This window comes from Camelina sativa, chromosome 1 (genome assembly GCF_030686135.1).
Source record: "Camelina sativa cultivar CO46 ecotype springtype chromosome 1, ASM3068613v1".
Classification (NCBI taxonomy): Eukaryota; Viridiplantae; Streptophyta; class Magnoliopsida; order Brassicales; family Brassicaceae; genus Camelina; species Camelina sativa.
This window is the reverse complement of record NC_141880.1, coordinates 26,840,150-26,912,238: the sequence shown is the minus strand read 5'-3', so window position 1 is coordinate 26,912,238 and position 72,089 is coordinate 26,840,150. Positions and strand designations below refer to the sequence as shown.

At 39.2% G+C, this 72,089-nt stretch overlaps 1 non-coding gene across 1 annotated transcript; it reads left to right on the top strand.

Moving 5' to 3' along the window:
- Positions 1-43,683: 43,683 nt before the first annotated feature.
- On the top strand, positions 43,684-43,790 carry LOC147950462 (small nucleolar RNA R71). The gene has a single exon (XR_015565245.1). It is a non-coding gene; the product is annotated as a small nucleolar RNA R71 (small nucleolar RNA).
- Positions 43,791-72,089: the final 28,299 nt, after the last annotated feature.

Genomic DNA, 72,089 nt, shown 5'->3' with positions numbered 1-72,089 from the left:
AGATCAACCAAGCTTCTGCATCAAAGAATGACCATAACAAGGGCACAGCCATTGTACAAAGTACTGAATTTGCCAATGCTATCAATCTTTGCAGTGGGAGAGTCTTACCAACACGGCTAGGAGCACATCCCAACACTGAGGACAGTGGAATTCAAGAAGGGGAGGGTTTCCAACAGGAAGAAACTCAGGATGAACACACCATTGAATTCGACGTACCACTCGACCACTCACTCGACCGAGTAGGTGGTCGAGCACCCGATCGAGCTGATTCTCAAGGGAAAATCAATCCAGTTACCTCCAAAGAAAAGGAAGTCCGGTTCATTCCTCCTCCTTACAAGCCTCCACTACCTTTCCCAGGAAGATTTAAGAAACAGATGGTTGAAAAATACAAGGCATTGTTTAACAAACAAGTTAGAGAGATTGAGCTTAGGATGCCTCTAATAGATGCCTTTGTGATGATTCCTCCTTACCAAAAATTCTTGAAAGATGCTGTGATGGAAAGGATCAAGGAAGTTCAAGGGATGGTGATTCTCAGCCATGAGTGTAGTGCCATAATCCAAAAGCAAGTGAACCCTCAAAAGCTAAGAGATCCTGGTTCCTTTACTCTACCTTGCTCTATAGGGCCCTTAACCTTCAATAGATGCCTTTGTGATTTGGGAGCCTCAGTGAGCCTAATGCCTGTATCAGTTGCTAAGCGCCTAGGGTTTACAAGGTATAAGCCATGCAACATCTCCCTAATCCTAGCTGATAGATCAATAAGATTACCACATGGTGTTTTGGAAGATCTACCAGTTAGAGTTGGAGCAGTGGAAGTCCCAACAGACTTTGTAGTCTTGGAAATGGATGAAGAACCAAAAGATCCTTTGATCTTGGGGAGACCTTTCCTAGCTACAGCAGGAGCAATAATTGATGTGAGACAAGGGAAGATTGATCTCAACTTGGGAGAAGACCTCAAAATGACATTTGACATTGTAGAGGCTATGAAGAAACCAACAATTGGAGGACAAATCTTTTGGGTTGAAGAGTTGGACAACTTGTCAGGAGAATTGATGGAAGAGCTAGCAGAACAAGATCACCTTAGAACTGTTTTGACCAAAAGTGGAGAGGAAGGGTTTATCCATGAAGAGGCTAAGGCCTATGAAGATATATTGGACTCCTGTGAAGAATCACACCATCCAGAGGTCTTTGAGGGGTTACCAGCATTAAGAGAGGAAGTTTGGGCAGTTCAAACAGCAGATACGGATAGCTCGACCACCCACTCGAGCACACACTCGGCCGAGCACCAACACTACTCAACCGAGTGCACTTCCGAATCCCACACAGACGACTGGTCTGAACTGAACGCACCAAAAGTAGAGCTAAAACCTCTCCCTTCTGGGCTAAGGTACGTCTTTTTAGGTGAGAACTCTACTTATCCTGTGATAGTAAATGCTAACTTGAGTAGGAAAGAGCTTGATTTGCTAGTTGTTGAGCTAAGGAAGTTTAGAAAAGCTATTGGTTATACTTTGGATGACATTAAAGGAATTTCACCTAGTCTTTGCATGCATAGAATCCACCTTGAAAATGAATCCTACTCTAGTATTGAACCTCAAAGAAGGCTTAATCCCAACCTAAAGGAAGTAGTCAAAAAGGAGATTCTAAAATTGTTTGGAGATGGTGTGATCTATCCTATCTCTGATAGTACTTGGGTCTCACCAGTCCACTGTGTCCCTAAAAAAGGAGGAATCACTGTAGTAAAGAATGATCATGATGAGTTAATTCCCACTATAACCATAACAGGACATAGAATGTGCATTGACTATAGGAAGCTTAATTCTGCTACTAGGAAAGATCATTTTTCTCTTCCATTTATTGATCAAATGTTGGAAAGATTAGCCAATCATACTCATTACTGTTTCTTGGATGGATATTCTGGATTTTTCCAAATTCCTATTCATCCCAATGATCAAGAGAAGACAACATTCACATGTCCATATGGTACCTTTGCATATAGGAGGATGCCATTTGGATTATGTAATGCTCCAGCTACCTTTCAAAGGTGCATGATGTCAATCTTCTCTGATCTTATTGAGGATGTGGTTGAAGTTTTTATGGATGACTTCTCTGTCTATGGAGATTCCTTTTCTTCTTGTCTTACTAATCTATGCAGAGTTTTAAAGAGATGCGAGGAGACAAATCTAGTCCTAAATTGGGAAAAATGTCACTTCGTGGTTGAAGAAGGGATAGTTCTTGGTCATAAGATTTCAGAGAAAGGTAGTGAGGTTGACAAAGCAAAAATTGAAGTCATGGTTCAACTTCAACCACCAAAAACAGTTAAGGACATAAGAAGCTTTCTTGGTCATGCTGGATTTTATAGAAGGTTCATCAAGATTTCTCAAAGATAGCTAGGCCATTGACAAGGTTGCTTTGCCGAAGGAGACTGAGTTCAACTTTGATGAAGATTGTTTGAAGGCTTTCAAGGAGATCAAGGCAGCTCTAATATCAGCCCCAATAGTCCAAGCTCCAAACTGGGATCTTCCATTTGAGAATTATGTGTGATGCTTCAGACTTTGCAGTGGGGGCAGTTCTGGGACAGAAAAAAGATAAGAAGCTGCATGTTATTCACTATGCAAGTAGGACCTTGGATGAAACTCCAAGGAAGATATTCAACAACAGAGAAAGAGCTTCTAGCAGTGGTCTTTGCCTTTGAAAAATTCAGAAGCTACTTAGTAGGGTCCAAAGTAATTGTGTACACTGATCATGCTGCTTTGAGGCACATCTACTCAAAGAAGGACACAAAACCAAGGTTGCTAAGATGGATTCTGCTTCTCCAAGAGTTTGACATGGAAATAGTTGATAAAAAAAGGGATTGAGAATGGAGTAGCTGATCATTTGTCCAAAATGAGGATAGAGGAGGAGATTCCAATTGATGATTCAATGCCTGAGGAGAAGCTGATGCTGATAGGGACAACTCGGCCTCCAACTCGACCGCCCACTCGAGCATGCACTCGATCGAGTATGTTTGGGCACACGATCGAGCAGGATGAGATGGAGGAGTGGATGGCACTTGAAAGTGAAGATTTACCTTGGTATGCTGACATAGTCAATTACAAAGGTGTGTGAAGAAGGTCCCAGCAGATATGGACCCTTATAAGAAGAAAAAGCTCCTCAAGGACATCAATGGGTACTATTGGGATGAACCTTACTTATACAAAAAGGGATCAGATAAGTTGTTTAGAAGGTGCATAGCAGAAAATGAAGTTGAAGGAGGCTAGGGCATTGTCATGGTTCCACTTATGGAGGCCATTTTGCAACTTTCAAAACTGCCCAAAAAGTTTGATCAGTTTGAGACACTCACAAGTTCATCACAAAGTGTGATGCTTGCCAAAGAATGGGAATATCACAAGAAGGAATGAAATGCCCCAAAACCCAATTCTGGAAGTTGAGATATTTGATGTGTGGGGAATTGATTTCATGGGACCTTTTAATCATCCTTCAAATGGGAATGTCTACATATTAGTGGCAGTGGACTATGTCTCCAAGTGGGTAGAGGCTATTGCCAGCCCTACTAATGATCACAAAGTGGTGCTTAAACTTTTTAAGACCATAATCTTCCCAAGGTATGGAATTCCAAGAGCTGTGATTAGTGATGGAGGAACACACTTCATTAACAAGATCTTTGAAGGAATGCTAAGGAAGTATGGAGTCAAACACAAGGTGTCTACAGCCTACCATCCCCAAACAAGTGACAAGTTGAAGTGTCAAACAAACAAATCAAGGCCATTCTATCAAGAATAGTAGGAGCAACAAGAAAGGATTGGTCTAGTAAACTTGATGAAACACTTTGGGCCTATAGAACAGCTTTCAAGACACCTATAGGAAGAACCCCATTCCAACTGGTCTACGGCAAGTCTTGCCATCTCCCAGTTGAAGTTGAGTACAAAGCCCCATGGGCAATCAAACTTTTGAACTTGGATCTTGAGACAGCACAAGCTAAGAGAAAACCTTGAATCTGCATGAGCTTGAGGAAATAGATTGGAAGCTTATGAAAACTCCAAAATCTACAAGGAAAGAACTAAAGCCTTCCATGATAAGAAGATTCTCATCAAGGACTTACAGGCTGGAGACCAAGCTTTGCTTTACAATTCAAGACTCAAGTTATTCCCTGGGAAGTTGAAAGTAGATGGAGAGGCCCTTTTAAGATAAAGGAGATCCTACCATATGGGGCTGTCACACTTCTCACAAGGATGGTAGTGAGTTCACAGTCAATTGTCAGAGAGTTAAGAAGTATTTAGGAGAAAAGAAAACACCTGAGAAGTTCACAATGCTTCTCCAAGATGCTCCACAAGCCTAAAAAGGATACCAAAGTCAAGCTTAGTGACTTTAAACAAGCTCACTAGGGAGGAAGTCCCTAAGGTATCCATGTACATATTGTTTTTAAGGTTTTTGGTATTTTTGATTTTTGTTTTGTATTTTCATGATCAGGGAAGCAAGGGAGACCAGATAGAAGAGGAAAAGAAGACTCGTGGTCCAGCTCGACCCCCCCCACTCGAGCACGTACTCGACCGAGTCTCGGTCGATCCCCATCGTCCAGCTGCCCCAATCTCCACCTCCAAGTCACCAACAAGACCCCAACTACTCCTATGACAGCATGCAAATGGATGTGGACAACTACTTCCACAATCCCTAAGGTACCACTATCACCTTCCCTTGTAGATATCTTGCATTTGACATTGTGTTTTGTTTTTTTTTTGTTTTTCATCTTAAATCCTCAATCAAATTTCTTTCACACAGGGACTGTGTGATTTAAGTTTGGGGGAGGGTTTGAGATAGCATTTGACATTGTGTTTTGTGATTCTTATTTCAAATTTTAGCATAATCATGTTAATACTTGCATAGCATCTAAGACATAGAAAAAACCCCTAAAAATTTGAAAATTTTTTGCAAAAATCTTTATAAAAAAAAAGAGTGTTCATGTAGTTTGCACTGCACATTAGGATCTTGTGTAGCATGTTTCATGTAGGATTGTATAGTACTTGCATTAGGGATCTATGATGAGTATTCCCTTGTTAGCTTGTTTATTCACTAGACTAGGATCAATGCCCAAGTAATAGTACTTTGATGCTAGTTGAGTGGTTAGAATAAGATTGAACCAGGCCTTAAATTCCTACATTGCATTTGGTCTAAATTGAAGCATGTTGAGATTTGAAACCATTTCCTATTTATAAGGAACCTAATATTGACTTTCATTATCAATGTGTGCAATGCTTTAAACTCATGGATACCACATACATATTTGGATCATCTTCTTCCTTTTTACCATTACCACTCTTGTTGATCCAAGTAGCTGATTTCCTCATTAAGAATCAGTTCCCCTACCCCTAAACCAAACCTTCTTTCAAGCCATGTTTATTCTTGTGTGTGTGAGGCCTATTTTTGGGATTGAACTTGGTAGAAAGTGTTAGGTTTGAACTGACAAGAGTAAAGCCTTGTGTAGTTCTAGTTTGCATTTTTCAAACTAGATAGGACTAGGTGGTTCACTTGTTGGGTTTGGGACTTGGCTATTATGAAAAGAAAAGAGGAAAAAGAGAAAGAAAAGGTTAGAGTCTTTAGGAGGGGAATGTGTTTAAGAAAATTTAAAGTCTAGTGAAAGAATGGGAAGAATAAGGTTGTTTAAAAATGGTTCTAGTTAAAGAAAAGAAAGAAAGGAAAGAGAAGTCTAGCAAAATGGTTATATTTCTTAAGAATAAGAAGAAAAGAGAACCATAGCAAATAAGTAAGAATCCCCCATTCCACTAGAAAGATCAAATAAGAAACCTCTCCTAAGACTTTAAAACCAAAAGAGAAAAGGGTGAAAAAGAAGAAAAGAAGTTAAAGGGTAGCACTAGGACCAATTGGGTTTAGATTGATAGGATAAACACTTTGGGTACCTTTGGGTAGACAAGGTTTTGTTCTTGTATGTGTCTAAGTGTTCTTACCTTTAGCATTCTTCTAAAGCTCAATTCATTTTTTATGAGAGAACCTTGATATTGATAAGCCCTACTCTAAAAAGAGACCATCATTGTCTCTAAACCTTTTACTGCCAAGCCAAATGAGTTTAAGCATTGCATAGAATTGATTCATGTTCTTGATTAATGAATGTTAAAGGAAATGGTTGATTTGAATGCATGTGGCTGTCTAAGACTCAAATCAGTGAAGGTTGTGATATGCTTGTCTAAAGTCTTTAAGTATAGCTCATTCAACTTGCATCATAGTACTAGTAACTTGGACATTGATTCTAGATAGTCTATTTGCAAGCTTTAGGAGCTGAGATCCCACTTTCAAACCTCACCTACCTTCTTTTGTCTTTGATTACTTGCTTGAGGGCAAGCAAAGACTAAGTTTGGGGGTGTTGATGTTCATATATTTTACCTTGTTTTCCCTTAGTTTATTCACAACTTTTGCATCTTTTGCTATCCATTTAGGCCATTATTGTGTAGCTTTAGGACTAATCATGCATTAGAGTGTAGTTGCATTGCATTTGCATCTTTTCATGCATAAACAGGTGATTTTGGAGCTTAAGGAGCATGGAAGCAATGCTGAGGAGAAGTGAAGCTGTCCTGAGGAGAAAACAAGAGAGTTAAGGCTGTAGAATCAAGGTCCGGAGTCCAACTCGACCGTACCACTCGACCACCACTCCACCGTGTGCTGAGGAGGACTCGACCGAGTGGAGAATGCACGAGAGAAGCCAGCTCGACCAGCCACTCGACCGAGCACTGGTCGAGTTGACCGAGCCGTTGACCACTTTGACTTTTTGTATTTTTAGGGCTTCCACCTCACCTCCTATATAAGGCCCTTGTACTTGCAGCCACAAAAGAGTCCAGCTTTTTAGAGAGTCTAAAACCTAGTTTTTACCTTTTTTAGATATTATTCCTTTTGCACTTTTATTTTTATTTTTAGATCTTGTACTTGTTTGAGAGAGAAAGACTAGATTCTTATATTTTGTTTGTTTCATAACTTTCAAAGTATTAAGATTTCGAGTTTTATTCCTTCATCAATATTGTAGATCTCTGTTTCATCTCTCTAATGATGCAAGTTTCATTATTTTCTGGGTTTTTGACATATTTCACCATGTGTTCTTGTGAGTAGTTTGTTTAGGACCTTGAGGATGGGTTAGGCTGAGTTGATCTTGTGGTTTGTTTGATTTGGTCAAGCTTGATTGTTGTAGATCTCTTCTAGGCTAGATGATCTTAATGCTGATCCTATATCTGAGAGGGTAGGGTTTGATTTCAAGCATCTTAGCATCACACCAATGTCTAAGGAGCATAGATAAGGCTAGATCTAGAGCTTACCATTAGGCTTGCTAAGAGATTAGGAGTCTTGTTTGGTTTGAGATGTATTGCTTAATGCCTGCTTGTGTAGATTCTTTTCTTTGTGAGAACAAGTCTAGAATTGCATAGGTTTGATTGTTTATTGCCATGAGAGTGGATTAAACATGTATTAGAATAGTATGTCTAGAGATTAGCTCAATGTTTGCTTGAGATTTGTTGACCAAGTTAGATAACCACAATGATTAGCTCAGCCCATGAATCCCTCTTCAAGGCCTTCTTTGTTTATTGAAATCCTAGTCTAAATATCATTGCTTGTTTGTTGTTTGATTGGTTTTAGCTTTGCTCTGTTTTTCTTGTGTTGCTCTGTTTTCACGTTTAAGTCTAGCTCGACCAACCACTCGACCTACACTCGGTCGAGTGCTGCTGAGTTCATCCCCAGAACTTGTGTTTTTTTTGATTTGTGATTGTCTTGTTTCATTCCTGTTTCATTTCCATTGCATTCACGTAGTTTCCTGTTCATTACTTGTCTTGCATTAGTTCATTAGCATAGTTTCTATCTTTGTTCTAGTTTCATTATAGCTTCAAGTTGTTTGTTCTGTTTGCATTTAGTATCCTGTTCTAGTTGTTTTTACTTTCTGCATTTCATATCTCATTTTAGGATTGTTAGTGACAAACAATCTTTACAATTGGCTTGACTTAGACTCATATGCACATCTTAATTGTTCACAATCACTCAGATAGGATTGACACCTCTTATACTGCAACTGCATAAGGGGAATTGAAACACCCTGACTTCTATTCATTCCATACATCATCATTCCATACATCATTCATTCATACACCACAAAGAAAGTCAGTTTCAGTATTCTATCATTCTATCATCTTCTAACCGTTCATCTTCTTCCTATCATTTTCTATCTTTCAATATTCTATCTATCATCTTTCTATCTTTCCGTCTTCTTTATTTTCATCTTCTCATCTTTTCATCTTCTATTTCTATTTATTTTATTTTTTAAAAAAAAAAAAAGGCAAAAAAAAAAATAAAACGAGAAAAAAAAAAGAAGGAAGAAAAAAAAAAGAAAAAGAAAGAAAAAAAAAAAAGAAAAAAGAAAAAAAACAGAGAAGAAAAAAAAAAGGAAAAAAAAAAAGCAAAAAAAAAAAGAAGAAAAATGATCCACAAGTTCAATCACTTATGGGAGAGATGCGACGGTTGATGAGGGTTGAGATGAGTGCAATCTACAAGAGGTTGGATGAAGTTCAAGTGGAGGCACAACAAAGACAACCACAAATGTTGCAGCATAGAAGAAAAAGAGATCAACTTAGAGTATTAAGGGCTGACGATTATTACACTACTCAATCATCAAGAACAAGCCATAGGAGGCCACAACACAGAGATGGCATGGATCAAACTTATGACAACATTGGAGGTAATAAGTTGGAGATTCCTACCTTTCAAGGCAGGAATGACCCAGATGCATACATAGAGTGGGAGAAAAAGATTGAGTCGGTTTTTAGTTGTCAAAACTATTGCGAAATGAAGAAGGTACGAGTTGCAGTCACTGGATTTTGTGATTATGCCATTACTTGGTGGGATCAGTTGGTGATAAGCAGGAGGAGAAATGGAGAACACCCTATTGAGACTTGGGAAGAATTGAAGTCTATTTTGAGGAAACGATATGTTCCCAACCATCACCATCTTGGTTCAAATCATATTCTAAGGAGGCCTTCTAGACCAACTGATGGAGCGTCTACTGTCACACCAAGTTACCAACGAGAAAGGACATCTCTTGTTTTTAAAGAAGAGAAAGCTGCTTTTGTTTCGTTACCATCACCAAAGGAGCACAAGGAGTTGTTGGTTCAGAAAAATCTGTTAGAAATAGCAAAATCACCGAGTGAGCAAACAGAAGCCGAGGAACCAAAGCACAAAGAGATCAGCAAAGATCAGAGTGAGGAAGCCGCGAAGAAAGGCATTATCATCAACAACCTTGATAGTATGGATGATTCATCTGATGAACCAACAAGGAGAGAAAAGCCAACATTACATTTATCGTCAAGCAAGATAGAGCAAGTTGATGATTTTGTAGGAACCAAGAAAGATCTCACTATAAACTGTGCAAATCTTCCTCATGGTAAGCCACCAGAGTCACTTCAACACTCTCCAACCCAAAGTCTTACAGTTTCGAGGACGAAACTTTTTCAAGAGGAGGGGTATGATATGATCATGAGACCATCCAAGACGACCCTTGAGTCTTGCTCAACACGAACGAAGTCAAAGATCAACTCTTCCTACCAAAATACTATTTTTGATGCATTCTTACCTCATCTAGAGCATATCTCGAAGTTGAATCAGTCCAATCAGAGTTTAGGTGAAGGAGTTATTCATTTTACAAATCAGGTGAACTCATGGCTACGCGACTTAGACCTACGAGAATTCAAAGGAGGATTCCGACCAAGCCAGAAGTACTCAAGCTATGAACAAAACTGTTCTGAAATCTTGATCCATCCTAGAACCACTGAGAATTGGAAGCACGTTAAAATCAGTTCATACTTGAAAGATATGGATATTTCAAGTCAGTGGATCTGTCCTAGTTCCATTTTCGCGTCTGAGCCAAAGATCGTGTTACACAGACCAACTCAGAATCAATTTGTACACGAAATCAACTGGATGATCTCAATGGATCTCTTATGTTTCCAACAAGCTCAAGAACACAAGATTTGGCCAACAAACCACATAGTTACGTCCCATTTGCCAAAGGAGGTGGATCTATTTCTTAACTTGATGAGTTTCAGGTCCAATTGGTTTAAGAGCTTCCAGAATTATGTTTGGCAACCAGGAGTTGTTTTCTACTAAGCCCAAGATGAAGAAATGATACAGCCCATGCTGTTTCTCATCAGAAAATTGGATCAAGGAGTCAAAGAGAGTTAAAAAGATCAAGGAGGTACTAAATGGACTAATACAAGAACTTATGGCAAAAGAGAGCATGGGAAATTATTTTGGGGATGATACCTATCAAGTCCAGCCCAGTTTGAGCCTAATTCAAGTCCAAGAAAGCCCAAAATAATCACTTTATTTTGTGGTCAAAGAGAAGTGACGAAAATTGGGTTCAACTCACCTTGGGAAGGAAACCTTGGGAAAACAAAATTCAAGAGTTGAATCTTCATTCAACTATCTATCTTTATTGTTTTTAGTTTCAAGAATAATACTTGGCTTTGTTACCAAGTTTTCTTATCTTATATAAACTCATGTAAGAGTAAAGAAATAATCAACAATCCAACTTTTTTATCAAAACCTTTTCTTTTTGAGAGTGATTTTCTTCTGTTCTTTGTGAACAAAACCGATTGCTTGGTGTGATTCCAACAATCAAAACCGACTACTTGGTGTGATTCCGATAGTCAAAACCCCGATCTCTTTGGTGCGAGAGATCCGATCTTTTTGGTGTGAGGGTGAAAGATCAAACCGGTATATCAAGAGTCTTTCCGCAACTCTTGTGCGACCATTCATTCCACCATCCTTATTCTTGAGGCTTCGTCGTCTTTAGAATCAAGGTGTCTCTATCAACCAACTCGAAGGTGCCGAATCCTTGGGAGGTCATATCAAGTGGTATCAGAGCACACCCTTGAGTTTGGTATTTGATGTTCATATATTTTACCTTGTTTTCCCTTAGTTTATTCACAACTTTTGCATTTTTTGCTATCCATTTAGGCCATTATTGTGTAGCTTTAGGACTAATCATGCATTAGAGTGTAGTTGCATTGCATTTGCATCTTTTCATGCATAAACAGGTGATTTTGGAGCTTAAGGAACATGGAAGCAATGCTGAGGAGAAGTGAAGCTGTCCTGAGGAGAAAACAAGAGAGTTAAGGCTGTAGAATCAAGGTCCGGAGTCCAACTCGACCGTACCACTCGACCGGTGTGCTGAGGAGGACTCGACCGAGTGGAGAATGCACGAGAGAAGCCAGCTCGACAAGCCACTCGACCGAGCACTGGTCGAGTTGACCGAGCCGTTGACCACTTTGACTTTTTGTATTTTTAGGGCTTCCACCTCACCTCCTATATAAGGCCCTTGTACTTACAGCCACAAAAGAGTCCAGCTTTTTAGAGAGTCTAAAACCTAGTTTTTACCTTTTTTAGATATTATTCCTTTTGCACTTTTATTTTATTTTTAGATCTTGTACTTGTTTGAGAGAGAAAGACTAGATTCTTATATTTTGTTTGTTTCATAACTTTCAAAGTATTAAGATTTCGAGTTTTATTCCTTCATCGATATTGTAGATCTCTGTTTCATCTCTCTAATGATGAAGGTTTCATTATTTGCTGGGTTTTTGACATATTTCACCATGTGTTCTTGTGAGTAGTTTGCTTAGGACCTTGAGGATGGGTTAGGCTGGGTTGATCTTGTGGTTTGTTTGATTTGGTCAAGCTTGATTGTTGTAGATCTCTTCTAGGCTAGATGATCTTAATGCTGATCCTATATCTGAGAGGGTAGGGTTTGATTTCAAGCATCTTAGCATCACACCAATGTCTAAGGAGCATAGATAAGGCTAGATCTAGAGCTTACCATTAGGCTTGCTAAGAGATTAGGAGTCTTGTTTGGTTTGACATGTATTGCTTAATGCCTGCTTGTGTAGATTCTTTTCTTTGTGAGAACAAGTCTAGAATTGCATAGGTTTGATTGTTTCTTGCCATGAGAGTGGATTAAACATGTATTAGAATAGTATGTCTAGAGATCAACTCAATGTTTGCTTGAGATTTGTTGACCAAGTTAGATAACCACAATGATTAGCTCAGCCCATGAATCCCTCCTCAAGGCCTTCTTTGTTTATTGAAATCCTAGTCTAAATATCATTGCTTGTTTGTTGTTTGATTGGTTTTAGCTTTGCTCTGTTTTTCTTGTGTTGCTCTGTTTTCACGTTTAAGTCTAGCTCGACCACCCACTCGACCTACACTCGGTCGAGTGCTGCACGAGTTCATCCCCAGAACTTGTTTTTTTATTTTATTTGTGATTGTCTTGTTTTATTCCTGTTTCATTTCCATTGCATTCACGTAGTTTCCTGTTCATTACTTGTCTTGCATTAGTTCATTAGCATAGTTTCTATCTTTGTTCTAGTTTCATTATAGCTTCAAGTTGTTTGTTCTGTTTGCATTTAGTATCCTGTTCTAGTTGTTTTTACTTTCTGCATTTCATATCTCATTTTAGGATTGTTAGTGACAAACAATCTTTACAATTGGCTTGACTTAGACTCATATGCACATCTTAATTGTTCACAATCACTCAGATAGGATTGACACCTCTTATACTGCAACTGCATAAGGGAAATTGAAACACCCTGACTTATATTCATTCCATACATCATCATTCCATACATCATTCATTCATACACCACAAAGAAAGTCAGTTTCAATTTGGCGTCGTTGCCCATTTGAGTGTGTTTTGTGACATTTAGGATCATTATTAGTCTAAGATTAAGTTTGTTTTAAACACTTGTGAAGTTACTGAACTCGGATCTTCCTTTGCTTGGCTGTTTTGTGTTTCAGGTACCCACTCGACCACCACTCGACCGAGCTGTGATCAAGCACTTGATCGAGCCAGAAGCCGGATCAAATTAGCCATTACTTCCCAGTCGACTCGACCACCCACTCGAGCCTGCGCTCGACCGTGTACCTGTTCGAGTCCGTAGTAGAGTTTGTTGATGCACACAAGGTCAAAAGGCAAAGATAGTCTTCAACAGCCTATTGACAACATCCATAGGCTACAAAAGGGTTTGAGACATAAGCAAGGAAGAGTAGTTCAACAACAACAAGGTCAAGACATCATGGAGCAACAAGCTATCCATGAGCAAAGACCAAGGCACATTGGTGCAGGAGATGCACCCAATACCCACAACCAAAGGGCTGGAATTGTGCCACCTTCAGTAGCCAACAATAACTTTGAGATCAAGAGTGGATTGATCTCAATGATACAAGGAAACAAGTTTCATGGGTTGCCAATGGAGGATCCACTAGATCACCTTGATGAGTTTGACAGAATATGTGGACTCACTAAGATCAATGGAGTGAGTGAAGATGGATTCAAATTAAGACTCTTCCCATTTTCTCTTGGAGACAAAGCTCACCTTTGGGAGAAGACTCTTCCTACTGGAGCTATCACCACATGGGATGCATGCAAGAAAGTTTTTTTGGCCAAGTTCTTCTCCAATGCCAGGACTGCTAGGCTGAGGAATGAGATTTCTGGGTTTGCTCAAAGGAATAATGAGAGCAACTCAAAATCAATTTGGACACGAAATCAACTGGATGATCTCAATGGATCTCTTATGTTTCCAACAAGCTCAAGAACACAAGATTTGGCCAACAAACCACAGAGTTACGTCCCATTTGCCAAAGGAGGTGGATCTATTTCTTAACTTGATGAGTTTCAGGTCCAGTTGGTTTAAGAGCTTCCAGAATTATGTTTGGCAACCAGGAGTTGTTTTCTACTAAGCCCAAGATGAAGAAATGATACAGCCCATGCTGTTTCTCATCAGAAAATTGGATCAAGGAGTCAAAGAGAGTTAAAAAGATCAAGGAGGTACTTAATGGGCTAATACAAGAACTTATGGCAAAAGAGAGCATGGGAAATTATTTTGGAGATGATACCTATCAAGTCCAGCCCAGTTTGAGCCTAATTCAAGTCCAAGAAAGCCCAAAATAATCACTTTATTTTGTGGTCAAAGAGAAGTGACGAAAATTGGGTTCAACTCACCTTGGGAAGGAAACCTTGGGAAGACAAAATTCAAGAGTTGAATCTTCATTCAACTATCTATCTTTATTGTTTTTAGTTTCAAGAATAATACTTGGCTTTGTTACCAAGTTTTCTTATCTTATATAAACTCATGTAAGAGTAAAGAAATAATCAACAATCCAACTTTTTTATCAAAACCTTTTCTTTTTGAGAGTGATTCTCTTCTGTTCTTTGTGAACAAAACCGATTGCTTGGTGTGATTCCAACAATCAAAACCGACTACTTGGTGTGATTCCGATAGTCAAAACCCCGATCTCCTTGGTGCGAGGCTGAGAGATCCGATCTTTTTGGTGTGAGGCTGAAAGATCAAACCGGTATATCAAGAGTCTTTCCGCAACTCTTGTGCGACCATTCATTCCACCATCCTTATTCTTGAGGATTCGTCGTCTTTAGAATCAAGGTGTCTCTATCAACCAACTCGAAGGTGCCGAATCCTTGGGAGGATCATATCAATTTGACTAATTGTAAGAGATCAGGATGAATTTGGAGTGTTTAGACAACACTTGAACCCGTTTTATCCAAAAACAAGCTTAAACATAGAAAAAAGGCTAAAACCGAGAGAAAACATTGATTCGAGGCAGTTAACAGCTTTGTTACTGTTTCTAGGGTCAGAATGTGTGACAATCCAATGCATTTGACTAACTGTAAGAGTTCGGGACGAATTTGGAGTGTTTAGACAACATTTAAACCCGTTTTATCCCAAAACACGCTTAAACCAATAAAACAAGCTAAAACCGAGAGAAAACATTGATTTGAAGCAGTAAACAGCTGTGCTAATATTTCTTGGGTCAAAAAATGTAACAATCCAATGCATTTGACTAATTTTAAGAGTTCGGGTTGAATTTGGAGTGTTTAGATACCACTTTTACCCATTTTGTCCCGAAACAGGCTAAAACCGAGAAAACAATGATGCGAAGCAGTACACAACTTTGTTACCATTTCTAGAGTTATAATGTGTGACAATCCAATGCATTTGACTAACTGTAAGAGTTCGGGATAATTTTGGAGTGTTTAGACAACACTTAAACCCGTTTTATCCCAAAACATGCTTAAACAGAGAAAACAGGCTAAAACAGCGAGAAAACATTGATTCGAGGCAGTTAACAGCTTTGTTACTGTTTCTAGGATCAGAATGTGTGACAATCCAATGTATTTGACTAACTGTAAGAGTTCGGGATGAATTTGGAGTGTTTAGACAACACTTAAACCCGTTTTATCTCAAAACAGGCTTAAACCAAGAAAACATTGATTTGAGGCAGTTAACAGCTTTGTTACTGTTTCTAGGGTCAGAATGTGTGACAATCCAATGCATTTGACTAACTGTAAGAGTTCGGGATGAATTTGGAGTGTTTAGACAACATTTAAACCCGTTTTATCCCAAAACAGGCTTAAACCAATAAAACAAGCTAAAACCGAGAGAAAACATTGATTTGAAGCAGTAAACAGCTATGCTACTCTTTCTTGGGTCAAAAAATGTAACAATCCAATGCATTTGACTAATTATAAGAGTTCGGGTTGAATTTGGAGTGCTTAGATACCACTTTTACCCATTTTGTCCCGAAACAAGCTAAAACCAAGAAAACAATGATGCGAAGCAGTAAACAACTTTGTTACTATTTCTAGAGTTACAATGTGTGACAATCCAATGCATTTGACTAACTGTAAGAGTTTGGGATAAATTTGGAGTGTTTAGACAACACTTAAACCCGTTTTATCCCAAAACATGCTTAAACAGAGAAAACAGGCTAAAACAGCGAGAAAACATTGATTCGAGGCAGTTAACAGCTTTGTTACTGTTTCTAGGGTCAAAATGTGTGACAATCCAATGTATTTGACTAACTGTAAGAGTTCGGGATGGATTTGGAGTGTCTAGACAACACTTAAACCCGTTTTATCTCAAGACAGGCTTAAACCAAAAAAAACATTGATTTGAGGCAGTTAACAGGTTTGTTACTGTTTCTAGGGTCAGAATGTGTGACAATCGAATGCATTTGACTAATTTTAAGATTTGGGATGAATTTGGAGTGTTTAGACAACACTTAAACCCGTTTTATCCCAAAACATGCTTAAACCAAGAAAGCAGGCTTAAACCGAGAGAAAACACTGATTCGAAGCAGTAAACAACTATGTTACTCTTTCTTGGGTCAAAAAATGTAACAATCCAAATGCATTTGACTAATTGTAAGAGATCGGGATGAATTTGGAGTGTTTAGACAACACTTAAACCCGTTTTATCCCAAAACAAGCTAAAACCAATAAAACAAGCTAAAACCGAGAGAAAACATTGATTTGAAGCACTAAACAGCTATGCTACTCTTTCTTGGGTCAAAATATGTAACAATCCAATGCATTTGACTAATTATAAGAGTTCGGGTTGAATTTGGAGTGTTTAGACACCACTTTTACCCATTTTGTCCCGAAATAGGCTAAAACCGAGAAAACAATGATGCGAAGCAGTAAACAACTTTGTTACTGTTTCTAGGGTCACAATGTGTGACAATCCAATGCATTTGACTAACTGTAAGAGTTCGAGATTAATTTGGAGTGTTTAGACAACACTTAAACCTGTTTTATCCTAAAACAGGCTTAAACAGAGAAAACAGGCTAAAACCGAGAGAAAACATTGATTTGAGGCAGTTAACAGCTTTGTTATGTGTTTCTATGGTCAGAATGTGTGACAATCCAATGCATTTGACTCACTATAAGAGTTCGGGATGATTTTGGAGTGTTTAGACAACACTTAAACCTGTTTTATCTCAAAAACAGGCTTCAACCAAAAAAACAAGCTAAAACCGAGAGAAAACATTGATTTGAAGCAGTAAACAGCTATGCTACTCTTTCTTGGGTCAAAATATGAAACAATCCAATGCATTTGACTAATTATAAGAGTTCGGGTTGAATTTGGAGTGTTTAGACACCGCTTTTACCCATTTTGTGCCGAAACAGGCTAAAACCGAGAAAACAATGATGCAAAGCAGTAAACAACTTTGTTACTATTTCTAGAGTTATAATGTGTGACAATCCAATGCATTTGACTAACTGTAAGAGTTCGGGATCAATTTGGAGTGTTTTGACAACACTTAAACCCGTTTTATCCCAAAACATGCTTAAACAGAGAAAACAGGCTAAAACAGCGAGAAAACATTGATTCGAGGAAGTTAACAGCTTTGTTACTGTTTCTAGGGTCAGAATGTGTGACAATCCAATGTATTTGACTAACTGTAAGAGTTCGGGATGAATTTAGAGTGTTTAGATAACACTTAAACCCGTTTTATCTCAAAACAGGCTGAAACGAAGAAAACATTGATTCGAGGCAGTTAACAGATTTGTAACTGGTTCTAGGGTCAGAATGTGTGACAATCGTATGCATTTGACTAATTGTAAGATTTGGGATGAATTTGGAGTGTTTAAACAACACTTAAAACCGTTTTATCCCAAAACAGGCTTAAACCAACAAAACAGGCTTAAACCGAGAGAAAACATTGATTCAAAGCAGTAAACAACTATGTTACTCTTTCTTGGGTAAAAAAATGTAACAATCCAATGCATTTGACTAATTGTAAGAGATTGGGATGAATTTGGAGTGTTTAGCCAACACTTAAACCCGTTTTAACCCAAAACAAGCTAAAACCGAGAGAAAACATTGATTTGAAGCAGTAAACAGCTATGCTACTCTTTCTTGGGTCAAAATATGTAACAATCCAATTCATTTGACTAATTATAAGAGTTCGGTTGAATTTGGAGTGTTTAGACACCACTTTTATCCATTTTGTCCCGAAACAGGCTAAAACAGCGAGAAAACATTGATTCGAGGCAGTTAACAGCTTTGTTACTGTTTCTAGGGTCAGAATGTGTGACAATCCAATGCATTTGACTAACTGTAAGAGTTCGGGATGAATTTGGAGTGTTTAGACAACACGTAAACCCGTTTTATCTCAAAACAAGCTTAAACCAAGAAAACATTGATTTGTGGCAGTTAACAGCTTTGTTACTGTTTCTAAGGTCAGAATGTATGACAATCGAATGCATTTGACTAATTGTAAGATTTGGGATGAATGTGGAGTGTTTAGACAACACTTAAACCCGTTTTATCCCAAAACAGACTTAAACCAAGAAAACAGGCTTAAACCGAGAGAAAACATTGATTCGAAGCAGTAAACAACTATGTTACTTTTTCTTGGGTCAAAAAATGTAACAATCCAATGCATTTGACTAATTGAAAGAGATCGACATGAATTTGGAGTGTTTAGACAATACTTAAACCCGTTTTAACCCAAAACAAGCTAAAACCGAGAGAAAACATTGATTCGAAGCAGTAAACAGCTATGCTACTCTTTCTTGGGTCAAAATATGTAAGAATCCAATGCATTTGACTAATTATAAGAGTTCGGGTTGAATTTGGATTGTTTAGACAACACTTAAACCCATTGATTTGAAGTAGTAAACAGCTATAATGCTCTTTATAGGGTCAAAATATGTAACATTCCAATGCATTTGATTAATTATAAGGGTTTGAAACTGACTTTCTTTGTGCTGTATGAATGAATGATGTATGGAATGATGATGTATGGAATGAATAAAAGTCAGGGTGTTTCAATTCCCCTTATGCAGTTGCAGTATAAGAGGTGTCAATCCTATCTGAGTGATTGTGAACAATTAAGATGTGCATATGAGTCTAAGTCAAGCCAATCGTAAAGATTGTTTGTCACTAACAATCCTAAAATGAGATAAGAAATGCAGAAAGTAAAAACAACTAGAACAAGATACTAAATGCAAACAGAACAGACAAATTAAAGCTATAATGAAACTAGAACAGAGATAGACACTATGCTAATGAACTAATGCAAGACAAGTAATGAATAGGAAACTACGTGAATGCAATGGAAATGAAACAGGAATGAAACAAGACAATCACAAATCAAAAACACAAGTTTTGGGGATGAACTCGAGCAGCACTCGACCGAGTGTAGGTCGAGTACGTGGTCGAGCTAGACTTAAACGTGAAAACAGAGCAACACAAGAAAAACAGAGCAATGCTAAAACTATCAAACAACAAGCAAGCAATGATATTTAGACTAAGATTTCAGTAAACAAAGAAGGCCTTGAGGAGGGATTCATGGGCTGAGCTAATCATTGTGGTTATCTAACTTGGTCAACAAATCTCAAGCAAACATTGAGCTGATCTCTAAACATACTATTCTAAGACATGTTTAATCCACTCTCATGGCAAGAAACAATCAAACCTATGCATTTCTAGACTTGTTCTCACAAAGAAAAGAATCTACACAAGCAGACATTAAGCAATACATCTCAAACCAAAAAAGACTTCTAATCTCTTAGCAAGCCTAATGGTAAGGTCTAGATCTAGCCTTATCTATGCTCCTTAGACATTGGTGTGATGCTAAGATGCTTGAAATCAAACCCTACCTTCTCAGAGATAGGATCAGCATTAAGATCATCTAGCCTAGAAGAGATCTACAACAATCAAGCTTGACCAAATCAAACAAACCACAAGATCAACCCAGCCTAACCCATCCTCAAGGTCCTAAACAAACTACTCACAAGAACACATGGTGAAATATGTCAAAAACCCAGAAAATAATGAAACTTGCATCATTGGAAAGATGAAACAGAGATCTACAATATTGATGAAGGAATAAAACTCGAAATCTTAATACTTTGAAAGTTATGAAACAAACAAAATATAAGAATCTAGTCTTTCTCTCTCAAACAAGTACAAAATCTAAAATAAAAGAAAAGTGCAAAAGGAATAATATCTAAAAAAAAGGTAAAAACTAGGTTTTAGACTCTCTAAAAAGCTGGACTCCTTGGTGGCTGCAGGTACAAGGGCTTTTTATAGGAGATGAGGTGGAAGCCCTAAAAATACAAAAAGTCAAAGCAGTCAACGGCTTGGTCAACTGGACCAGTGCTCGGTCGAGTGGCTGGTCGAGCTGGCTTGTCTCGTGCATTCTCCACTCGGTCGAGTCCTTCTCAGCACACGGTCGAGTGGTGGTTGAGTGGTGCGGTCGAGTTGGACTCCGGACCTTGATTCTACAGCCTTAACTCTCTTGTTTTCTCCTCAGGATTGCTTCCATGCTCCTTAAGCTCCAAAATCACCTATTTATGCATGAAAAGATGCAAATGCAATGCAACTATACTCTAATGCATGATTAGTCCAAAAGCTACACAATAATGGCCTAAATGGATAGCAAAAGATGCAAAAGTTGTGAATAAACTAAGGGAAAACAAGGTAAAATATATGAACATCAGAGTTCGGGTTGAATTTGGAGTGTTTAGACACCACTTTTACCCATTTTGTCCCGAAACAGGCTAAAACCGAGAAAACATTGATGGGAAGCAGTAAACAGCTTTGTTACTGTTTCTAGGGTCAGAATGTGTGACAATCCAATGCATTTTACTAACTGTAAGAGTTCGGGATGAATTTGGAGTGTTTAGACAACACTTAAACCCGTTTTATCCCAAAACAGGCTTAAACAGAGAAAACAGGCTAAAACCGAGGGAAAACATTGATTCGAGACAGTTAACAGCTTTCTTACTGTTTCTAGGGTCAGAATGTGTGACAATCCAATGCATTTGACTAACTGTAAGAGTTCGGGACGAATTTGGAGTGTTTAGACAACATTTAAACCCGTTTTATCCCAAAACAGGCTTAAACCAATAAAACAAGCTAAAACCGAGAGAAAACGTTGATTTGAAGCAGTAAACAGCTATGCTACTCTTTCTTGGGTCAAAATATGTAACAATCTAATGCATTTGACTAATTATAAGAGTTCGGGTTGAATTTGGAGTGTTTAGACACCACTTTTACCCATTTTGTCCCGAAACAGGCTAAAACCGAGAAAACAATGATGTGAAGCAGTAAACAACTTTGTTACTATTTCTAGAGTTATAATGTGTGACAATCCAATGCATTTGACTAACTGTAAGAGTTCAGGATTAGTTTGGAGTGTTTTGACAACACTTAAACCGTTTTATCCCAAAACATGCTTAAACAGAGAAAACAGGCTAAAACAGCGAGAAAACATTGATTCGAGGCAGTTAACACCTTTGATACTGTTTCTAGGGTCAGAATGTGTGACAATCCAATGTATTTGACTAACTGTAAGAGTTCAGGATGAATTTGGAGTGTTTAGATAACAATTAAACCCGTTTTATCTCAAAACAGGCTTAAACCAAGAAAACATTGATTCGAGGCAGTTAACAGGTTTGTTACTGTTTCTAGGGTCAGAATGTGTGAAAATCGAATGCATTTGACTAATTGTAAGATTTGGGATGAATGTTGAGTGTTTAGACAACACTTAAACCCGTTTTATCCCAAAACAGGCTTAAACCAAGAAAACAGGCTAAAACCGAGAGAAAACAATGATGCGAAGCAGTAAACAACTTTGTTACTGTTTCTAGGGTCATAATGTGTGGCAATCCAATGCATTTGACTAATTGAAAGATATCGGGATAAATTTGGAGTGTTTAGACAACACTTAAACCCGTTTTAACCCAAAACAAGCTAAAACCGAGAGAAAACATTGATTTGAAGCGGTAAACAGCTATGCTACTCTTTCTTGGGTCAAAATATGTAATAATCCAATGCATTTGACTAATTATAAGAGTTCTGGTTGAATTTGGATTGTTTAGACAACACTTGAACCCATTTTATCCCAAAACAGGCTTAAACCGAGAAAACAGGCTAAAACCGAGAGGAAACATTGATTTGAAGCAGTAAACAGCTATAATGCTCTTTATAGGGTCAAAATATGTAACAATCCAATGCATTTGACTAATTATAAGAGTTCGGGTTGAATTTGGAATGTTTAGACGCCACTTTTACCCATTTTGTCCCGAAACAGACTAAAACCGAGAAAACATTGATGGATTTGTTACTGTTTCTAGGGTCAGAATGTGTGAAAATCCAATGCATTTGACTAACTGTAAGAGTTCGAGATGAATTTGGAGTGTTTAGACAACACTTAAACCCGTTTTATCCCAAAACAGGCTTAAACAGAGAAAACAGGCTAAAACCGAGGGAAAACATTGATTCGAGACAGTTAACAGCTTTGTTACTGTTTCTAGGGTCAGAATGTGTGACAATCCAATGCATTTGACTAACTGTAAGAGTTCGGGACGAATTTGGAGTGTTTAGACAACATTTAAACCCGTTTTATCCCAAAACAGGCTTAAACCAATAAAACAAGCTAAAGCCGAGAGAAAACATTGATTTGAAGCAGTAAACAGCTATGCTACTCTTTATTGGGTCAAAATATGTAACAATCTAATGCATTTGACTAATTATATGAGTTCGGGTTGAATTTGGAGTGTTTAGACACCACTTTTACCCATTTTGTCCCGAAACAGGCTAAAACCAAGAAAACAATGATGCGAAGCAGTAAACAACTTTGTTACTATTTCTAGAGTTATAATATGTGACAATCCAATGCATTTGACTAACTGTAAGAGTTCGGGATTAATTTGGAGTGTTTTGACAACACTTAAACCGTTTTATCCCAAAACATGCTTAGACAGAGAAAACAGGCTAAAACAGCGAGAAAACATTGATTCGAGGCAGTTAACAGCTTTGATACTGTTTCTAGGGTCAGAATGTGTGACAATCCAATGTATTTGACTAACTGTAAGAGTTCAGGATGAATTTGGAGTGTTTAGATAACAATTAAACCCGTTTTATCTCAAAACAGGCTTAAACCAAGAAAACATTGATTCGAGGCAGTTAACAGGTTTGTTACTGTTTCTAGGGTCAGAATGTGTGAAAATCGAATGCATTTGACTAATTGTAAGATTTGGGATGAATTTGGAGTGTTTAGACAACACTTAAACCCGTTTTATCCCAAAACAGGCTTAAACCAAGAAAGCAGGCTTAAACCGAGAGAAAACATTGATTCGAAGCAGTAAACAACTATGTTACTCTTTCTTGGGTCAAAAAATGTAACAATCCAATGCATTTGACTAACTGTAAGAGTTCGGGATGAATTTGGAGTGCTTAGACAACACTTAAACCCGTTTTATCTCAAAACAAGCTTAAACCAAGAAAACATTGATTCGTGGCAGTTAACAGCTTTGTTACTGTTTCTAAGGTCAGAATGTATGACAATCGAATGCATTTGACTAATTGTAAGATTTGGGATGAATGTGGAGTGTTTAGACAACACTTAAACCCGTTTTATCCCAAAACAGGCTTAAACCAAGAAAACAGGCTTAAACCGAGAGAAAACATTGATTCGAAGCAGTAAACAACTATGTTACTTTTTCTTGGGTCAAAATATGTAACAATCCAATGCATTTGACTAATTGAAAGAGATCGACATGAATTTGGAGTGTTTAGACAATACTTAAACCCGTTTTAACCCAAAACAAGCTAAAACCGAGAGAAAACATTGATTTGAAGCAGTAAACAGCTATGCTACTCTTTATTGGGTCAAAATATGTAAGAATCCAATGCATTTGACTAATTATAAGAGTTCGGGTTGAATTTGGATTGTTTAGACAATACTTAAACCCATTTTATCCCAAAACAGGCTTAAACCGAGAAAACAGGCTAAAACCGAGAGGAAACATTGATTTGAAGTAGTAAACAGCTATAATGCTCTTTATAGGGTCAAAATATGTAACAATCCAATGCATTTGACTAATTATAAGAGTTTGTAACTGACTTTCTTTGTGGTGTATGAATGAATGATGTATGGAATGATGATGTATGGAATGAATAGAAGTCAAGGTGTTTCAATTCCCCTTATGCAGTTGCAGTATAAGAGGTGTCAATCCTATCTGAGTGATTGTGAACAATTAAGATGTGCATATGAGTCTAAGTCAAGCCAATTGTAAAGATTGTTTGTCACTAACAATCCTAAAATGAGATAAGAAATGCAGAAAGTAAAAACAACTAGAACAAGATACTAAATGCAAACAGAACAGACAAATTAAAGTTATAATGAAACTAGAACAGAGATAGACACTATGCTAATGAACTAATGCAAGACAAGTAATGAATAGGAAACTACGTGAATGCAATGGAAATGAAACAGGAATGAAACAAGACAATCACAAATCAAAACACAAGTTCTGGGGATGAACTCGAGCAACACTCGACCGAGTGTAGGTCGAGTACGTGGTCGAGCTAGACTTAAACGTGAAAACAGAGCAACACAAGAAAAACAGAGCAATGCTAAAACTATCAAACAACAAGCAAGCAATGATATTTAGACTAAGATTTCAATAAACAAAGAAGACCTTGAGGAGGGATTCATGGGCTGAGCTAATCATTGTGGTTATCTAACTTGGTCAACAAATCTCAAGCAAACATTGAGCTGATCTCTAAACATACTATTCTAAGACATGTTTAATCCACTCTCATGGCAAGAAACAATCAAACCTATGCATTTCTAGACTTGTTCTCACAAAGAAAAGAATCTACACAAGCAGGCATTAAGCAATACATCTCAAACCAAACAAGACTTCTAATCTCTTAGCAAGCCTAATGGTAAGCTCTAGATCTAGCCTTATCTATGCTCCTTAGACATTGGTGTGATGCTAAGATGCTTGAAATCAAACCCTACCTTCTCAGATATAGGATCAGCATTAAGATCATCTAGCCTAGAAGAGATCTACAACAATCAAGCTTGACCAAATCAAACAAACCACAAGATCAACCCAGCCTAACCCATCCTCAAGGTCCTAAACAAATTACTCACAAGAACACATGGTGAAATATGTCAAAAACCCAGAAAATAATGAAACTTGCATCATTGGAAAGATGAAACAGAGATCTACAATATTGATGAAGAAATAAAACTCGAAATCTTAATACTTTGAAAGTTATGAAACAAACAAAATATAAGAATCTAGTCTTTCTCTCTCAAACAAGTACAAAATCTAAAATAAAAGAAAAGTGCAAAAGGAATAATATCTAAAAAAAAGGTAAAAACTAGGTTTTAGACTCTCTTAAAAGCTGGACTCCTTGGTGGCTGCAGGTACAAGGGCTTTTTATAGGAGATGAGGTGGAAGCCCTAAAAATACAAAAAGTCAAAGCAGTCAACGGCTCGGTCGAGTGGCTGGTCGAGCTGGCTTCTCTCGTGCATTCTCCACTCGGTCGAGTCCTTCTCAGCACACGGTCGAGTGGTGGTCGAGTGGTGCGGTCGAGTTGGACTCCGGACCTTGATTCTACAGCCTTAACTCTCTTTTTTTCTCCTCAGGATTCCTTCCATGCTCCTTAAGCTCCAAAATCACCTGTTTATGCATGAAAAGATGCAAATGCAATGCAACTATACTCTAATGCATGATTAGTCCAAAAGCTACACAATAATGGCCTAAATGGATAGCAAAAGATGCAAAAGTTGTGAATAAACTAAGGGAAAACAAGGTAAAATATATGAACATCAGAGTTCGGGTTCAATTTGGAGTGTTTAGACGCCACTTTTACCCATTTTGTCCCGAAACAGGCTAAAACCGAGAAAACATTGATGGGAAGCAGTAAACAGCTTTGTTAATGTTTCTAGGGTCAGAATGTGTGACAATCCAATGCATTTTACTAACTGTAAGAGTTCGGGATGAATTTGGAGTGTTTAGACAACACTTAAACCCGTTTTATCCCAAAACAGGCTTAAACAGAGAAAACAGGCTAAAACCGAGGGAAAACATTGATTCGAGACAGTTAACAGCTTTCTTACTGTTTCTAGGGTCAGAATGTGTGACAATCCAATGCATTTGACTAACTGTAAGAGTTCTGGATGAATTTGGAGTGTTTAGACAACACTTAAACCTGTTTTATCCCAAAACATGCTTAAACAGAGAAAACAGGCTAAAACAGAGGGAAAACATTGATTCGAGACAGTTAACAGCTTTGTTACTGTTTCTAGGGTCAGAATGTGTGACAATCCAATGCATTTGACTAACTGTAAGAGTTCGGGACGAATTTGGAGTGTTTAGACAACATTTAAACCCGTTTTATCCCAAAAGAGGCTTAAACCAATAAAACAAGCTAAAACCGAGAGAAAACATTGATTTGAGGCAGTAAACAGCTATGCTACTCATTCTTGGGTCAAAATATGTAACAATCTAATGGATTTGACTAATTATAAGAGTTCGGGTTGAATTTGGAGTGTTTAGACACCACTTTTACCCATTTTGTTCCGAAACAGGCTAAAACCGAGAAAAAAATGATGCGAAGCAGTAAACAACTTTGTTACTATTTCTAGAGTTATAATGTGTGACAATCCAATGCATTTGACTAACTGTAAGAGTTCGGGATTAATTTGGAGTGTTTTGACAACACTTAAACCGTTTATCCCAAAACATGCTTAAACAGAGAAAACAGGCTAAAACAGCGAGAAGACATTGATTCGAGGCAGTTAACAGCTTTGATACTGTTTCTAGGGTCAGAATGTGTGACAATCCAATGTATTTGACTAACTGTAAGAGTTCAGGATGAATTTGGAGTGTTTAGATAACAATTAAACCCGTTTTATCTCAAAACAGGCTTAAACCAAGAATACATTGATTCGAGGCAGTTAACAGGTTTGTTACTGTTTCTAGGTTCAGAATGTGTGAAAATCGAATGCATTTGACTAATTGTAAGATTTGGGATGAATTTGGAGTGTTTAGACAACACTTAAACCGGTTTTATCCCAAAACAGGCTTAAACCAAGAAAGCAGGCTTAAACCGAGAGAAAACATTGATTCGAAGCAGTAAACAACTATGTTACTCTTTCTTGGGTCAAAAAATGTAACAATCCAATGCATTTGACTAATTGTAAGAGATCGGGATGAATTTGGAGTGTTTAGACAACACTTAAACCCGTTTTATCCAAAAAACAGGCTTAAACATAGAAAACAGGCTAAAACCGAGAGAAAACATTGATTTGAGGCAGCTAACAGCTTTGTTACTGTTTCTAGGGTCAGAATGTGTGACAATCCAATTCATTTGACTAACTGTAAGAGTTCGGGATGAATTTGGAGTGTTTAGACAACATTTAAACCCGTTTAATCCCAAAAGAGGCTTAAACCAATAAAACAAGCTAAAACCGAGAGAAAACATTGATTTGAAGCAGTAAACAGCTGTGCTAATATTTCTTGGGTCAAAATATGTAACAATCCAATGCATTTGACTAATTATTGTAAGAATTAGAAGGATTGATTAAGTGTTTGGTGAAGAGAATCGATAAACAAAGAGAATGTAGGTAGTATAGCGATTAGAGTATGTAAGAGAGTATTGTTGGGAAAGAGATATTATCTCTTCTTACCTCATTTAGAACATAGTTACAACCTAATTATAGCCATATACAAAGGGAATATACTCCTAAGATTCTATGCACAATTACAAATATTGATAGTGACATAACCTTAATAAGACATGTGACTCTTCCTAAGACAACCCACTTGCACACTCTCGTCAACGACTAGGAGGGGGACGATTCTAGAAGCTTTGTGACCGTTGGAGGCTTGTCTACATGGGCTGGACTCGTTAGGCCTTTGGATGGTACGGACGGCCCAAGTGTGATGGTTGTACGGACGTACGATCGTACGGACGTGGTGTGTGAGATTTCATACTCCCCCTCAAGCTTGATCATGAGGATTGATCAAGCTTGAACTCATGCACACCCACCTCATTAAAAACCTTAGTATAGAAAAACCATTTGGGAAAAAGCTATACTTAAGGGAAAAAGAGTGTAGGTGCCATGTGAAGACAATTATGGCCGAGTAAGGTCTTTGAGGCCAAGTTTGGAATGAATGTACTCACACACTTGTGGACTGGCTGCCTTGGTAAACACATCGGCCAACTGCTCGGAGCTTTCAGTGTAACACGGTAGAACAACTCCAAGTGTGATTTGTTTTTGGACTTTGTGGCAATCGACTTCAATGTGTTTGGTTCTCTCATGGAATACTGAGTTCGTTGCAATGTGAATGGCGGTTCATTGTCGCAGTGCATGGTAATATGTTTAGGTGACTCGATTCCAAGATCCTTAATGAGTGCCTTGAGCCACATCAACTCGGTTGTGAGCTTCCTCATGGCTCTATATTCCGATTATGCACTTGATAGTGATACCACCTTTTGTTTCTTGCTCTTCCATGTGATCAGGTTGCCTCCTAGGAATGTACAGTAGCCTGTGGTAGAGCGATGGTCTCCACGATCTCCAGCGTAATCCGCATCGCAATACCCTACTAGTTCAGTGCTTTCATTGCGACCCATCCATATGCCTTGCCCTGGCGAGGCCTTGAGGTATTTGAGGATTCGGTTCACCATATTCCAATGATGAACGGTGGGGTTTTGCATGTGTTGGCTCACCTGATTGACAGCAAAACAAATGTCAGGCCTCGTGATAGTAAGGTATATGAGCTTACCTACTAGGTCGCCGGTAGCGCTTGACATCTTGGAACGGAGCTGCATCGAGCTCCCCCTTTCCTCCTGCCTTATAGTTTTCTTCAAGGGGTGTTGATACAGCTTTTGAGCCTAGTTTGCCTGCTTCACTCAATAAATCAAGAGCATATTTCCTTTGTGATAGAAACAAACCTTCATCAGACCTATATACCTCTATACCAAGGAAATACTTAAGTTCTCCTAGATCTTTTATATCAAAGACTGACTTTAGGTAAGTTTTAGTGTCTTGAATACCTACCTTGTCACTTCCAGTTATGATGATATCATCAACATAAACTAGAATGACTATAATCCCTTTATCACTTGGTAGGGGTGAATAGGGTGTGATCAGCCTCTGACTTGCGAAAGCCTTTCTCAAGTAGTGTGGAGCTTAGCTTATGATACCAAGCCCTAGGAGACTGCTTTAGACCATATATTGCTTTGTTCAGTCTCAACACCTTTCCTGGTCCAACGATGTTTTCTAAACTCGGTGGTGGCCTCATATAAACCTCGTCCTCAGCTCACCTTGTAAGAAGGCGTTCTTGACATCCATTTGCCACAATTCCCAGTCAAGATTGGTTGCAAGCGAAAGTACTACTCGAACCGTGTGAAGCTTGGCCACCGGTGCAAACGTATCCAGATAGTCCTCCCCATACGTTTGTGTGAATCCCCTTGCAACAAGCCTGGCCTTGTAGCGTTCAATCTCCCCATCACTCTTATACTTGATAGTAAAGATCCATCGTGATGTCACAGCCTTCTTTCCTGTGGGCAAGTCAGCCTCATCCCATGTATGATTTGCCTCCATAGCAGTCTTCTCGCAGCGACAGCATCACGCCATTCCTTATGATTCTTGGCCTCTTCATAGTCTTTGGGAATCCATTGAGCATCAATCTGGCCGAGAAACACTTGATGTTGTGGAGGAAAATGAGCAAGGGTGCAAACTTCTTGAATAGGATGAGCCAGGGCGACATTGTTGTAGTAGACTCGAGTGTTTCACCAGTTGGAGGGAGGAAACTTGAGTCGTTCACTCCGTCGGAGTGGTATAAACATCCTGTGGCGTGTCCTCATCGTCATCTTCCTCTTCAGTGGGCACATAGTCTTCATCACCGGAGGCATTGTCCACCGGAACTGAATTTAAACCATTTTCATCACCGGATTGTTCATCACGTTCGGGTGAGAGATCATCATCGAGAGGCGCTGGCGTTGATGGTGCATCGACTATAGGGGCAGACACCTCAGTTGGGTGCAGCATTGTCAACACCGAGTCTCTCGAGAAGGACACGAAGATTGTTGGCCCGATCAGACGGTGAGGTGGACAGGTCTCGAAGGCTTTCCCAGTTCTTTTCCTCATAGAAGCCTTTAGACTCTACAACTTAACATCACGTGAGACTAAGACTCTCTTCATGTCCGGCTCATAACACTTGTAGCCCTTTTGAGTGGTAGAGTATCCAATAAACATGCTCTTCACACTTCTAGCTTCGAGTTTGTCTCGCTGTTCTCCTGGTTTCAACACATAACACACACACCCAAATACTCGTAAATGATCAAATGAGGGTTTTATCTTGTTTAATACCTCAAACGGAGAGATGTCTTGAAGAATTTTGGTCGGTATCCGGTTATGAGATAGCAAGCTGCAAGGACAACATCTCCCCAAAACTTCTTTGGGACATTTGTGTGAAACATCATGGATCTTGCTACTTCCATGAGGTGCCTATTCTTCCTCTCAGCAACACCATTTTGTTGGGGTGTGTATGGGCAGCTTGTTTGATGAATGATCCCATGGTTTGCTAGATATTGTTTAAAGGCATGGCTTGTGTACTCCCCACCATTATCTGATCTCAAATTTTTAATCTTTGCATTATAATGGTTAGTCACATATTTTAGAAAATTAGTGAAGGCTTCAAGAACTCTATCCTTAGAGGGAAGCAAAGATAACCAAGTATATTTTGATTTTTCATCAATAAAAGTCACAAAATATTTTGATTTTCTCTAGATAGGCAAGGAGATGTCCAAACATCATGATGAACTAAATCAAAACATCTTTCATAAATAGTGATAGATTTAGAAAAAACAGTCTTGCAATGTTTACCAAGAATACAAGCCTCACACTCATCATTTTTAAAAGAAATATTAGGAAACATCAAATTTAAAGCTCTAGTGTGAGGATGTCCTAGCCTAGCATGTAAAATAGAATCACTAGGTTTAACAATAACCGAATTAAAACAAGATGCAGAGGAAGAAGATAGATTCAAGTCCTCAAGCACATAGAGATCACCCTTGGAACCTCCTTGGCCAAGAACTTTACTTGTCTCAATATCCTGAAAATGAACCTTGTTAGGACCAAATATTGCATAACAATTTAAATCAGTGGTGGCTCTCTTAACTGATAGCAAGTTAGATGTGAAATTTGGCATATAAAAAGCTTTAGTGTTCTTATCAAATAATTTCAAATTTCCTATGCCTTTAACTGGTACCTTCTCACCATTAGCTATCACAACATTACCATTAGCTGGTTTAATATCACTAATCAACCTAGAATCACTAATCATGTGATGTGATGCACCAGAATCAACAATAAGAGGCTTATTTTTGTTTAAAGCAAGAAAGGTTTTACCGGAGGCCTCCTTGAGGGCTTTGATGAGTGCATCAAGGTCGGATCGCCTCACCAGCTCGGAGGAGGCAGTGAGTGCAGTTCCATTTCCTCCGACAGCTTGTTGGTTTGGTTCAGAAGTTGGTGTTTCCCCCACTACAGCTGCTTGATGGGCTCTCGGTGGTCCTCCGCGGCTTGATCCTCCACGGTTAATGCGAAGGTGTGGATGAAGAATCCAGCAGCGGCTCTTGAAGTGGCCAATCTTCTTGTAGTGCTCGCATACCGGTGGTTTCTTGTCATCCGGTTTGTAGTAGCCTCGGTTTGCGGACGCCATCTCGACTTTGTTGGCGGTCACTAGCTCTCCTTTGCTGCCAAATAGTCCCATGGAGCCATGCTCCTTTTGGATTTGGTTGCAAACGTCGTCAAGGCTTGGAAGCTTATCTGACCGCAAGATGTGCTTGATGAGGTCGTTGTAGGAGGGGTTTAGGGTCAAGAGTAGACCAAACACTTTGTCTTGTTCACGCCTCTCGTTCAGTATGGCCGGATCTATTGTCGTCGGCCTAAGCATCTCTAGTTCAGCCCACAAGGACCTAAATTTCCCAAAATGCTTGGTGAACTCCATATCTTCTTGGTTGAGATTGTTAATAGCCCTCTTAATCTCAAAAATACGGTTGACATTGGTAACATTTCCAAACACGTTCTTGAGAGTGTCCCATAAGTCCTTTGCGGTTTCGCAATAGGAGTAAGCTTCAAGGATAGGGGCATAAAGTGAGGTTTGAATGATGGCTAGGACTCCTTGGTCTTCTTGAAACCATTTGTTCCTTTCATCACCGGCAAGATCCTTGCCTTCCTTGGTGGTCTCACCACTTGGAGCTTCGCTCGTCTCAATATGGAGACCAAAGGCCTCGGCCACATAGGGTCTGTCTTTGTGGTCCTTGCCCACAACAAATAGTTCTCTCCCTTGAGTGTAACTGGAACAATCAAGGTCTTAGAGCCTTCCATGTCGAAGTAACCGTTGGGTAAAGGTATTATCCAATGGATAAAGAAACTTGACTTTCAAAGTCGTAACAGAAGAGAAACAAGGAGAGATGTGGAGCGGAAGAAGTTTGGTGGGTGTGAGATTGAGAATCAGGAGCGTATATGCTCTGATACCATGTAAGAATTAGAAGGATTGATTAAGTGTTTGGTGAAGAGAATCGATAAACAAAGAGAATGTAGGTAGTATAGCGATTAGAGTATGTAAGAGAGTATTGTTGGGAAAGAGATATTATCTCTTCTTACCTCATTTAGAACATAGTTACAACCTAATTATAGCCATATACAAAGGGAATATACTCCTAAGATTCTATGCACAATTACAAATATTGATAGTGACATAACCTTAATAAGACATGTGACTCTTCCTAAGACAACCCACTTGCACACTCTCATCAACAGCTAGGAGGGGGACGATTCTAGAAGCTTTGTGACTGTTGGAGGCTTGTCTACATGGGCTGGACTCGTTAGGCCTTTGGATGGTACGGACGGCCCAAGTGTGATGGTTGTACGGACGTACGGACGTGGTGTGTGAGATTTCATAATTATAAGAGTTCGGGTTGAATTTGGAGTCTTTAGATACCACTTTTACCCATTTTGTCCCGAAACAGGCTAAAACCGAGAAAACAATGATGCGAAGCAGTAAACCACTTTGTTACTATTTCTAGAGTTATAATGTGTGACAATCTAATGCATTTGACTAACTGTAAGAGTTCGGGATAATTTTGGAGTGTTTAGACAGCACTTAAACCCGTTTTATCCCAAAACATGCTTAAACAGAGAAAACAGGCTAAAACAGCGAGAAAACATTGATTCGAGGCAGTTAACAGCTTTGTTACTGTTTCTAGGATCAGAATGTGTGAAAATCCAATGTATTTGACTAACTGTAAGAGTTCGGGATGAATTTGGAGTGTTTAGATAACAATTAAACCCGTTTTATCTCAAAACAGGCTTAAACCAAGAAAACATTGATTCGAGGCAGTTAACAGGTTTGTTACTGTTTCTAGGGTCAGAATGTGTGAAAATCGAATGCATTTGACTAATTGTAAGATTTGGGATGAATGTTGAGTGTTTAGACAACACTTAAACCCGTTTTATCCCAAAACAAGCTTAAACCAAGAAAACAGGCTAAAACCGAGAGAAAACATTGATTTGAAGCACTAAACAGCTATGCTACACTTTCTTGGGTCAAAATATGTAGCAATCCAATGCATTTGACTAATTATAAGAGTTCGGGTTGAATTTGGAGTGTTTAGATGCCACTTTTACCCATTTTGTCCCGAAACAGGCTAAAACCGAGAAAACAATGATGCAAAGCAGTAAACAACTTTGTTACTGTTTCTAGGGTCATAATGTGTGACAATCCAATGCATTTGACTAACTGTAAGAGTTCGGGATTAATTTGGAGTGTTTAGACAACACTTAACCCGTTTTAACCCAAAACAAGCTAGAACCAAGAGAAAACAGGCTAAAACCGAGAGAAAACATTGATTTGAGGGAGTTAACAGCTTTCTTACTGTTTCTATGGTCAGAATGTGTGACAATCCAATGCATTTGAATCACTATAAGAGTTCGGGATGATTTTGGAGTGTTTTGGACAACACTTAAACCCGTTTTATCTTAAAACAGGCTTAAACCAAAAAAACAAGCTAAAACCGAGAGAAAACATTGATTTGAAGCAGTAAACAGCTATGCTACTCTTTCTTGGGTCAAAATATGTAACAATCTAATGCATTTGACGAATTATAAGAGTTCGGGTTGAATTTGGAGTGTTTAGACACCACTTTTACCCATTTTGTCCCGAAACAGGCTAAAACCGAGAAAACAATGATGCAAAGCAGTAAACAACTTTGTTACTATTTCTAGAGTTATAATGTGTGACAATCCAATGCATTTGACTAACTGTAAGAGTTCGGGATTAATTTGGAGTGTTTTGACAACACTTAAACCCGTTTTATCCTAAAACATGCTTAAACCAGAGAAAACAGGCTAAAACCGAGAGAAAACATTGATTCGAGGCAGTTAACAGCTTTGTTACTGTTTCTATGGTCAGAATGTGTGACAATCCAATGTATTTGACTCACTATAAAAGTTCGGGATGATTTTGGAGTGTTTAGACAACACTTAAACCCGTTTTATCCCAAAACAGGCTTAAACCAAAAAAACAAGCTAAAACGAGAGAAAACATTGATTTGAAGCAGTAAACAGCTATGCTACTCTTTCTTGGGTCAAAATATGTAACAATCTAATGCATTTGACTAATTATAAGAGTTCGGGTTGAATTTGGAGTGTTTAGACACCACTTTTACCCATTTTGTCCCGAAACAGGCTAAAACCGAGAAAACAATGATGCGAAGCAGTAAACAACTTTGTTACTATTTCTAGAGTTATAATGTGTGACAATCCAATGCATTTGACTAACTCTAAGAGTTCGGGATTAATTTGGAGTGTTTTGACAACACTTAAACCCGTTTTATCCCAAAACATGCTTAAACAGAGAAAACAGGCTAAAACAGCGAGAAAACATTGATTCGAGGCAGTTAACAGATTTCTTACTGTTTCTAGGGTCATAATGTGTGACAATCCAATGTATTTGACAAACTGTAAGAGTTCGGGATGAATTTGGAGTGTTTAGATAACACTTAAACCCGTTTTATCTCAAAACAAGCTTAAACCAAGAAAACATTGATTCGAGGCAGTTAACAGGTTTGTTACTGTTTCTAGGGTCAGAATGTGTGACAATCGTATGCATTTGACTAATTGTAAGATTTGGGATGAATTTGGAGTGTTTTAGACAACACTTAAACCCGTTTTATCCCAAAACAGGCTTAAACCAAGAAAACAGGCTTAAACCGAGAGAAAACATTGATTCAAAGCAGTAAACAACTATATTACTCTTTATTGGGTCAAAAAATGTAACAATCCAATGCATTTGACTAATTTTAAGAGATCGGGATGAATTTGGAGTGTTTAGACAACACTTAAACCCGTTTTAACCCAAAACAAGCTAAAACCGAGAAAAAACATTGTTTTGAAGCAGTAAACAGCTATGCTACTCTTTCTTGGGTCAAAATATGTAAGAATCCAATGCATTTGACTAATTATAAGAGTTCGGTTGAATCTGGAGTGTTTAGACACCACTTTTACCCATTTTGTCCCGAAACAGGCTAAAACCGAGAAAACAATGATGCGAAGCAGTAAACAACTTTGTTACTGTTTTTAGAGTTATAATGTGTGACAATCCAATGCATTTGACTAACTGTAAGAGTTTGGGATGAATTTGGAGTGTTTAGACAACACTTAAACCCGTTTTATCTCAAAACAAGCTAAAACCGAGAGAAAACATTGTTTTGAAGCAGTAAACAGCTATGCTACTCTTTCTTGGGTCAAAATATGTAAGAATCCAATGCATTTGACTAATTATAAGAGTTCGGGTTGAATTTGGATTGTTTAGACAACACTTAAACCCATTTTATCCCAAAACAGGCTTAAACCGAGAAAACAGGCTAAAACCGAGAGGAAACATTGATTTGAAGCAGTAAACAGCTATAATGCTCTTTATAGGGTCAAAATATGTAACAATCTGAAACTGACTTTCTTTGTGGTGTATGAATGAATGATGTATGGAATGAATAGAAGTCAGGGTGTTTCAATTCCCCTTATGCAGTTGCAGTATAAGAGGTGTCAATCCTATCTGAGTGATTGTGAACAATTAAGATGTGCATATGATTCTAAGTCAAGCCAATTGTAAAGATTGTTTGTCACTAACAATCCTAAAATGAGATAAGAAATGCAGAAAGTAAAAACAACTAGAACAAGATACTAAATGCAAACAGAACAGACAAATTAAAGCTATAATGAAACTAGAACAGAGATAGACACTATGCTAATGAACTAATGCAAGACAAGTAATGAATAGGAAACTACGTGAATGCAATGGAAATGAAACAGGAATGAAACAAGACAATCACAAATCAAAAACACAAGTTCTGGGGATGAACTCGAGCAGCACTCGACCGAGTGTAGGTCGAGTACGTGGTCGAGCTAGACTTAAACATGAAAACAGAGCAACACAAGAAAAACAGAGCAATGCTAAAACTATCAAACAACAAGCAAGCAATGATATTTAGACTAAGATTTCAATAAACAAAGAAGGCCTTGAGGAGGGATTCATGGGCTGAGCTAATCATTGTGGTTATCTAACTTGGTCAACAAATCTCAAGCAAACATTGAGCTGATCTCTAGACATACTATTCTAAGACATGTTTAATCCACTCTCATGGCAAGCAACAATCAAACCTATGCATTTCTAGACTTGTTCTCACAAAGTAAAGAATCTACACAAGCAGGCAGTAAGCAATACATCTCAAACCAAACAAGACTTCTAATCTCTTAGCAAGCCTAATGGTAAGCTCTAGATCTAGCCTTATCTATGCTCCTTAGACATTGGTGTGATGCTAAGATGCTTGAAATCAAACCCTACCTTCTCAGATATAGGATCAGCATTAAGATCATCTAGCCTAGAAGAGATCTACAACAATCAAGCTTGACCAAATCAAACAAACCACAAGATCAACCCAGCCTAACCCATCCTCAAGGTCCTAAAAAAACTACTCACAAGAACAAATGATGAAATATGTCAAAAACCCATAAAATAATGAAACTTGCATCATTGGAAAGATGAAACAGAGATCTACAATATTGATGAAGGAATAAAACTCGAAATCTTAATACTTTGAAAGTTATGAAACAAACAAAATATAAGAATCTAGTATTTCTCTCTCAAACAAGTACAAAATCTAAAATAAAAAAAAAGTGCAAAAGGAATAATATCTAAAAAAAGGTAAAAACAGTCAAAGCAGTCAACGGCTCTAAAAAGCGGTTTTAGACTCTCTAAAAAGCTGGACTCCTTGGTGGCTGCAGGTACAAGGGCTTTTTATAGGAGATGAGGTGGAAGCTCTAAAAATACAAAAAGTCAAAGCAGTCAACGGCTCGGTCAACTCAACCAGTGCTCGGTCGAGTGGCTGGTCGAGCTGGCTTCACTCGTGCATTCTCCACCCGGTCGAGTCCTTCTCAGCACACGGTCGAGTGGTGGTCGAGTGGTGCGGTCGAGTTGGACTCCGGACCTTGATTCTACAGCCTTAACTCTCTTGTTTTCTCCTCAGGATTGCTTCCATGCTCCTTAAGCTCCAAAATCACCTGTTTATGCATGAAAAGATGCAAATGCAATGCAACTATACTCTAATGCATGATTAGTCCTAAAGCTACACAATAATGACCTAAATGGATAGCAAAAGATGCAAAAGTTGTGAATAAACTAAGGGAAAATAAGGTAAAATATATGAACATCAACACCCCCAAACTTAGTCTTTGCTTGCCCTCAAGCAAATAATCAAGACAAAAGAAGGTAGGTGAGCTTTGAAAGTGGGATCTCAGCTCCTAAAGCTTGCAAATAGACTATCTAGAATCAATGTCCAAGTTACTAGTACTATGATGCAAGTTGAATGAGCTATACTTAAAGACTTTAGACAAGCATATCAAAACCTTCACTGATTTGAGCCTTAGACATCCACATGCATTCAAATCAACCATTTCCTTTAACATTCATTAATCAAGAACATGAATCAATTCTATGCAATGCTTAAACTCATTTGGCTTGGCAGTAAAAGGTTTAGAGACAATGATGGTCTCTATTTAGAGTAGGGCTTATCAATATCAAGGTTCTCTCATAAAAAAAATGGATTGAGCTTTAGAAGAATGCTAAAGGTAAGAACACTTAGACACATACAAGAACAAAACCTTGTCTACCCAAAGGCACCCAAAGGGTTTATCCTATCAATCTAAACCCAATTGATCCTAGTGCTACCCTTTAACTTCTTTTCTTCTTTTTCACCCTTTTCTCTTTTGGTTTTAAAGTCTTAGGAGAGGTGTCTTATTTGCTCTTTCTAGTGGAATGGGGGATTCTTACTTATTTGCTATGGTTCTCTTTTCTTCTTATTCTTAAGACATATAAGCATTTTGCTAGACTTCTCTTTTCTTTCTTTCTTTTCTTTAACTAGAACCATCTTTAAACAACCTTATTCTTCCCATTCTTTCACTAGACTTTAAATTTACTTAAACACATTCCCCTCCTAAAGACTCTAACCTTTTCTTTCTCTTTTTCCTCTTTTCTTTTCATGACAGCCAAGTCCCAAACCCAACAAGTGAACCACCTAGTCCTATCTAGTTTGAAAAATGCAAACTAGAACTACACAAGGCTTTACTCTTGTCAGTTCAAACCTAACACTTTCTACCAAGCTCAATCCCAAAAATAGGCATCACACACACAAGAATAAACAAGGCTTGAAAGAAGGTTTGGTTTAAGGGTAGGGGAACTGATTCTTAATGAGGAAATCAGCTACTTGGATCAACAAGAGTGGTAAAAAGGAAGAAGATGATCCAAATATGTATATGGTATCCATGAGTTTAAAGCAATGCACACATTGATAATTGAAAGTCAATATTAGGTTCTTATAAATAGGAAATGGTTTCAAATCTCAACATGCTTCAATTTAGACCAAATGCAATGTAGGAATTCAAGGCCTGGTTCAATCTTATTCTAACCACTCAACTAGCATCAAAGTACTATTAACTTGGGCATTGATCCTAGTCTAGTGAATAAACAAGCTAACAAGGGAATACTCAACATGATGATGCTAAAAATTTGAAATAAGAATCACAAAACACAATGTCAAATGCTATCTCAAACCCTCCCCCAAACTTAAATCACACAGTCCCTGTGTGAAAGAAATTTGATTGAGGATTCAAGATGAAAAACAAAAAAAAAAAAAAAAAAAAAACACAATGTCAAATGCAATGATATCTACAAGTGAAGGTGATAGTGGTACCTTAGGGATTGTGGAAGTAGTTGTCCACATCCATCTGCATGCTGTCATAGGAGTAGTTGGGGTCTTGCTGGTGACTTGGAGGTGGAGATTGGGGCAGCTCGACGATGGGAATCGACCGGGACTCGGTCGAGTACGTGCTCGAGTGGGGGGATCGAGCTGGACCATGAGTGTCAAAATGTTGACCTTGCTGCTGGTAGAACTGCTGGTAGAGTGCTGGATCCATGAATTACTGGGGGTGGGATGGGAGGGTAACCTTGATATCCTGGATAAGCAGCTGGAGGTGGAAAGCCATAGGTTGATCTGGGCTGGAACTCGGCCGAGTGCATTGGAGGTGCTCGGTCGAGTGGGTGCTCGAGTGACCCGGTCGAGTACCTTGAAAATGGTTGTTCTCGGGTACTTGAGCTCCTCTTCCTCTGATTTGGCTCATACATTGAGGCCCTAGCTGGTTCCACAGGGTTCGCAACTCTAGAAAGTGCTCTAGTTGAGCTACTCCTCCTCAAAGGGCTTGATGGTGTAGGTGAAGAATTCCCACTCTTCAACTCAGCAATCTCCTTCTTTAAGCCCTTGATGGACTTAGCCATGTTGGTCACCTTCTTCTTCAGCTTATCAAACCTCTTCCCATGCCATTTGTTCCATTTTTGCAGAAGGGTTAATCTCTTGGTAGCCTCCCTCACTCCTCTACTATCTCTTGGTAGCCTTCATCAACTCTAAGTTGAACTATCCCATCTAACAAATGCTCCTCAGCTGGCCAAAAGTCAATGTTGGCTCCTTCTTGAATGGTGGTGAGCTCTTGGTTAGGCAAAATCAGTTGCTTTTTTCCCAAGTGTTGGAAGTTCAAAGTTGAAAATATGATTCCCTTGATGCATCTCCTTGGCTAGGATGAGAGTAGAGGTGAGGTAGCTAGAGTCAATCCATCTTAGTGAAACCCTTTCTCCTCTAAGTGGAACCTTAGCAGCTTGTAGGATTGGAGTAATGATGCCTCCAATGGTTAGTGCTCCTCTTGATCCTTTGTTCTCCAACTTGCCTACCCAACTTCTCAAGTAAATCATGTGGTCAATGAGCACCATTGCTAGGTCAGTCTCCACAGTGCTCCCAAGAATGATGGTGCCATTTCTTACTTGGAAGATGACTCCATTGAGAGCCAAATCAATCATCTTTAGCTCCCCCTCATTAATATTTCCAGTTTCCTTCCTAGTAAAGAAGGTGTTGGCAAGAGCTTTGTGGAAGTACCTTAGGACTGGGCTCCTTATCCTCGAACTCTTGGAATTGGAGGATGAGTAGTATTTGTTGTCCCCAATGGTTTCCCACACAACATAGAGCTCTTCTCTTGGAATCATCAAACTCCTATTGCTCCCAACCTCAAAACCAAACACATTGGCTATCTTCTTCATTGAAAGTTCATACCTTTTCCCTTTGATTGTGAAAGCAATGTGACCAGCTCCAAACTCAGCATCCTTCCTTGCATATGTATGCAGCTTGACTGTGGCTAGAAACTCACAACTCTCTTCTTTGTATCCCTCCATGCAAAGCCCCATAAACTTAGTTAGGTTGCTCTTCTCAAAGAGATACTCCACATCTTCACCAATGGCTAGCTTCTCCATGGTTTCCTTGTGTGGATATCTAGTCCCTAAGAACTCCATTCTCATGAAAGCATCATAGAGTTGCCTCTTTGACAACCCACAGGACTCTTCTTTTTCACTTTCTTCCTCACTCTCATTCTCACTCTCCTCTTGTTCAACCTCAACTGCTGGCCTCTTCCCTTTGGCCTTGTGTCTCCTCATGAACTCATTGAGAGTTGACTCCCTTTCCTCCTCACTTTCAGTCCTCTCAGGATCTTCCTCAACTCTCTCTCTCCTTGGACACGACATCTGGCACGACCGGCTGCTCGAACCACCACTCGGTCGAGTACATGATCGAGTGGGGCGTCGAGTGGCCCTTCCCGCTTCTCCTCTTGATTCAAGGCTAGCATCATGACGTTCCATGGAGGTTGCAGCGGTTTGTTGAGACTTCCTAGTGATTCTTGAAGACATTTTTCAAATAGAACTGATGGGAATAGACTCAAAGCTCAAAGTTAATGGGTTAGTGAACCAAAAACTTGAAAGAACTAAGCTTGAGCAAAAGATAAGCTATGAGAGAGACTTTAAAATTTGAATTGAATGGTTTTGAGCAAATGAGAGAATGTGAGAGGTATAATTTCGTGCAAGGTCTATATAAAGAAGCTAAGGGGACAAAGAGACAAGGGTGGAGCGTCCATACCATTCAATGCCACTCGACCCCACACTCGACTGTACACGGTCGAGCACCTTGACCAAACTTTGAAATTTCAAAATTTTTCTTCTTGTTCTTCCCTCCACTTGATCGTTCTAGCGATTTGAAGATCAAATGGGCCTCAATTCCTTTCCAGCTCGGTCGAGTACCTCTCGTGGGTAGGTCGAGTGGGCTTGCGAGTCTCCTTCTCCAAGTCTAATTCCCTCCTTACCCAACTACATTCTCACCTAAAGGCCTGTCCAACACAAACAAAGAAAGAAAACACATCAAAACTACAAGGAAAATAAACCATATTTACAAAGGATACCTTAGGGACTTCCTCCCTAGTGAGCTTGTTTAAAGTCACTAAGCTTGACTTTGGTGTCCTTTTTAGACTTGATTTAGATACCAAGGAGGTGATGAAATCCTCCTTGGAACCTCTTGATCACTGTGAAATTGATCCTTGATCACCTCACCCTTAACACACAAACCATGTTTCTTCTTGATTTTGAGCCTTGGTCTTGCCTTCCTTAAGGACCTCTTATTCAGCTTAACTTGAAGATCCTCAACCATACTAGTCAAATCTTGAACTGACCTCTTAAGCTTTTCCACAGAATCATCTTGAAAGGAGAGCTTAGCCTTTGGAGTTGCTTCACCACTTGAACCTTCTTGACCTCCTTTGTCCTTGATAGTAAAAGGTTGATCATCAATGGTAGGAAGGTTGGTTGGGTTATAGATGTTAAACTTCATGGCTATATCTTCAGCAATGTTCAAGGTCACAAGACCCTCTTTGACATCAATAACTGCTCCAACTGTGGCTAGGAATGGCCTTCCAAGAATGATTGGATCTTCAGGTTCCTTGTCCATCTCCAACACCACAAAATCAGTGTGAACCCTTGCCTTCCCTATCTTGACTGGGACATTCTCCAACCTTCCAACTATCTCCTTGTTTGACCCATCAGCTAAACATATATGAAGGTTGGTGGACTTGAAATCAGTTCTCCCAAGCTTTTGTGTTATGGAGTATGGCATCACACTTGTTGAAGCTCCCAAATCACAAAGGCATTGGTTGTAGTGAAGATAGCTAAGTGTGCAAGGCAGATAGAATGGACCTGGATCCATAAGCTTGATTGGAATGATAACTCCTCCAAGGTCCTCAAGATCCTTCTCATCTTGAGCTTCAGCCTTCCTCTTTGACAAATTAAGCAAAAAGTCTTTGTAGAGAGGATATGGATCATACTGTTCCAAGGCAGGTCCTCTCTCTTCTTCTTGGTAAGCAATGGTGATCTCTTGTATGGCCAACACTTCCTCAACCACAGCTTCTTCCTTTAAAACCCTCTCTTCTTCTTGTTGCTTAGCCATCATCTCCTTTCTCTCAATGATTTCCTTAAGCTCCTTAATCTTTTGTGCTTTGAAACGTCCTGGGAATGGAAGAGATGGCTTGTAAGCAGGAGGAGTGTACTTAGCAGGCTTGACAGCTTCTGAGTCTGCAACTCGATCGACCACTCGAGCATGCACTCGATCGAGTGGCTGTTCGAGTACTTGGTCGAGTGCAATAACGGACTCCAGTTGCTTTGCACAAACGTCACTTGGGGCTTCAGTGACTAATGAATTCCCCCAAACTTGGACTACACTGTCCTCAGTGACCTCCTCATTAGAGATATGAATGGCTTTTGCAGTGAACTCCCTTGGATTTTGAACAGCTTTTCCAGGGAGTTGGTTGGGTTTAGGAGCTGAAGTAGAGGCAATGTTACTCTCCATATACTTCATTCTGGAGTTGAGACCTTCAAACTTCATGTTCAGATCATTGTACTGTGATGTGAGCCTTTGATTCAACTCAGCAAACTGCTTGGCTTCCTCAATCTTGCCTTGTGTTTGCCCAATCAACAACTGTTGCATCATTGCTCCTAAGTCTTGTTCCTGGCCCTGGTTAGTCTGAAACCCTGGTGGGGGACACAATTGGGGCTGGAACACTTGGTGTTGTTGCTTGGGGATGTAGTTTTGTTGCTGTTGAGGTTGTTGAGGTGGATAGACTTGGTCTTGAGGGTTGGCCACATTGGTGCTCCTATAAGAGAGATTGTTGTTCTTGAAACCTCCTTGGTTGTAGCCTTTGAATCCTCCCTAGTTTTGCATGTAGCACAACTCAGCAAAGTCAGGCTCCCCCTCTTGAACTGGAGCTTCCTCTTCACCAATAAAGTGAATGGACTTGGATTGGCTGAGGAGGATCTTGTCAAGCTTCTCATTGACCATCTTCAAATCCTTCTTATACTTGTCCTCTTGATCAGTTGAGGAGCTCCTTATGGTCCTATCATAGTCCTCATTATAATTGCCATCAGATTGAGCAAGATTCTCAACTAATTCCCATCCTTCTTCCACATTCTTGTTGAGGAAATTGCCATTAGAGGTTGTGTCAAGAAGCATTCTTATCTTGGGAAGCACTCCTCTATACAAGGTGCTTAGAAGTGACTCATTGCTGAAGCCATGGTGAGAACACTGAGTTTGGAATCCTTTAAACCTCTCCCAAGCCTCACAAAAGCTCTCATTATTCCTTTGAGCAAACCCAGAAATCTCATTCCTCAGCCTAGCAGTCCTTGCATTGGAGAAGAACTTGGCCAGAAAAGCTTTCTTGCATGCATCCCATGTGGTGATAGCTCCAGTAGGTAGAGTCTTCTCCCAAAGGTGAGCTTTGTCTCCAAGAGAAAATGGGAAGAGCCTTAATTTGAATCCATCTTCACTCACTCCATTGATCTTTGTGAGGCCACATATTCTGTCAAACTCATCAAGGTGATCTAGTGGATCCTCCATTGGCAACCCATGAAACTTGTTTGCTTGTATCATTGAGATCAATCCACTCTTGATCTCTAAGTTATTGTTTGCTACTGAAGGTGGCACAATTCCAGCCCTTTGGTTGTGGGTATTGGGTGCATCTCCTGCACCAATGTGCCTTGGTCTTTGCTCATGGATAGCTTGTTGCTCCATGATGTCTTGACCTTGTTGTTGTTGAACTACTCTTCCTTGCTTATGTCTCAAACCCTTTTGTAGCCTGTGGATGTTGTCAATAGGCTGTTGAAGACTATCTTTGCCTTTTGACCTTGTGTGCATCAACAAACTCTACTACAGACTCGAACAGGTACACAGTCGAGCGCAGGCTCGAGTGGGTGGTCGAGTCGACTGGGAAGTAATGGCTATTTAGGTCCGGCTTCTGGCTCGATCAAGTGCTCGATCATAGCTCGGTCGAGTGGTGGTCGAGTAGGTGGTCGAGTGGGTACCTGAAACACAAAAGAGCCAAGCAAAGGAAGATTTCAGTTCAGTAACTTCACAAGTGTTTAAAACGAACTTAATCTTAGACTAATAATGATCCTAAATGTCACAAAACACACTCAAATGGGCAACGGCGCCAAATTGAAACTGACTTTCTTTGTGGTGTATGAATGAATGATGTATGGAATGATGATATATGGAATGAATAGAAGTCAGGGTGTTTCAATTCCCCTTATGCAGTTGCAGTTTAAGAGGTGTCAATCCTATCTGAGTGATTGTGAACAATTAAGATGTGCATATGAGTCTAAGTCAAGCCAATTGTAAAGATTGTTTGTCACTAACAATCCTAAAATGAGATAAGAAATGCAGAAAGTAAAAACAACTAGAACAAGATACTAAATGCAAACAGAACAGACAAATTAAAGCTATAATGAAACTAGAACAGAGATAGACACTATGCTAATGAACTAATGCAAGACAAGTAAGGAATAGGAAACTACGTGAATGCAATGGAAATGAAACAGGAATGAAACAAGACAATCACAAATCAAAAACACAAGTTCTGGGGATGAACTCGAGCAGCACTCGACCGAGTGTAGGTCGAGTACGTGGTCGAGCTAGACTTAAACGTGAAAACAAAGCAACACAAGAAAAACAGAGCAATGCTAAAACTATCAAACAACAAGCTAGTAATGATATTTAGACTAAGATTTCAATAAACAAAGAAGGCCTTGAGGAGGGATTCATGGGCTGAGCTAATCATTGTGGTTATCTAACTTGGTCAACAAATCTCAAGCAAACATTGAGCTGATCTCTAGACATACTATTCTAAGACATGTTTAATCCACTCTCATGGCAAGAAACAATCAAACCTATGCATTTCTAGACTTGTTCTCACAAAGAAAAGAATCTACACAAGCAGGCATTAAGCAATACATCTCAAACCAAACAAGACTTCTAATCTCTTAGCAAGCCTAATGGTAAGCTCTAGATCTAGCCTTATCTATGCTCCTTAGACATTGGTGTGATGCTAAGATGCTTGAAATCAAACCCTACCTTCTCAGATATAGGATCAGCATTAAGATCATCTAGCCTAGAAGAGATCTACAACAATCAAGCTTGACCAAATCAAACAAACCACAAGATCAACCCAGCCTAACCCATCCTCAAGGTCCTAAACAAACTACTCACAAGAACACATGGTGAAATATGTCAAAAACCCAGAAAATAATGAAACTTGCATCATTGGAAAGATGAAACAGAGATCTACAATATTGATGAAGGAATAAAACTCGAAATCTTAATACTTTGAAAGTTATGAAACAAACAAAATATAAGAATCTAGTCTTTCTCTCTCAAACAAGTACAAAATCTAAAATAAAAGAAAAGTGCAAAAGGAATAATATCTAAAAAAAGGTAAAAACTAGGTTTTAGACTCTCTAAAAAGCTAGACTCCTTGGTGGCTGCAGGTACAAGGGCTTTTTATAGGAGATGAGGTGGAAGCCCTAAAAATACAAAAAGTCAAAGCAGTCAACGGCTCGGTCAACTCGACCCGTGCTCGGTCGAGTGGCTGGTCGAGCTGGCTTCTCTCGTGCATTCTCCACTCGGTCGAGTCCTTCTCAGCACACGGTCGAGTGGTGGTCGAGTGGTGCGGTCGAGTTGGACTCCGGACCTTGATTCTACAGCCTTAACTCTCTCGTTTTCTCCTCAAGATTGCTTCCATGCTCCTTAAGCTCCAAAATCGCCTGTTTATGCATGAAAAGATGCAAATGCAATGCAACTATACTATAATGCATGATTAGTCCTAAAGCTACACAATAATGGCCTAAATGGATAGCAAAAGATGCAAAAGTTGTGAATAAACTAAGGGAAAACAAGGTAAAATATATGAACATCACAATCCAATGCATTTGACTAATTATAAGAGTTCAGGTTGAATTTGGAGTGTTTAGACGGCACTTTTACCCATTTTGTCCCGAAACAGGCTAAAACCGAGAAAACAATGATGCGAAGCAGTAAACAACTTTGTTACTATTTCTAGAGTTATAATGTGTGACAATCCAATGCATTTGACTAACTGTAAGACTTCGGGATAATTTTGGAGTGTTTAGACAACACTTAAACCCGTTTTATCCCAAAACAGGCTTAAACAGAGAAAACAGGCTAAAACTGAGGGAAAACATTGATTCGAGACAGTTAACAGCTTTGTTACTGTTTCTAGGGTTAGAATGTGTGACAATCCAATGCATTTGACTAACTATCAGAGTTCGGGACGAATTTGGAGTGTTTAGACAACATTTAAACCCGTTTTATCCCAAAATAGGCTTAAACAGAGAAAACAGGCTAAAACCGAGGGAAAACATTGATTCGAGACAGTTAACAGCTTTGTTACTGTTTCTAGGGTCAGAATGTGTGACAATCCAATGCATTTGACTAACTGTAAGAGTTCGGGACGAATTTGGAGTGTTTAGACAACATTTAAACCCGTTTTATCCCAAAACAGGCTTAAACCAATAAAACAAGCTAAAACCGAGAGAAAACATTGATTTGAAGCAGTAAACAGCTATGCTACTCTTTCTTGGGTCAAAATATGTAACAATCTAATGCATTTGACTAATTATAAGAGTTCGGGTTGAATTTGGAGTGTTTAGACACCACTTTTACCCATTTTGTCTCGAAACAGGCTAAAACCGAGAAAACAATGATGCGAAGCAGTAAACAACTTTGTTACTATTTCTAGAGTTATAATGTGTGACAATCCAATGCATTTGGCTAACTGTAAGATTTCGGGATTAATTTGGAGTGTTTTGACAACACTTAAACCCGTTTTATCCCAAAACATGCTTAAACAGAGAAAACAGGCTAAAACAGCGAGAAAACATTGATTCGAGGCAGTTAACAGCTTTGTTACTTTTTCTAGGGTCAGAATGTGTGACAATCCAATGTATTTGACTAACTGTAAGAGTTCGGGATGAATTTGGAGTGTTTAGATAACAATTAAACCCGTTTTATCTCAAAACAGGCTTAAACCAAGAAAACATTGATTCGAGGCAGTTAACAGGTTTGTTACTTTTTCTAGGGTCAGAATGTGTGACAATCGAATGCATTTGACTAATTGTAAGATTTGGGATGAATTTGGAGTGTTTAGACACCACTTTTACCCATTTTGTCCCGAAACAGGCTAAAACCAAGAAAACAATGATACGAAGCAGTAACCAACTTTGTTACTGTTTCTAGAGTTATAATGTGTGACAATCCAATGCATTTGACTAACTGTAAGAGTTCGGGATGAATTTGGAGTGTCTAGACAACACTTAAACCTGTTTTATCTCAAAACAAGCTTCAACCAAGAAAACATTGATTCGTGGCAATTAACAGCTTTGTTACTGTTTCTAAGGTTAGAATGTATGACAATCGAATGCATTTGACTAATTGTAAGATTTGGGATGAATGTGGAGTGTTTAGACAACACTTAAACCCGTTTTATCCCAAAACATGCTTAAACCAAGAAAACAGGCTTAAACCGAGAGAAAACATTGATTCGAAGTAGTAAACAACTATCTTACTCTTTCTTGGGTCAAAAAATGTAACAATCCAATGCATTTGACTAATTGAAAGAGATCGGGATGAATTTGGAGTGTTTAGACAACACTTAAACCCGTTTTAACCCAAAACAAGCTAAAACCGAGAGAAAACATTGATTTGAAGCAGTAAACAGCTATGCTACTCTTTCTTGGGTCAAAATATGTAACAATCCAATGCATTTGACTAATTATAAGAGTTCGGGTTGAATTTGGAGTGTTTAGACACCACTTTTACCCATTTTGTCCCGAAACAGGCTAAAACCGAGAAAACATTGATTTGAAGCAGTAAACAACTATGTTACTCTTTCTTGGGTCAAAAAATGTAACAATCCAATGCATTTGACTAATTATAAGAGATCGGGATGAATTTGGAGTGTTTAGACAACACTTAAACCCGTTTTAACCCAAAACAGGCTAAAACCGAGAAAACATTGATTCAAAGGAGTAAATAGCTCTGTTACCTTTTCTAGGATCAAAATATGTAACAATCCAATGCATTTCACTAACTATAAGAGTTTGGGTTGATTTTGGATTGTTTAGACAACACTTAAACCCATTTTATCCCAAAACCGGCTTAAACCGAGAAAACAGGCTAAAACCGAGAGGAAACATTGATTTGAAGCAGTAAACAGCTATGTTACTCTTTATAGGGTCAAAATATGTAACAATCAAATGAATTTGACTAATTATTAGAGTTTGGGTTGAATTTGGAGTGTTTAGACACCACTTTTACCCATTTTGTCCCGAAATAGGCTTAAACAAAGAAAACTGGCTAAAACCGAGAAAAAACGTTGATTCCAAACAGTAAACAGCTAGGTTACTCTTTCTAGGGTAAAAATATGTAACAATCCAATGCATTTGACTAATTATAAGAGTTCGGGTTGAAATATGAGTGTTTAGACGCCACTTTTACCCATCTTGTCCCAAAACAGGCTAAAACCGAGAAAACATTGATGCAAAGCAGTAAACAGCTTTGTTACTGTTTCTAGGGTAAGAATGTGTTACAATCCAATGCATTTGACTAACTGTAAGAGTTCGGGATGAATTTGGAGTGTTTAGACAACATTTAAACCCGTTTTATCCCAAAACAGGCTTAAACCAATAAAACAAGCTAAAGCCGAGAGAAAACATTGATTTGAAGCAGTAAACAGCTGTGCTAATATTTCTTGGGTCAAAATATGTAACAATCCAATGCATTTGACTAATTATAAGAGTTTGGGTTGAAATTGGAGTGTTTAGACGCCACTTTTACCCATTTAGTCCCGAACCAGGCTAAAACCGAGAAAACAATGATGCGAAGCAGTAAACAACTTTGTTACTATTTCTAGGGTCATAATGTGTTAAAATTCAATGCATTTGACTAACTGTAAGAGTTCGGGATTAATTTGGAGTGTTTAGACAACACTTAAACCCGTTTTATCCTAAAACAGGCTTAAACAGAGAAAACAGGCTAAAACCGAGAGAAAACATTGATTCGAGGCAGTTAACAGCTTTGTTACTGTTTCTATGGTCAGAATGTGTGACAATCCAATGCATTTGACTCACTATAAGAGTTCGGGATGATTTTGGAGTGTTTAGACTATTGATCTAGGCCATGAGATCAAGGCTGTCCGTACGGCTGTCCGTGCAAGCGTCCGTACGGTCTACTGTCTTGGCCCTTAAGTTATGGTTCGGTCCAAGTAATAAGAGGAAGAGGCCTTGATAACATTGGAGCCCAAAGGGGAGAAATATCTAGAAGAGAGGCTACCAAAATATCTCATGGGAGAAGTCACATGCTTACCTTGGGAGCGAGTCAACGAGCCAACCAAGGGAAGGAGATGTCGCTTTCCCTCATTAATACTTGTACTATCTGCTCTCTCTCTCCTTCCCTTGTATGCCTTACGGCTATATGCTCTATGTCTACCTATATATGGCCATGTTAACAACAAAAGAAATAACTAAGTAAGTCTTTATCCTATACTCTCACTTCTTATTCAGTTCTCCTTATTCTACATTATACATTCCGCAATTCTAACATGTTATCAGAGCTTGGTTCTCGTTCTTGACAAACCAACTCAATCTCTATTCTCTATTCTTTGTTCTTGTTGTTCGCTTTCGATTCTATCTTGATCCCTTTGTGTTTATCCGTTGGTCAACATCTTTACCCAGCGGTCCATAGTACTCGGCCATGGAGAACACCGAACCGCTTGTTCTACCAACTGTCCTCAAGGGAGGAAACTACCTTCTGTGGTCAAGAACCACTAAGACCGCGCTGTGTGGCCGCGGACTCTGGAGCCACATCGAAGGTGGAAGAGCTCCAAAGAAAGTCGCTCAAGAAGATGGAAAAGAACCCATCAAAGAAGATGAAGAAGAGGCTAAGCTTCAAGAAGAAGCTAAATGGTTCCAAGAAGACCAAACTGTCCTCTCCATACTTCAAAACTCTCTTGAAGCTCCCATACTAGAAGCCTATTCTTATTGCAAAACGGCTAGTGAACTATGGGAGACTCTTAAGAACGTTTTCGGAAATATCTCCAATCTCACTCGAGTCTTTGAAGTCAAGAAGGCTATCAACGACCTGAATCAAGAAGATATGGAGTTCAACAAACATTTTGGGAAGTTTAGGTCACTATGGGCTGAATTTGAGATGCTCCGGCCAAACACCATGGACCCGGCCATACTCAACGAGAGAAGGGAACAAGACAAGGTCTTTGCCCTGCTCCTCACCCTCAACCCTACCTTCAACGACCTCATAAAGCACATTCTAAGGTCAGACAAGCTCCCAAGCCTTGATGATGTGTGTGCACAGATACAAAAAGAACAGGGCTCTCTCGGCTTGTTTAGCGGTAAGGGGGAGCTGGTCACGGCCAACAAAGGAGTCTTCAAGCAAGAGGATCGGAAGCCAAAGGGAGGATGTGAGCATTGTAAGAGGAAGAACCACACTAAGGAGAAATGTTGGTCTCTACACCCTCACTTGCGCCCAAGTCACCATCACAAAGATCCGAGAGCCAACGTGACTCACACCAAGGACGAACAAGTCCAGACCGGCAGTTCCTCAAAGAACGGTGAAGAGGCGGCTTCCGGAGACTATGTGAGGAAATCTGACTTGGAGGCCTTCTTCAAGTCCTTGGCTCTCAAGGAGTCAAGTGGTAAAACTTTTTCTACCCTAAAGCTTAACAACTCCCTAGTAGTAGATTCGGGTGCCTCTCACCATATGATTAGTAACTCGAATTTGCTAAATAATATAGAACCAACTAAGGGAAATGTTGTTATTGCTAATGGTGATAAAATACCAATTCAAGGCATAGGAAACTTAAAATTGTTTAACAAAGAGTCTAAGGGGTTTTATATGCCTAAGTTTACTTCAAATCTTTTGTCGGTTAAGAGAGCTACAAATGATCTAAATTGCTATGCTATATTTGGGCCTAATGATGTTTACTTTCAGGATATTGAGACTGGAAACCTAATTGGTGAAGGTGGAACCAAAGATGACCTTTATATTCTTGAAGATAGTTCACCAAAATCTGTTTCTTTTAGTTCTTGTCTTGGAATTTCTTTGAATGCAATGTGGCATGCTAGGCTAGGTCATCCTCACTCTAGGGCCCTTGAATTAATGATTCCTAATGTTTCTTTTGATCACTCTAGTTGTGAGGCTTGTATACTTGGAAAACATTGTAAAACTGTTTTCTCTATGTCTACTACATGTTATGAAAAATGCTTTAACTTAGTTCATTCAGATGTTTGGACCTCTCCATGTGTCTCTAGGGATAATAACAAGTATTTTGTGACATTTATAGATGAAAAGTCAAAATATACTTGGGTAACCTTACTTCCCTCCAAGGACCGTGTGATTGATGCTTTTATAAACTTTCAAAGCTATGTGACCAATCAGTTTAATGCTAAGATTAAAGTGTTTAGAACAGACAATGGAGGTGAGTATACAAGCAATCGATTCAAAGAACACCTAGCAAAGCATGGCATTATACATCAAACAAGTTGTCGCTACACTCCTCAACAAAATGGTGTAGCCGAAAGAAAGAACCGACACTTCATGGAAGTTGCGAGATCAATGATGTTTCACACTAATGTTCCAAGGAGATATTGGGGAGATGCAGTACTGACAGCCTGCTATCTAATCAACCGAACTCCAACGAAGATATTGGATGATAAATCGCCTTTTGAGGTACTAAACCAATTTAAACCATCACTTAGTCACCTAAAGGTGTTTGGATGTGTCTGTTTTGTGTTAGTACCAGGTGAGCTAAGGAACAAACTGGAAGCACAAAGCACCAAGTGTATGTTCCTTGGTTACTCCATCACTGAAAAAGGCTACAAGTGTTTTGATCCGGTCAACAACCGCACCTTTGTCTCTCGCGATGTCAACTTTCTTGAAGACCAAGGCTACTTTGAGAAGAAGGATTAGGCCAGCTTGAGAGATTTGGCGACGCCTATGGATCAGTCAACGGGTCTCAAGTTCCTGCTCGATCATCTTGGAGTCACCACCATTCAGCCGTCTCAACTGTCCCAGGATTCTACACCTGACTCACGTACCGGCTTGTCATTGCCCGAACGGTCCGACATACCGGTTGATGTTGTGGCTTCGGAGCCGGAGGGGGAGAACAGTAGGCTAGATGAACCTGAGGTGGAAGCTGCTGCGTCTGGGGAACCAATATCGACTGAGCCCGCTCCAGACCCACAATCGGTCTTCCAGCCGCGTCGGAGCACACGCGTCCGGTCACATCCGTCTACTTGGAAGGACAAACGCGTCTACTACAACAACCAAGCTATGGCACATCCCATACAAGCTGTCTGTTCTCTTACACACCTCCCAGCTGAACATCAAGTGTTCCTTGGGAAGCTAGACGCACAACCGATACCAAACACTTATGAGGAAGCGAAGGCAAGCAAAGAATGGCTTGGAGCGGTAGACGATGAAGTTGACGCCATGATACGTAATCACACGTGGGATGAAACTGACCTACCAGTAGGGAAAAAGGCAGTGAGCTCAAAGTGGGTCTTCACAATCAAACACCTCAGCAATGGAGACATCGAGAGATACAAGGCACGGTTAGTGGCCCGTGGCTTCACACAAACATACGGCCAGGACTACAAAGACACATTCGCACCAGTGGCAAAGCTTCATACGGTGACAGTAGTCTTATCCTTAGCTACGAACCTATCTTGGGAGTTATGGCAGATGGATGTCAAAAACGCCTTCCTACAAGGAGAATTAAAGGAAGAAGTTTACATGACACCACCACCGGGTCTTGAAGACATGATTGCTCCGGGAAAGGTATTGAGACTAAGGAAAGCTATATATGGTTTAAAGCAATGACCACGAGCCTGGTATCACAAGTTGAGCACCACACTCATTGGATATGGCTTTAAGAGAACTCACTCGGACAACTCTCTCTTTACTCGTCAAAGTGATAAAGGTATAGTGGTTGTGCTCGTTTATGTAGATGATCTTATCATCTTTGGAGACGACCATGAAGGTATAAAAGATATCAAAACTCATTTAAACTCTGTGTTTGATATAAAAGACCTCGGTGAGCTTAAGTACTTTCTTAGGATTGAAGTGTGTCGTTCTCTGGAAGGCTTATTCCTGTCCCAACGAAAGTACACCCTTGATTTACTTTGTGAAACAGGAAAGTTAGGAGCTAAACCGGTTGACACTCCACTCCCTGATGGCTACCAAGTTGAACGAAAGGGGGAGAGGAATGATCCTCCATACGATGACCCCTCTCGCTAACGTCGTCTTGTGGGTAAGCTTATCTATTTAACACTTACTCGACCTGACATTTGCTATGTTGTGAATCAGGTTAGCCAGTACATGAAAGCTCCAACAACATACCACTGGAACATCTTGGAAAGAATACTTCACTACCTCAAGAAGAGTCCAGGCCAAGGCATATGGATGGGCAAGAATGACAACACCGACCTTATGGGATATTGTGACGCAGATTGGGCTGGTGATAGGACTGATAGAAGGTCTACAACGGGCTACTGCACCTTCATAGGAGGCAACCTAGTTACGTGGAAGACCGAGAAGCAAAAGGTAGTGTCGATGTCCAGCGCCGAGTCCGAATATAGAGCGATGCGGAAGCTAACTACCGAGCTCACTTGGCTCAAGGCGTTATTAGAAGAACTAGGCATCAATCCATCAACACCAATACCTATGCACTGTGAGAATGAAGCAGCCATTCACATAGCCACAAACTCGGTGTTCCATGAAAGAACGAAGCACATTGAGTTGGACTGCCACAAGGTTCGCGAGAAGATTGAAGAAGGAGTTACACTCCCATATCACACACCAAGTGTAGACCAACTCGCTGATATCTTCACCAAGGCCGCATGTCGTAAAGTTTGTGATCACATTCACAACAAGCTTGGACTGGTGGACTTGACACACCCTTGATCGAGTCCTCTACCCATGACCACCACACTCTTTTTTTCTCAAGGGAGTTTTGTCCCATGTGGTTTTCTACTTTGAGGTTTTTAACGAGGTGGTGGCTTATGGGGTTCCAAGCTTAACCGTTCACTTGGTTAAGCTTGAGGGGGAGTATTGATCTAGGCCATGAGATCAAGGCTGTCCGTACGGCTGTCCGTACAAGCGTCCGTACGGTCTACTGTCTTGGCCCTTAAGTTATGGTTTGGTCCAAGTAATAAGAGGAAGAGGCCTTGATAACATTGGAGCCCAAAGGGGAGAAAGATCTAGAAGAGAGGCTACCAAAATATCTCATGGGAGAAGTCACATGCTTACCTTGGGAGCGAGTCAACGAGCCAACCAAGGGAAGGAGATGTCGCTTTCCCTCATTAATACTTGTACTATCAGCTCTCTCTCTCCTTCCCTTGTATGCCTAACGGCTATATGCTCTATGTCTACCTATATATGGCCATGTAAAAAACAAAAGAAATAACTAATTTAGTCTTTATCCTATACTCTCACTTCTTATTCAGTTCTCTTCATTCTACATTATACATTCCGCAATTCTAACATAGACAATACTTAAACCCGTTTTATCTCAAAACTGGCTTAAACCAAAAAAACAAGCTAAAATCGAGAAAAAACATTGATTTGAAGCAGTAAACAGCTATGCTACTCTTTCTTGGGTCAAAATATGTAACAATCCAATGCATTTGACTAATTATAAGAGTTCGGGTTGAATTTGGAGTGTTTAGATACCACTTTTACCCATTTTGTCCCGAAACAGGCTAAAACCAAGAAAACAATGATGCGAAGCAGTAAACAACTTTGTTACTATTTCTAGAGTTATAATGTGTGACAATCCAATGCATTTGACTAACTGTAAGAGTTCGGGATTAATTTGGAGTGTTTTGACAACACTTAAACCCGTTTTATCCCAAAACATGCTTAAACAGAGAAAACAGGCTAAAACAGCGAGAAAACATTGATTCGAGGCAGTTAACAGCTTTGTTTTTGTTTCTAGGGTCAGAATGTTTGACAATCCAATGTATTTGACTAACTGTAAGAGTTCGGGATGAATTTGGAGTGTTTAGATATATCTTAAACCTGTTTTATCTCAAAACAGGCTTAAACCAAGAAAACATTGATTCGAGGCAGTTAACAGGTTTGTTACTGTTTCTAGGGTCAGAGTGTGTGACAAATCGTATGCATTTGACTAATTGTAAGATTTGGGATGAATTTGGAGTGTTTAGACAAAACTTAAACCCGTTTTATCCCAAAACAGGCTTAAACCAAGAAAACAGGCTTAAACCGAGAGAAAACATTGATTCAAAGCAGTAAACAACTATGTTACTCTTTCTTGGGTCAAAAAATGTAACAATCCAATGCATTTGACTAATTGTAAGAGATCGGGATGAATTTGGAGTGTTTAGACAACACGTAAACCCGTTTTAACCCAAAACAAGCGAAAACCGAGAGAAAACATTGATTTGAAGCAGTAAACAGCTATGCTACTCTTTCTTGGGTCAAAATATGTAACAATCCAATGCATTTGACTAATTATAAGAGTTCGGTTGAATTTGGAGTGTTTAGACACCACTTTTACCCATTTTGTCCCGAAACAGGCTAAAACCGAGAAAACAATGATGCGAAGCAGTAAACAACTTTGTTACTGTTTCTAGGGACATAATGTGTGACAATCCAATGCATTTGACTAACTATAAGAGTTCGGGATTAATTTGGAGTGTTTAGACAACACTTAAACCCGTTTTATCCTAAAACATGCTTAAACAGAGAAAACAGGCTAAAACCAAGAGAAAACATTGATTCGAGGCAGTTAACAGCTTTGTTACTGTTTCTATGGTCAGAATGTGTGACAATCCAATGCATTTGACTCACTATAAGAGTTCGGGATGATTTTGGCGTGTTTAGATATAACTTAAACCCGTTTTATCTCAAAACAGGCTTAAACCAAGAAAACATTGATTCGAGGCAGTTAACAGGTTTGTTCCTGTTTCTAGAGTAAGAATGTGTGACAATCGTATGCATTTGACTAATTGTAAGATTTGGGATGAATTTGGAGTGTTTAGACAACACTTAAACCGGTTTTATCCCAAAACAGGCTTAAACCAAGCAAACAGGCTTAAACCGAGAGAAAACATTGATTCAAAGCAGTAAACAACTATGTTACTCTTTCTTGGGTCAAAAAATGTAACAATCCAATGCATTTGACTAATTGTAAGAGATCGGGATGAATTTGGAGTGTTTAGACAACACTTAAACCCGTTTTAACCCAAAACAAGCTAAAAACCGAGAGAAAACATTGATTTGAAGCAGTAAACAGCTATGCTACTCTTTCTTGGGTCAAAATATGTAACAATCCAATGCATTTGACTAATTATAAGAGTTCGGTTGAATTTGGAGTGTTTAGACACCACTTTTACCCATTTTGTCCCGAAACAGGCTAAAACCAAGAAAACAATGATGCGAAGCAGTAAACAACTTTGTTACTGTTTCTAGAGTTATAATGTGTGACAATCCAATGCATTTGACTAACTGTAAGAGCTCGGGATGAATTTGGAGTGTTTAGACAACACTTAAACCCGTTTTATCTCAAAACAAGCTTAAACCAAGAAAACATTGATTCGTGGCAGTTAACAGCTTTGTTACTGTTTCTAAGGTCAGAATGTATGACAATCGAATGCATTTGACTAATTGTAAGATTTGGGATGAATGTGGAGTGTTTAGACAACACTTAAACCCGTTTTATCCCAAAACAGGCTTCAACCAAGAAAACAGGCTTAAACCGAGAGAAAACATTGATTCGAAGCAGTAAACAACTATGTTACTCTTTCTTGGGTCAAAAAATGTAACAATCCAATGCATTTGACTAATTGGAAGAGATCGGGATGAATTTGGAGTGTTTAGACAACACTTAAACCCGTTTTAACCCAAAACAAGCTAAAACCGAGAGAAAACATTGATTTGAAGCAGTAAACAGCTATGTTACTCTTTCTTGGGTCAAAATATGTAAGAATCCAATGCATTTGACTAATTATAAGAGTTCGGGTTGAATTTGGATTGTTTAGACAACACTTAAACCCATTTTATCCCAAAACAGGCTTAAACCGAGAAAACAGGCTAAAACCGAGAGGAAACATTGATTTGAAGCAGTAAAGAGCTATAATGCTCTTTATAGGGTCAAAATATGTAACAATCCAATTCATGTGACTAATTATAAGAGTTCGGGTTGAATTTGGAGTGTTTAGACGCCACTTTTACCCATTTTGTCCCGAAACTGGCTAAAACCGAGAAAACATTGATGGGAAGCAGTAAACAGCTTTGTTACTGTTTCTAGGGTCCGAAAGTGTGACAATCCAATGCATTTGACTAACTGTAAGAGTTCGGGATGAATTTGGAGTGTTTAGACAACACTTAAACCCGTTTTATACCAAAACAGGCTTAAACAGAGAAAATAGGCTAAAACCGAGGGAAAACATTGATTCGAGACAGTTAACAGCTTTGTTACTGTTTCTAGGGTCAGAATGTGTGACAATCCAATGCATTTGACTAACTGTAAGAGTTCGGGACGAATTTGGAGTGTTTAGACAACATTTAAACCCGTTTTATCCCAAAACAGGCTTAAACCAATAAAACAAGCTAAAACCGAGAGAAAACATTGATTTGAAGCAGTAAACAGCTATGCTACTCTTTCTTGGGTCAAAATATGTAACAATCTAATGCATTTGACTAATTATAAGAGTTCGGGTTGAATTTGGAGTGTTTAGACACCACTTTTACCCATTTTGTCCCGAAACAGGCTAAAACCGAGAAAATAATGATGCGAAGCAGTAAACAACTTTTTTACTATTTCTAGAGTTATAATGTGTGACAATCCAATGCATTTGACTAACTGTAAGAGTTCGGGATTAATTTGGAGTGTTTTGACAACACTTAAACCCGTTTTATCCCAAAACATGCTTAAACAGAGAAAACAGGCTAAAACATCGAGAAAACATTGATTCGAGGCAGTAAACAACTTTGTTACTGTTTCTAGAGTTATAATGTGTGACAATCCAATGCATTTGACTAACTGTAAGAGTTCGGGATGAATTTGGAGTGTCTAGACAACACTTAAACCCGTTTTATCTCAAAACAAGCTTAAACCAAGAAAACATTGATTCGTGGCACTTAACAGCTTTGTTACTGTTTCTAAGGTCAGAATGCATGAAAATCGAATGCATTTGACTAATTGTAAGATTTAGGATGAATGTGGAGTGTTTAGTCAACACTTAAACCCGTTTTATCCCAAAACAGGCTTAAACCAAGAAAACAGGCTTAAACCGAGAGAAAACATTGATTTGAAGCAGTAAACAACTATGTTACTCTTTCTTGGGTCAAAAAATGTAACAATCCAATGCATTTGACTAATTGAAAGAGATCGGGATGAATTTGGAGTGTTTAGACAACACTTAAACCCGTTTTAACCCAAAACAAGCTAAAACCGAGAGAAAACATTGATTTGAAGCAGTAAACAGCTATGCTACTCTTTCTTGGGTCAAAATATGTAACAATCAAATGCATTTGACTAATTATAAGAGTTCGGTGATGTTCATATATTTTACCTTGTTTTCCCTTAGTTTATTCACAACTTTTGCATCTTTTGCTATCCATTTAGGCCATTATTGTGTAGCTTTAGGACTAATCATGCATTAGAGTATAGTTGCACTGCATTTGCATCTTTTCATGCATAAACTGGTGATTTTGGAGCTTAAGGAGCATGGAAGCAATGCTGAGGAGAAGTGAAGCAATCCTGAGGAGAAAACAAGAGAGTTAAGGCTGTAGAATCAAGGTCCGGAGTCCAACTCGACCGCACCACTCGACCACCACTCGACCGTGTGCTGAGAAGGACTCGACCGAGTGGAGAATGCACGAGAGAAGCCAGCTCGACCAGCCACTCGACCGAGCACTGGTCGAGTTGACCGAGCCGTTGACTACTTTGACTTTTTGTATTTTTAGGGCTTCCACCTCATCTCCTATAAAAAGCCCTTGTACCTGCAGCCACCAAAGAGTCCAGCTTTTTAGAGAGTCTAAAACCTAGTTTTTACCTTTTTTAGATATTATTCCTTTTGCACTTTTCTTTTATTTTAGATTTTGTACTTGTTTGAGAGAGAAAGAGTAGATTCTTATATTTTGTTTGTTTCATAACTTTTAAAGTATTAAGATTTCGAGTTTTATTCCTTCATCAATATTGTAGATCTCTGTTTCATCTTTCCAATGATGCAAGTTTCATTATTTTCTGGGTTTTTGACATATTTCACCATGTGTTCTTGTGAGTAATTTGTTTAGGACCTTGAGGATGGGTTAGGCTGGGTTGATCTTGTGGTTTGTTTGATTTGGTCAAGCTTGATTGTTGTAGATCTCTTCTAGGCTAGATGATCTTAATGCTGATCCTATATCTGAGAAGGTAGGGTTTGATTTCAAGCATCTTAGCATCACACCAATGTCTAAGGAGCGTAGATAAGGCTAGATCTAGAGCTTACCATTAGGCTTGCTAAGAGATTAGAAGTCTTGTTTGGTTTGAGATGTATTGCTTAATGCCTGCTTGTGTAGATTCTTTTCTTTGTGAGAACAAGTCTAGAAATGCATAGGTTTGATTGTTTCTTGCCATGAGAATGGATTAAACATGTCTTAGAATAGTATGTCTAGAGATCAACTCAATGTTTGCTTGAGATTTGTTGACCAAGTTAGATAACCACAATGATTAGCTCAGCCCATGAATCCCTCCTCAAGGCCTTCTTTGTTTATTGAAAGCTTAGTCTAATTATCATTGCTTGCTTGTTGTTTGATAGTTTTAGCATTGCTCTGTTTTTCTTGTGTTGCTTTGTTTTCACGTTTAAGTCTAGCTTGACCACGTACTCGACCTACACTCGGTCGAGTGCTGCTCGAATTTCATCCCCAGAACTTGTGTTTTTGATTTGTGATTGTCTTGTTTCATTCCTGTTTCCATTTCCATTGCATTCACGTAGTTTCCTGTTCATTACTTGTCTTGCATTAGTTCATTAGCATAGTTTCTATCTCTGTTCTAGTTTCATTATAGCTTTAATTTGTCTGTTCTGTTTGCATTTAGTATCTTGTTCTAGTTGTTTTTTACTTTCTGCATTTCATATCTCATTTTAGGATTGTTAGTGACAAACAATCTTTACAATTGGCTTGACTTAGACTCATATGCATATCTTAATTGTTCACAATCACTCAGATAGGATTGACACCTCTTATACTGCAACTGCATAAGGGGAATTGAAACACCCTGACTTCTATTCATTCCATACATCATCATTCCATACATCTTTCTTTCACCACACCACAAAGAAAGTCAGTTTCAATTTGGCGCCGTTGCCCATTTGAGTGTGTTTTGTGACATTTAGGATCATTATTAGTCTAAGATTAAGTTCGTTTTAAACACTTGTGAAGTTACTGAACTGGAATCTTCCTTTGCTTGGCTGTTTTGTATTTCAGGTACCCACTCGACCACCTACTCGACCAGACCACCACTCGACCGAGCTGTGATCGAGCACTTGATCGAGCCAGAAGCCGGATACAATTAGCCATAACTTCCCAGTCGACTCGACCACCCACTCGAGCCTGCGCTCGACCGTGTACCTGTTCGAGTCTGTAGTAGAGTTTGTTGATGCACACAAGGTCAAAAGGCAAAGATAGTCTTCAACAGCCTATTGACTGTAAGATTTAGTGTATGAAAGTGTAGTGATCAAGTGTGTAGAATAAGAGAGAGAGGGAGAGAGAGTATGCGAGTGTAGAGAGAGTTGGTAGCTAAAGTGTAGAAGAAGAATTCTCACTTCTTACTTTATTTGGTTCCTAGTTACAATCTATTTAAGGGCTATACAAAGTAGAATATTCTTCTAGAGATCCTATGCACAAGGTACATGACCGATAGTGACATCTCTTCCTTAAACATACATGTGACTTCTAATTGACTTCTCTTGCTTCCCACTTGCACATCAACTTGCACAATGCCTCCAACGGCTAAATAGGAAGGTTCTCGAATTCTTGTGACCGTTAGGGTCTATTCTCAATGTGTTGGACTCGCAGGGCCTCTAAATGGTACGGACGGCCCAATGTGTTAGTTGTACGGATGTACGAACGTACGGACGTACGAACGTACGGATGATAGTGTGTGTGTTCATACTCCCCCTCAAGATTGATCATGAGCATTGATCAATCTTGGACTCATGCACACCCACCTCATTAAAAACCTTAGTATAGAAAACCACTTGGGAAAAACTATACTCAAGGGAAAAAGAGTGTAGGTGTCATGTGTAGATACTCATGGCCGAGTGAGATCTTTGAGGCCGAGTTTGGGATGAATGTACTCACATACTTGTGAACTGGCTGCCTTTGTGAATATGTCTGCTAGTTGTTCTTTGCTGTCGGTGTGGCATGGGAGAGTGACTCCGAGTTGTATTTGCTCTCGCACCTTGTGGCAATCAACTTCAATGTGCTTTGTTCTTTCATGGAATACAAAATTGGTGGCTATGTGAATGGCTGCTTCATTATCACAATGCATAGTGATAGGCTTTGGTGATTCAACTCCAAGATCCTTCAATAGAGCTTTAAGCCACATGACCTCGGTAGTTAACTTCCTCATGGCTCTATACTCAGACTCTGCACTTGATAGGGAGACCACCTTTTGTTTCTTGCTTTTCCATGTGACTAGGTTTCCTCCTAAGAATGTGCAGTACCCGGTGGTTGAACGGCGATCTTCATGGTCTCCGGCATAGTCAGCATCGCAATATCCTACCAACTCGGTGTTCTTGTTCCTTCCCATCCATATGCCTTGCCCCGGTGACCCTTTGATGTACTTGAGGATTCGGTTCACCATGTTCAAGTGATGTCTTGTTGGGTTTTGCATGTGTTGACTTACCTGGTTCACAGCAAAAACAAAGATCAGGCCTAGTAATGGTTAGATATATGAGCTTACCCTACTAGGCGTCGGTATTTTGTGACATCTTCGAATGGAGGCTCCCCCTTTCCGGCTGTCTTGTAGTTTTCCTCAAGTGGTGTGGTTACAGCCTTCGATCCAAGCTTTCCTGCTTCACTTAATAGATCAAGTGCATATTTTCTTTGAGACAAGAATAATCCTTCATCGGATCGATACACCTCTATCCCAAGGAAATACTTAAGTTCTCCAAGATCTTTAATATCAAAAACAGACTTAAGAAATTCTTTAGTCTCTTGGATACCTACCTTGTCACTTCCAGATATGATGATATCATCAACATATACTAGAATGACTACTATACCTTTGTCACTTGGTAGTGTGAAGAGTGTATGATCTGAGTCTGACTTTCGAAAGCCTCTCCCAAGCAAGGTTGTACTAAGTTTGTGGTACCATGCTCTAGGTGACTGCTTAAGACCATATATCGCCTTGTTGAGCTTCAAAACTTTTCCTGGACCAATAGTATCTTCCAAGCCGGGCGGTGGCCTCATATACACCTCATCTTCAAGCTCGCCTTGTAAGAATGCATTCTTGACATCCATTTGCCAGAGTTCCCAATCTAAGTTTACAACCAAAGAGAGGACAACTCGTACCATATGGAGCTTGGCCACTGGAGCAAACGTATCTTGGTAATCCTCCCCATACGTTTGCGTAAACCCGCGTGCAACTAGGCGAGCCTTGTGGCGTTCAATCTCCCCATTACTCTTATACTTGATGGTGAAGATCCAGCGTGAGGTGACAACCTTTTTTCCTTTTGGTAAGTCAGATTCGTCCCATGTGTGGTTCTTCTCCATAGCCGTTCGCTCCGCTTGAACGGCATCATGCATACCTTTTGATCCTTGGCCTCGTCATATGTTTGTGGAACCCAATGCTCATCAATTTGGCTGAGAAAGGTTTGATGTTCCGGTGGAAAGTGAGCAAGAGTACACACTGCTTGAATAGGATGCGCTACGGCCACATTGTTGTAATATACATGTGTGTTCTTCCAGTGTGATGGGGCAAATTTTAGGCGTTGGCTACGTCTGAGTGGTATGATCTCATCCTGATCATTTCATGTGGCTCCAGTTTCAGTTGGTGTGCTTTCTTCCTCATCTCGCACCTCATCGTCAACCTAGTGTACTGTTTCTTCATCAGCGGGTGTGGTGGCTATCGGATCGGAGCCCGGGTTAGGGTCAGGTGTTTGGCTTGGTTCAGCCTCAGTTGGTAGATGAGGCTCCCTTGGTGGGTTTGGCTCAGCTGGTTGTTGGTTGACCCGATCGTTTTCCACACCTAGCCGTTCGAGAATGATCCGGAGGTTTCTGGCCTTATCGGATGCCGAGGTAGACAGGTCTTGAAGTTCTTCCCAGTTTCTTGTATCATAGAAGCCTTGATTTTCAACAAACTTCACGTCCCGGGAGACTAAAACTCGCCTTGCTGTTGGATCATAACACTTGTAGCCTTTTGTGTTGTGGAGTAGCCGATGAACATTGCTTTTGTACTCTTGGCATCAAGTTTATCCCGTAATTCGCCTGGTCTTAACACAAAGCAAACACAACCAAATACTCTAAGATGATCAAAGGTGGGTTTCTCTTTGTTTAATACCTCAAATGGAGAGACATCTTGCAAAATCTTTGTAGGCGTTCGGTTAATGAGGTAACAGGCGGCTAGGACAGCATCACCCCAAAAACGCTTTGGTACATGAGTATGGAACATCATAGACCGAGCCACCTCCATGAGATGTCGATTCTTCCTTTCGGCTACACCATTTTGTTGTGGGGTATAAGGGCAGCTGGTTTGATGGATGATCCCATGTTTGTTGAGGTGTTGTTTGAAGGTATGACTTGTATATTCTCCACCATTATCTGATCTCAAAATTTTAATCTTGGCATTATAGTGGTTAGTCACATAATTTTGAAAATTACTAAATGCTTCAAGAACCCTATCCTTAGAAGGAAGTAAGGTTAGCCAAGTATACTTTGATTTTTCATCAATAAAAGTCACAAAATATTTTTGGTTTTCTCTAGATAAACATGGAGAGGTCCAAACATCAGAATGAACAAGATCAAAGCAATTATCATAAATAGTCAATGACTTGGGAAAACAGATTTGCAATGCTTACCAAGAATACAAGCCTCACATTCATCATTTTTAAAAGAAATATTTGGAAACATAAGTTCAAGAGCTCTAGAATGAGGATGTCCTAGTCTAGCATGCCAAATAACATTGTTCACAATACTAGAAGTTGAATTAAAACAAGTAGAAGATAAATTTAAGTCTTTGAGCAAGTAGAGATCATCTTGAGTAGAGCCTTGACCAAGCACTTTACTTGTCTCAATATCCTGAAAATAAACCTCATTAGGACCGAATATTGCATAGCAATTTAAATCAGTTGTAGCCCTTTTAACGGATAAGAGGTTAGAAGTAAAACTAGGCATGTAAAATGCTTTAGATTGTCTATCAAACAACTTCAAATTTCCTATTCCTTTAACAGGTATTTGTTCACCATTAGCTATAGTCACATTTCCTAAGGCAGGTTTAATGTCACTAATCAAATTCGAATCACTAATCATGTGATGAGATGCACCGGAATCAACTATAAGGGGTTTATTTGGTTTTAAAGCAAGAAAGGAGTTACCGGAGGCCTCCTTGAGTACTTTGATGAGTGCATCAAGGTCAGACTTCCTCACAAGGTCAGTATTAGCAGCCAGGGCAGTTCCATTCACGTCCGAGACTTGATGGTTTGGATCTGCACTCGACGAATCCATGATCGCTTGATGTGCTCTCGGTGCGCCATGGTTATTCATCGACCGGTTGGCTCGAAGATGTGGGTGAAGAATCCAACACTGATTCTTGAAATGGCCTGGCTTCTTACAGTGGTTGCACACTGGAGGATTCTTGTCTTCACCTCGATAGTAGCCTTTGTTGGCGGTCGCTACTTCAGCCTTGTTAGCGGTTACAAGGTCCCCCTTGTTACCAAACAGCCCCATGGAGCCATGCTCCTTTTGAATCTGGCTACATACGTCCTCTAGGCTAGGGAGCTTGTCTGACCTCAAGATATGTTTGATGAGGTCATTGTAGGACGGATTCAGTGTAAGGAGAAGGCCGAACACCTTGTCCTGCTCGCGCCTCTCGTTCTAGATGGGCGGATCAAGTGTAGCCGGCATTAGCATCTCAAGCTCTGCCCAAAGAGACCGAAACTTCCCAAAGTGTTTGGTGAACTCCATGTCTTCTTGGCTTAGGTTGTTGATAGCCCTCTTGATCTCAAATACTCGATTTAGGTTGGTAGTGTTACCAAAAACATTTTGCAAGGTATCCCATAGATCCTTGGCTGTTTCACAATACGAGTAGGCCTCGAGTATTGGAACATCGAGAGAGTTTTGTATGACGGACCGAGTGGGTAGATGGACTCGACCGAGTGGGTAGATGGACTCGACCGAGTGGAGTGTGCACGAGAGAAGCCAGCTCGACCATGGACTCGACCGAGCACTGGTCGAGTTGACCGAGCCGTTGACTACTTTGACTTTTTCTATTTTTAGGGCTTCCACCTCCTCACCTATATAAGGCCTTGTACCTGCAGCCACCAAAGTGTGCAACTTTTTAGATATTCCCTAAACCTAGTTTTTACTTTTTTTAGTTTTATTCCTTTTGCATTTTTATTTTTAAGATCTTGTACTTCCTTAAAAAAGAAGACTAGATTCTTATATTTTGTTGGTTCTATAACTTTCAAGATATTGAGAATTTGAGTTTCATCCTTTCATCAATATTAAAGATCTTTGTTTAATCTTTCTAATAATGCAAGTTTCAATATTTTCTGGGTTTTTGACTTTGATCATCATGTATTGTTGTGAGTAGTTTCCTTAGGATCTTGAGGATGGGTTAGGATGGATTGATCTTGTGGTTTGTGTGACTTGGTCAAGCTTGATTGTTGTAGATCTCTTCTAGGGTAGATGATCTTAATGCTGATTCTATATCTGAGAGGGTAGAGTCTGATTTCAAGCTTCTTAGCATCACACCAATGTTTAGGAAGCATAGATAAGGCTAGATCTAGAGCTTACCATTAGGCTTGCTAAGAGATTAGAGGTCTTGTTTGGTTTGAGATGTATTGCTTAATGCCTGCTTGTGTAGATTCTTTACTGTGTGAGAACAAGTCTAGAATTGCATAGGTTTGATTGTTTCTTGACCATGAGAGTGGGAGAAACTTGTCTTAGATTAATATGTCTAGAGGTTAGCTCAAAGTTTGCTTGAGATTTGTTGACCAAGTTAGATAACCACAATGATTAGTCCATCCCATGAATCCATCCTCAGGACCTTCTTTGTTTATTGAAATCTTAGTCTTAATCCTGTTGCTTGCTTGTTGTTTGATTGGATTTTGCATTACTCTGTTTTTATTGCATTGCTCTGTTTCTGCATCTAGTCTAGCTCGACCACCCACTCGACCTACACTCGGTCGAGTGCTGCTCGAGTTCATCCCCAGAACTCTGTGTCTATGATTTGTGTTTGTCTTGTTTCATTCCTGTTTCATTCCAGTTGCATACATTTAGTTTTCAGTTCATTAATTATCTTGCATTAGTTCATTAGTAGTAGTCTCTGTTTCTGTTCTTGCTTTATCACCGTTTCAATCATTCAGTTTCATCTGCATCTAGTTGTTAGCTCTTGTAGTTTATTTTCTGCATTTTACATTTTCTTCCTAGGATTGTTAGTGACAAACAATCTTTACATTTGTCTTAACTTAGATTCATATGCATATCTTAATTGTTCACAAACACTCATTTAGGATTGGTACCTCTTGTACTGCAATAGCATAAGGGGAATTGAAACACCCATCCATCATTCCATTCATATCTCACCATTGCATACATCATCATTCACACCACAATATAAATCTTGTTTCAGAGATGCATCAAGGGAATCACATTTTCAACTTTGAACTTCCAACACTTGGGAAAAAGCAACTGATTTTGCCTAACCAAGAGCTCACCACCATTCAAAAAGGAGCCAACATTGACTTTTGGCCAGCTGAGGAGCATTTGTTTGATGGGATAGTTCAACTTAGAGTTGATGAAGCTGGAGATGTGCAAATGGCTGATGGGGAGGAGCAATTTTACTTTGAGGATTATGAGCTCAACCGAAGAGATAGTAGAGGAGTGAGGGAGGCTACCAAGAGATTAACCCTTCTGCAAAAATGGAACAAATGGCATGGGAAGAGGTTTGATAAGCTGAAGAAGAAGGTGACCAACATGGCTAAGTCCATCAAGGGCTTAAAGAAGGAGATTACTGAGTTGAAGAGTGGGAATTCTTCACCTACACTATCAAGCCCTTTGAGGAGGAGTAGCTCAACTAGAGCACTTTCTAGAGTTGCGAACCCTGTGGAACCAGCTAGGGCCTCAATGTATGAGCCAAATCAGAGGAAGAGGAGCTCCTGAGAACAACCATTTTCAAGGTACTCGACTGGGTCACTCGAGCACCCACTTGACCGAGCACCTCCAATGCACTCGGCCGAGTTCCAGCCCAGATCAACCTATGGTTTCCCACCTCCAGCTGCTTATTGATGTTCATATATTTTACCTTGTTTTCCCTTAGTTTATTCACAACTTTTGCATCTTTTGCTATCCATTTAGGCCATTATTGTGTAGCTTTAGGACTAATCATGCATTAGAGTGTAGTTGCATTGCATTTGCATCTTTTCATGCATAAACAGGTGATTTTGGAGCTTAAGGAGCATGGAAGCAATGCTGAGGAGAAGTGAAGCTGTCCTGAGGAGAAAACAAGAGAGTTAAGGCTGTAGAATCAAGGTCCGGAGTCCAACTCGACCGCACCACTCGACCGTGTGCTGAGGAGGACTCGACCGAGTGGAGAATGCACGAGAGAAGCCAGCTCGACCAGCCACTCGACCGAGCACTGGTCGAGTTGACCGAGCCGTTGACCACTTTGACTTTTTGTATTTTTAGGGCTTCCACCTCACCTCCTATATAAGGCCCTTGTACTTGCAGCCACAGAGGAGTCCAGCTTTTTAGAGAGTCTAAAACCTAGTTTTCACCTTTTTTAGATATTATTCCTTTTGCACTTTTATTTTATTTTTAGATCTTGTACTTGTTTGAGAGAGAAAGACTAGATTCTTATATTTTGTTTGTTTCATAACTTTCAAAGTATTAAGATTTCGAGTTTTATTCCTTCATCAATATTGTAGATCTCTGTTTCATCTCTCTAATGATGCAAGTTTCATTATTTTCTGGGTTTTTGACATATTTCACCATGTGTTCTTGTGAGTAGTTTGTTTAGGACCTTGAGGATGGGTTAGGCTGGGTTGATCTTGTGGTTTGTTTGATTTGGTCAAGCTTGATTGTTGTAGATCTCTTCTAGGCTAGATGATCTTAATGCTGATCCTATATATGAGAGGATAGGGTTTGATTTCAAGCATCATAGCATCACACCAATGTCTAAGGAGCCTAGATAAGGCTAGATCTAGAGCTTACCATTAGGCTTGCTAAGAGATTAGGAGTCTTGTTTGGTTTGAGATGTATTGCTTAATGCCTGCTTGTGTAGATTCTTTTCTTTGTGAGAACAAGTCTAGAATTGCATAGGTTTGATTGTTTCTTGACATGAGAGTGGATTAAACATGTATTAGAATAGTATGTCTAGAGATCAGCTCAATGTTTGCTTGAGATTTGTTGACCAAGTTAGATAACCACAATGATTAGTTCAGCCCATGAATCCCTCCTCAAGGCCTTCTTTGTTTATTGAAATCCTAGTCTAAACATCATTGCTTGTTTGTTGTTTGATTGGTTTTAGCTTTGCTCTGTTTTTCTTGTGTTGCTCTGTTTTCACGTTTAAGTCTAGCTCGACCACCCACTCGACCTACACTCGGTCGAGTGCTGCTCGAGTTCATCCCCAGAATTTGTGTTTTTGATTTGTGATTGTCTTGTTTCATTCCTGTTTCATTTCCATTGCATTCACGTAGTTTCCTGTTCATTACTTGTCTTGCATTAGTTCATTAGCATAGTTTCTATCTCTGTTCTAGTTTCATTATAGCTTTAATTTGTCTGTTCTGTTTGCATTTAGTATCTTGTTCTAGTTGTTTTTACTTTCTGCATTTCATATCTCATTTTAGGATTGTTAGAGACAAACAATCTTTACAATTGGCTTGACTTAGACTCATATGCACATCTTAATTGTTCACAATCACTCAGATAGGATTGACACCTCTTATACTGCAACTGCATAAGGGGAATTGAAACACCCTGACTTCTATTCATTCCATACATCATCATTCCATACATCTTTCTTTCACCACACCACAAAGAAAGTCAGTTTCATTCGGGTTGAATTTGGAGTGTTTAGACACCACTTTTACCCATTTTGTCCCGAAACAGGCTAAAACCAAGAAAACATTGATTCGAAGCAATAAAAAACTATGTTACTCTTTCTTGGGTCAAAATATGTAACAGTCCAATGCATTTGACTAATTATAAGAGATCGGGATGAATTTGGAGTGTTTAGACAACACTTAAACCCGTTTTATCTCAAAACAGGCCTAAACAAAGAAAACAGGCTAAAACAGCGAGAAAACATTGATTCGAGGCAGTAAACAACTTTGTTTCTGTTTCTAGAGTTATAATGTGTGACAATCCAATGCATTTGACTAACTGTAAGAGTTCGGGATTAATTTGGAGTGTCTAGACAACACTTAAACCCGTTTTATCTCAAAACAAGCTTAAACCAAGAAAACATTGATTTGTGGCACTTAACAGCTTTGTTACTGTTTCTAAGGTCAGAATGCATGACAATCAAATGCATTTGACTAATTTTAAGATTTAGGATGAATGTGGAGTGTTTAGACCACACTTAAACCCGTTTTATCCCAAAACAGGCTTAAACCAAGAAAAAAGGCTTAAACCGAGAGAAAACATTGATTCGAAGCAGTAAACAACTATGTTACTCTTTCTTGGATCAAAAAATCTAACAATCCAATGCATTTGACTAATTGAAAGAGATCGGGATTGAATTTGGAATGTTTAGACACTACTTTTACCCATTTTGTCCCGAAATAGGCTAAAACAGAGAAAACAGGCTAAAACCGAGAGAAAACATTAATTTAAAGCAGTAAAAAGCTATGTTACTCTTTATAGGGTCAAAATATGTAACAATCAAATGCATTTGACTAATTATTAGAGTTCAGGTTGAATTTGGAGTGTTTAGACACCACTTTTACCCATTTTGTCCCGAAATAGGCTTAAACAAAGAAATCAGGCTAAAACCGAGAAAAATCGTTGATTCCAAACAGTAAACAGCTATGTTACTCTTTCTAGGGTAAAAATATGTAACAATCCAATGCATTTGACTAATTATAAGAGTTCGGGTTGAAATATGAGTGTTTATACGCCACTTTTACCCATCTTGTCCTAAAACAGGCTAAAACCGAGAAAACATTGATGCGAAGCAGTAAACAGCTTTGTTACTGTTTCTAGGGTAATAATGTGTGACAATCCAATGCATTCTGTAAGAGTTCGGGATGAATTTGGAGTGTTTAGACAACCCGTTTTATCTCTAAACAGGCCTAAACCAAAAAAACATTGATTCGAGGCAGTTAACAGGTTTGTTACTGTTTCTAGGGTCAGAATGTGTGACAATCGAATGCATTTAACTAATTGTAAGATTTCGGGATGAATTTGGAGTGTTTAGACAACACTTAAACCCATTTTATCCCAAAACAGGCTTAAACCAAGAAAACAGGCTTAAACCGAGAGAAAACATTGATTCGAAGCAGTAAACAACTATGTTACTCTTTCTTGGGTCAAAAAATGTAACAATCCAATGCATTTGACTAATTGTAAGAGATCGGGATGAATTTGGAGTGTTTAGACAACACTTAAACCCGTTTTATCCAAAAACAGGCTAAAACCAAGAAAACATTGATTCAAAGCAGTAAATAGCTATGTTACTTTTTCTAGGATCAAAATATGTAACAATCCAATGCATTTCACTAACTATAAGAGTTTGGGTTGATTTTGGAGTGTTTAGACAACACTTAAACCCATTTTATCCCAAAACCGGCTTAAACCGAGAAAACAGGCTAAAACCAAGAGGAAACATTGATTTGAAGCAGGAAACAGCTATGTTGCTCTTTCTAGGGTCAAAATATGTGACAATCCAATGTATTTGACTAATTATAAGAGTTCGGATTGAATTTGGAATGTTTAGACAGTACTTTTACGCATTTTGTCCTGAAATAGGCTAAAACAGAGAAAACAGGCTAAAACCGAGAGAAAACATTAATTTAAAGCAGTAAAAAGCTATGTTCCTCTTTATAGGGTCAAAATATGTAACAATCAAATGCATTTGACTAATTATTAGAGTTCAGGTTGAATTTGGAGTGTTTAGACACCACTTTTACCCATTTTGTCCCGAAATAGGCTTAAACAAAGAAAACAGGCTAAAACCGAGAAAAACGTTGATTCCAAACAGTAAACAGCTATGTTACTCTTTCTAGGGTCAAAATATGTAACAATCCAATGCATTTGACTAATTATAAGAGTTCGGGTTGAAATATGAGTGTTTAGACGCCACTTTTACCCATCTTGTCCCAAAACAGGCTAAAACCGAGAAAACATTGATGCGAAACAGTAAACAGCTTTGTTACT